The sequence below is a fragment of the Glycine max genome, chromosome 20, assembly GCF_000004515.6.
Source record: "Glycine max cultivar Williams 82 chromosome 20, Glycine_max_v4.0, whole genome shotgun sequence".
Classification (NCBI taxonomy): Eukaryota; Viridiplantae; Streptophyta; class Magnoliopsida; order Fabales; family Fabaceae; genus Glycine; species Glycine max.
Genome location: NC_038256.2, coordinates 14,322,733 through 14,394,821, shown reverse-complemented (window position 1 = coordinate 14,394,821; position 72,089 = coordinate 14,322,733). Strand labels below are relative to the sequence as shown.

General features: G+C 39.0%; 2 protein-coding genes across 7 annotated transcripts in view; one reads left to right on the top strand and one right to left on the bottom strand.

Annotated features, from left to right (window-relative positions):
• The window catches only part of LOC100812559 (NADH--cytochrome b5 reductase 1), a 12,812-nt gene extending 460 nt beyond the window's left edge, over positions 1–12,352 (top strand). Inside the window, exons 2-9 of one of the 4 annotated variants that reach the window (XM_003556790.5) lie at positions 1,012–1,153; positions 1,351–1,441; positions 1,552–1,629; positions 8,554–8,634; positions 8,743–8,832; positions 11,397–11,462; positions 11,654–11,740; positions 11,987–12,352. In XM_003556790.5, coding sequence (XP_003556838.1) covers positions 1,012–1,153; positions 1,351–1,441; positions 1,552–1,629; positions 8,554–8,634; positions 8,743–8,832; positions 11,397–11,462; positions 11,654–11,740; positions 11,987–12,079 — 728 coding nt within the window. In that variant the 3' untranslated portion in view covers positions 12,080–12,352. Of the gene's footprint in view, positions 1–1,011; positions 1,154–1,350; positions 1,442–1,551; positions 1,630–8,553; positions 8,641–8,742; positions 8,833–11,396; positions 11,463–11,653; positions 11,741–11,986 lie in introns of all 4 variants that reach the window. The other 3 variants (XM_006605517.4, XM_014772814.3, XM_014772813.3) reach the window with 3 other exon arrangements.
• A 13,761-nt stretch (positions 12,353–26,113) lies between these two features.
• On the bottom strand, positions 26,114–57,609 carry LOC102665764 (probable apyrase 6). Of its 3 annotated transcripts, none has more exons than XM_026127585.2 (9): positions 56,813–57,609; positions 54,213–54,325; positions 53,200–53,307; positions 35,440–35,494; positions 31,822–31,986; positions 31,100–31,191; positions 28,096–28,150; positions 27,316–27,457; positions 26,114–26,400 (listed from the first exon to the last, which is right to left on the bottom strand). In XM_026127585.2, exons 1-9 carry the CDS (start codon positions 57,432–57,434, stop codon positions 26,343–26,345), a joined length of 1,410 nt encoding a protein of 469 aa, XP_025983370.1. In that variant the 5' UTR covers positions 57,435–57,609; the 3' UTR covers positions 26,114–26,342. The 3 variants fall into 3 exon arrangements, with proteins under 3 accessions (XP_025983370.1, XP_006605578.1, XP_014628184.1); XM_006605515.4 differs by having other exon boundaries at positions 26,114–26,724; positions 56,813–57,608; XM_014772698.3 differs by lacking the exon at positions 27,316–27,457 and having other exon boundaries at positions 26,114–26,724; positions 27,954–28,150.
• Between the last annotated feature and the right edge of the window lie 14,480 nt (positions 57,610–72,089).

Sequence of the window (72,089 nt, the reverse complement as noted above, 5' to 3'; positions counted from 1 at the left end):
TTGTCGATAAGAATTTTTTTTTTTAATGGGATTTTGTGAATGCAGAAAATATTTCCAAAAATAGTACCCCATGTAGGGAAGAAAACAGAAAGGGACATTTTTAATTGACTTGATTAAAGATTTATTGCATTTCATTGGCCGATAGCATGCCTATTTTATTTGTACTGTTCTACTGTGTGTAGAAACTTAAAAGTAGCTCTTTTTTACTTTTTATTTTTTTAATTTATTTGTTGTCTGGTAGCTTAACATATAATTGAAATGTTGGTTTTTTTGCATGATATCAAAGTTAAGTTGGGATGCTTATCTTTTTGTTACCCTCTTATGATTAACTATTGAATTTTAGCATAAAGTAGGTGGTAGGTCTATGCATTCATGAGCTTTCACCTAGTAATTACCCATGCTTTTGGGTGGGTCTATGCATAAAGGGACATTTTTAATTGACCTAATTATAGATTTATTGGATTTTATTTGCTGATAACATGCCAATTCAATTTGTACTGTTCTCCTATGTGTGCAGAAACTTAAAGCTTGCATGTTAGCTCTTTTTTATTTATTTGCATGTAGCTTAACTTATCCTCCCTCCGATATTATTTAGAAGACCCAAATTTGAAATGATATTTTTTTTTTTATAAGAATCAATTTATAATATTTCTTATATTAATTATTTTTAGACTAGAAATGTCTCTAATTAAAATTGAAAGAATGTATTGACAAACAATTAAAAGTGAAAAGAGTATTAATGACAAGAATAGTTTTGGAAAAATTATAAATTTAAGATAAATTTATTGTTATGAACTAAAATAATCATTTTTCTTAATTGTGATAAATTAGGTACTTGGGTCTTATATATAAGATCAGATGGATTATTTGAAAAATATTGTTGATTCTTTCATGATATCAAAGTTAAGTTGGGATTTTTATCATTTTGTTACCATCTTCTTCTGAATAACTAGCATAATGGGAGGGGTTTTTGTTCTTGAGAATAAATACAGGTTCTGTATTTCGTGGTAGGGTGCTTGGATCCTGAGAACTTCAAAGAATTTAAACTTGTTAAACGCACTCAACTCAGCCATAATGTTGCCACGTTCCGATTTGATCTTCCTACTCCTAAGTCAGTGTTGGGACTTCCTATTGGACAACATATCAGCTGCAGGTTTATATTGCTTTATTTCTCTTTTCCAATTCATTTGATAATATTATTAGTGCTTAATGTCATTTTAGTGCTTTATTTCCTATTGGACCCCACAATGAGTTTATTGAGTTACTATATCACATTATCACACTCAATGAATACACCTTGGTGCATTATAATGCATTATTCATCTTGAATGTCTTTGGTCTTCTATTCAGAGGGAAGGATAGTCTTGGTGAAGAAGTTGTGAAACCATATACTCCTACAACATTGGATACTGATGTTGGATACTTTGAATTGGTTGTGAAGGTTATTTGCCACTATTTTTTTTTTTTTCTCAGTGTTTGATTATTGTCAATTTATTATTTTTAACTATAGATATTGACTTTTGCTACCTGTATTGTTTGTATAATAATTAGATGTATCCACAAGGACGGATGTCTCATCACTTTAGGGAGATACGTGAAGGTGATTACATGGCTGTGAAGGGACCAAAGGTTCTAACATTACTTCCCTAGTCCTATGTTTGTCTAAATAATTTATCATTAATGTTATTTGATTAGCTTCTAAGACTTTTTGACAACTAATTTATTACCAAGTTTTGGCTGTGCTGTAATTAAGTGGTCAAATTGATAATTAAAGATGTTGTTGCTCTTGATTATTGTAAACATATGTTAGACTTCCTATTTCCCAAGTATACAATAGGAAGAAGATGCACATGAACAAGGAATAGGGATTTTTATTAATTTGTATAAATAAGGGTTGTTGTTATACCAGAATGGTGGGTGAAGTTAGGGGAGTCTGCTTACCCATAACTTCACCCACCATTCTGGTGATGAGAATTTGCAACCCCTCAAACCACAGCTTATTCAGTCTTTAGCATTTTTCTGTTTACCTCCTGCATCGATCATCTTCTTCCATTGTTGGTACAATAACAATGGTAGTAAGGGGATCTTTAGTTTGATTCTAGTAAATTATGAGTATCCTCTGCTAACCTAATTGCAAGTTTACCTTGACTTGATACTCCTTGTCAAAATTCTTGAAGCATAATATTTCTTTCAAGTAAAAGTTGGACAAACTTTTTTTGAATGGATTGATTGGTGTAACTATCAGTAATTTGATACTTCAGACCTTAAAACAAGTGATATTATGTCTCGATCCTCCTTATTTGAGTTTCACAATTTGTGATTGTGAAAATTATGAATCCATAATCTCTTTTTTTTTTGTCTCACATTTATACTGCATTACTCGTTACCTTTAAGTTAACTGCTCAATGGCCCTGACTACTTTGTTACTGTCATTGTTTCCAACACAAATATCATTAGTGTATAAGTCCCTAGTTCTAGCCTGCCAACACCATCACCCCGACAGGTGTCTCTGCATTTCTTAAATAATCCTAAATAGTCATCAACTTTTTCTTTTAGTAAAATCTATTACATTTCTTTATGACTGGAGTCTACTTAATTAGCACTATAGGTATTATAAAGTACATTTTTGTGCCGTGTAAATAGTTAATTTTATCAACTCGTGAGGTCAGTAATGTTATACATTGACTGTTGATAATCTGGCAGCTCATTTTCTTTTTGTCTGATCTGTTCTTTCACAGCTATGATTTATTGGTATGGTTGAGCATATAAAACTTCTCTTTCACAAATCACGATAATGCATGTCTTGAAAGATGAAATACCAAGGTGTTATCGGGGGATAGAGAAAGGAAAACGTAAGAGATCTGACACAGTAAAGTACATGAAAGATGTACCCTCGATATATTATTCACCACTTCAATACAGAACATTGGTGTTCTGCTATTTGTAATAACAATAATCTATGGTAGTGCTATTAGTCCAAGCCTATTGTGAAAATGTTAGGCCTCTTATAAGTAAATATTATAAGAGGAGAGCCAAGACTTAAGATTTATTAATAGGACTGAATTGTTTCAGTTGTTGTTTATGGTAGTTATTTCAAGCAGTGTTATTTTAATTAGGTGTGTGTTTTTAGGACCATACAACCTTGAGCAGTTATTGCAGAATAAATTATGTGTGTGTTTTTAGGATCATACGTAACTGCCTTAAGCAGTTATTGCAGAATAAATTCTGGAGTAACAGCAGGGGGGGGTTAGGCAGTTTTTGAGTGGGTTTTCAGGAAGGGAGAGACCAGGCTCTCGAACATCTTGGGGGAAACTTATGTATTAACTAGTCTACTCAGTTTCCTGTGTAATTTGTAATTTCTGTTCTGTTTCTTTGAATAAAATTCAGTCCTTATTCCCTTTCCAGTTGGTATCTATGAACTGGTATCAGAGCAACAAGTTCCTGGAGACAAATTCATGGTGTCAACACGCAGCATGGAGGCTAGAATGGAGGCATTGGAGAGGGGGTTTGAAGGCTTGCTGGCGATGCGTGAAACAATAGAGAAGAGTGTTGAACAGTTAAGGAAAGTGCAGGCCGCAATGCAAGAAATTCGTACAAGACAGGAAGAAGGGAGCAGCGAACACAGCCACACAATTCCTCAAGGTGAAACACACGGAAGTCACAATGGAGGATGACACAAAGTGGATAGATGGAGGATGTTAGAGATACCTGTTTTTGATGGAGAGGATGCGTATGGCTGGACAACCAGAGTAAAGAGGTATTTTGATTTGAAGGGGATGTCTGGAGAGGAAAAGTTGCAGGTGGTTACGGTAGCAATGGAATGGAAAGCGCTGACTTGGTATCAATGGTGGGAGTTTTCTGTGCACCATCCAAATTGGGAGGATTTTCGGACAACGGTTATTAGGCATTTCCAACCCACCATGGTTGACAGTCCTTTTGAATTGTTGCTGAGTCTCAAACAAACAGGCTCAGTGGAAGAATACAGAGAGAAGTTTGAACTCTATGCTGGTCCGTTAAAGAGTGCAGAACCAGCATACTTGAGAGGAATTTTTTTGAATGGACTAAAGGAAATAATTAGGACAGAGTTAAAGCTCCATCCAACAGAAAGTTTGTCTGATTTAATGGATTGTGCACATTGAGTGGATGAGAAAAACCAGTTGTCCATCAAGGGGGGAAATCCAACAAGTGCGATGAGCAGGCCAATGAGGACGTACAACAGCAACTGCACAGTGACGTGGGAACCGGGAGCGAAGCAACAATCCAATGTGTTCGGGATTGGAAGTTCTACCGGAGAGGGAAGTGTAGTGAAGGTTTCCAATACCTTCAGAGGAAGAAACTTTAGAAAGTTAACAGATGTGGAGTTACAAGAGAGGTCTAGGAAGGGATTGTGTTTCCGGTGTGATGAAAAGTTTGGTCTAGGTCATGTGTGTGCCAACAAACAGTTACAAGTTTTAGTGTTGACCGAAGAGGATAACGAAGTGGGTACAGCAGGGGATACTAATGCAATTGAGGAAGAGGGGGAGCCAAAAGACCTCCAGTTATCTATGTGTAGTATTGCTGGTCTTTCATCAAAGAAAACAATTAAGTTGTGGGGTAAGATTGGGAAGGAACAAGTCATGGTACTTATTGATTGTGGAGCCTCTCATAATTTTATTTCAGCCACGTTTGTGAAACAACAGGAATTAGATATGAATGCAACCTCCATCTATACTGTGGAGGTGGGTGATGGGAGAAAGCTAGATTGTGAAGGGATATGTTCCGAATTGACATTGGAGATGCAGGGTCTAAAAATTCAACAAGATTTCTATGTTTTTGATCTTGGAGGAGTAGATGTGGTGTTGGGAATGGAATGGTTGGCTAGTTTGGGAGAAGTAAGAGCAAATTTTCGTGAATTAACTCTTAAAATTCCAGTTGCGAACGGATACCACACATTGAAGGGAGACTCGGCTTTAACTAGGGCTGTAGCCTCTTTAAAATCTATCCTAAAGACTCTAAGTGATCAATATCAAGGATTCCTGGTGAAGTACTGTCACTTGCAAGGGGAAGGTAGAGAGTCAGCAATTTATCCTGCTTGGACAGAATCGAGTTTGGAAGAGTATGAATCAGTCTTTCAAGAGCCGAAAGGATTACCACCGCCTAGGAGGCAAGATCATGCGATTCGGTTGAAGGAAGGGTCTAATATTCCCAACATCAGACCGTATAGGTACCCACATTACCAGAAAAATGAAATTGAAAGGTTAGTAGATGATATGCTTAACTCTGGTCTAATTAGAACTAGTGTTAGTCCTTATTCTAGTCCTATAATCTTGGTGAAGAAAAAAGATGGTGGATGGCGTTTTTGTGTAGATTATCGGGCTAAGATTACTATACCAGATAAGTTTCCTATTCCTATTATAGATGAACTGCTTGATGAATTGGGAGGAGCAGTGGTTTTTTCAAAGTTGGATTTACGATCCGATTACCATCAGATCAGGATGCGTGAGGAGGACATTCATAAAACGGCTTTCCGGACTCATGAAGGGCATTATGAGTTTGTTGTCATGCCATTTGGACTCACCAATGCACCTTCCAACTTCCAATCTCTTATGAACGAGGTGCTAAAGCCATATTTGAGGAAATTTGTACTTGTTTTCTTTGACGATATTCTGGTTTACAGCAAAGGTGAGGATGACCATAAGGAGCATTTACGGGCTGTTTTGGCATTGTTGAAGGAGAACCAGTTGTTTGCTAATAAGAAAAAAATGTATTTTTAGCCAAACTCAATTGGAATATTTGGGTCATATCATTTCTGCAGAAGGTGTGGCAGCAGACCCTCGGAAAATTGATTCTATGTTGGACTGGCCTAAACCCAAGGATGTTAAGGCTCTGAGGGGATTTTTGGGGTTGACTGGTTACTATAGAAGGTTTGTTAAGGACTATGGTAAGATAGCCCGACCTTTGACTCAATTGTTGAAGAAAGAAAAGTTTCAATGGAATGAGGAAGCACAAGCTGCCTTGGAAAACTTAAAGCAATTGGTGGCTGAGTTGCCTATTCTGACAGTCCCTGATTTTTTCAAAACGTTTACTATAGAAACTGATGCATCCAACAAAGGGCTAGGAGCAGTTCAAATGCAGGAGGGCAACCTGTGGCTTTTCTCAGCCAAACTTTATCTGATAGGGTGCAAACTAAGTCAGTATATGAGAGGAAATTAATGGCAATTGTGATGGCTGTCCAAAAATGGCACTACTTGTTGGGAAGGCACTTCATAATTTTAACTGATCAGAAGAGCCTCAAATTCCTCACTGAACAGCGAGTAATGGGCGAGGAATATTTCAGGTGGACCTCTAAACTCATGGGTTTGGATTTTGAGATACAATATATACCAGGAAAGGAAAACGGGGTGGCTGATGCTCTCTCTAGAAAGATGACATTTTCAGCTTTGTCTTCAGTCCACTTTGAGCAAATAAAAGATTGGGAAACTGAAATTCACCACGATCCTAAGCTCCAAGGAATCATTCATGATCTGATACAAGATATTAATTCCCATCCGGGCTATAAATTTCAGAACCAGAAACTGTTTTATAAAGGACGGTTAGTGCTTCCCAAAGGCTCTTCTCGAATTCCATTGTTGTTACAAGAATTTCACAATTCGGCTGTGGGGGGACATTCGGGTTTCTTTAGAACCTATAAACGAATTTCAGAAGTTGTTTATTGGGAGGGAATGCGGAAAGACATCCAGCAACATGTAGCTACATGTGAGGTATGCCAAATGAATAAATATCAAGCTCTTTCTCCAGCAGGACTTCTTCAACCATTGCCTATAGCAACTCAAGTGTGAGCTGATATATCCATGGACTTCATTGAAGGGCTACCCAGGGCTCACGGAAAAAATGTCATCTTAGTAGTGGTTGATAGATTGACTAAATACGCTCATTTCCTTGCACTTAGCCATCCCTTTACTGCAAAAGAGGTTGCTGAAGTTTTTATCAAAGAGATAGTTAAATTGTACGGGTTCCCTTCTTCGATTGTATCGGATCATGACAAAATTTTTCTCAGCCATTTTTGGTCAGAATTGTTCAAATTGGCCAGCACTAGACTCAAATTTAGCTTTGCTTACCATCCCCAAACAGATGGCCAAACCGAGGTGGTCAATCGTTGCTTGGAGACTTATCTGCGGTGCCTCATAGGGACTAAACCTCAACAATGGCCTAAGTGGTTAAGTTGGGCTGAGTTTTGGTTTAACACCAACTACAACAACTCTCTGAAATTGACTCCTTTCAAAGCCTTGTATGGTCGTGACCCACCCCATCTTTTGAAAGGAGTCACTATTCCATCAATTGTGGAAGAGGTAAACGTGATGACTAATGACAGGGACCAAATGTTACATGATCTCAAAGGAAATTTGGCCAAGGCGCAGAATCAAATGAAGAAGTATGCTGATCGATCTAGGCGTTCAATACCATTAAATGTTGGCGATTGGGTGTATCTTAAGTTACAGCCATATAGGCTACGGTCATTGGCTAGGAAGACAAATGAGAAGCTTAGTCCACGTTTTTATGGTCCTTACCAAATCACAAAACAGATTGGGGCAATTGCTTTTGAGTTAGCCCTTCCACCGGAGAGTAAAATCCACCCGGTATTCCATGTTTCTTTACTCAAGAAGGCTCTCTCCCCTTCAGTGAATCCTCAACCTTTACCACCTATGTTATCGGAGGAGTTGGAGTTGCAGGTAACACCGGGTGCTGTAAAAGCCATGCGTAACATTGCTGCAGGGATTACCGAGGTGCTTATTCAATGGACTGACCTCCCAGACTTTGAAGCCACTTGGGAACCAGTAGACACCATCATGCACCAATTTCCTTCTTTTCACCTTGAGGACAAGGTGACTCTTTTGGGGGGGAGTATTGTTAGGCCTCTTATAAGTAAATATTATAAGAGGAGAGCCAAGACTTAAGATTTATTAATAGGACTGAATTGTTTCAGTTGTTGTTTATGGTAGTTATTTCAAGCAATTATTTTAATTAGGTGCGTGTGTTTTTAGGACCATACGTAACTGCCTTAAGCAGTTATTGCAGAATAAATTCTGGAGTAACAGCAGGGGGAAAGGGGGGGGGGGGGGGGTTAGGCAGTTTTTGAGTGGGTTTTCTAGGAGAGACCAGGCTCTCGAACATCTTGGGGAAAACCTATGTATTAACTAGTCTACTCAGTTTCCTGTATAATATGTAATTTCTGTTCTGTTTCTTTGAATAAAATTTAGTCCTTATTCCCTTACCAGTTGGTATCTATCAGAAAACCAGTGACTTGAGATATAAAAGTGTGGTGAAACTTCACCTAATATCTCTCTTAAGTCTTAATGCACTCTCATGCTAGAGCTGTTTTGCCTTGAATTGTGGACCATGTTTTGATGCCATGCCAAAAAATGTGTAAGTCCATCAATGTTGGTAAAGGTTAATGAACGATTTTATACCTTTAACAACAATAATATTCTTTGGCATAGGAAATTCTTATATTTTAAAAATATATAATCATCTAATGCATAGTTATTTGCAATGTACTTACTCTTATATCTCCAGGGACGTTTTAAGTACCAGCCCAACCAAGTAAGAGCTTTGGGTATGATTGCTGGTGGCACTGGCATCACCCCAATGTTTCAAGTATGTGTAAGTAAAGGATTCCGTGTCTTCCTTTGATCTTTCAATTTCTACATTTTTGAACTTTGAATTAGCAATAATTATATATATATATATTTCTTTTTTCTTGAGGTTACAAGAGCTATATTAGAAAACCAACAGGACAAAACCAACATAAATTTGATATATGCCAATGTCACATTTGATGACATTCTTTTGAAGGTAAATCTTCTATACATTCTTGTATTTTCCCATGTGGAATGTACCTTTGACATGTTTAGAATATTCTCAATTTTCTAATCCATATTCATTACTGTGACCAATCAAATTGATAAATGAGTACCCCATACAATTATTCCTTTTTCGCTTTCTTGTAGATGCTAAGCACTTTGGTTGAGTAGGCCAACATGAGTGAATCTCATGGAACACTGCAAGAAATGTGACTTCCTGTTTGAATTCAATGCAAACTAACATTAATAAAAAAAGGGGGATGATTTTATGTTCTTTCATATCATTATATCTAATGCTGTACTATGGCTACGCACTATTATCTGACATCGCATGCCCTTTGTTTTGGTAGAAACCAGAATGTTTACATTTGTACTGCAGTTGTGTTTTCATGTTTAGTCGCATGTCCAGAGTAGAATCTAACTAAATATTTTTTTCATGATTGAATGTTGTTGAAAGGTAGAGAAATGAGAGGACATATAAATAAATCCTTGTGTGAATTACACAGTGGAGAAAATATTTATATTAGGTGTTATAAATACAAGAATGATTACAAATAATTACAAAAATATATAGTTACCCTTATTAACATAGTTAAAAGACTATATAATCTTCCCTACTTACATTATTACTGTAGTTGCATGCTTGCAACAGTCCTTCAAATTGGAACATATAAATTGCATGTACCAAGTTCATCACATATATACTATTTTGAGAAACTCTCGATGGTTTGGTGGAAATGACAATCTATCTTAGTATGTTTGGTTTTCTCGGGAAAGAACGGATGTAAGTCAACATATAAGGCTTTCAAATTATCATAAATGAGTTCCTAAATCTGGTCTTTGAGTCAAAGCTCATAGGTAGTTGAAGCCGTGACTCAATACTCTGCTTCTGCACTAGATCTTGCAGCCTCACTTTATTTCTTGCTTTTCCAAGAAACCAGATTGCCACCAATAAAGATTGTGTAACATTTTGTCATTGGGAGAGCCTACCTAAATCAACATTTAAATATCCTACAGGAGGCTACAGCTCGAGTTATGATCTTTGTCTATGTATAAAAGATCGTTGTTGGAGCTCCTTTAATATACTCTAGGATGCGAATTATTGCATCCTAATGTCATTCATTGGGAAAATTAAGAAGTTGACTTACCTCACTGACTGAAAAGATGAACTGAAATTCTAATGTCATTGCATAGTGACTAGTCAGGATCTGTCATGCACGAAACGACTAAAATCCACCGATACAGAGTAGCAATCATCTGTTCACTTGGGAAATCTTACCCATTTCAGTCTCCAAGATCTCCATGCTCCCCACTACCTGTTGTCCTATTAATCAGGTGCCTAAATACTCCCAAGAGATTCTTCATCCCCTTTGCTTTGTGTATCTATGTCGAAGGCCCTTGAGTGCTTGCCCTGAAAGCAGTCTTCCCTTAAGTCTCTTCTCTCCTTCTTAGCTTGCAGTCTATTTTTAAACCTCTGGAGCTAGTATTTTCTAATATACTCCCTGGCATCCCCAAGATCCTAGTCGGTTTGGCGAACTTCTCCCATTTAAAGTTTTTTCTTTTAAGGAAAAAGTGTGGGTTGCTGCGGCTTAAAGGTTCTTGACATCCCAACTATGTTGGCACCTCAATAACCTCAAACCAGCAGCCCCCTGAAATATATAAAATCAGGAAGATGAAAGTACAAAAGACCATCCATGGGGGAACCAGACCGGTCCCAAGGGCAAAACAAAGGAAAAACTACCTAAATCTAAATTCTGAAGTTAGGTCTAGCATTCCTATCATTTACAAAAACTCTCTGAATAAAACTAGGACAAGAGTCCCGCCAAAAAAACCCATCTAAGATGGTGGTCTGAGAGGCTAGAAGGTCTGCACTAGAATTCCCCTCACGATAAATGTGACCAATCAAAAAAGACATAGATCTCGCTAAATACAAAGAGTTTTTCCAATGATTTCTAATCTCCCAAGGCACCAAGCTTGTGTTATTCACAGCCTCCACCGCTAGCTTGGAGTCACTTTCAATCCATAACTTTCTCCACCCACGATCAAACGCAATCTCAATGGCTGACAGTTCGCTTATATCACTCTTATTATATTCTTCCTAAAAATAGAATAAACTTTGTTATACTGATAGAATTTAGTAGTAGTTAGGAGACTTTGCTGTAGTAACTAGTAACTACTTGATGAGTCATAAATGCAGCTGCATTATACAAATGCATAGCATCTGTATTCATTTCACAATTTTATTCAATCAATACATGATGTGTGGCCATATCAAGTGGGTATTGCATGGAACGTAACATCCATTGAAATTCTAATATGAACTTTTCAGTTTATGGATGATGTTAATCAAATGATACAGTAAACTAGATATATAGACTTTCTGTACATATGCCCTTTATCTTTTGTATATTGATCATTGAACAGAGAAATATCTTCAAAATCCAGTTGTGCAGGGATCACGAAAATGAAAAAAATAAGAATGTGCTATAGTTTATAACTCTCAATCTTGGAGTACTGATCAACATCTCCATCCATCTTGCATGTTTTCTTTTACAGGAAGAGCTGGATGCCTTTGCCATTAAGTTCCCTAATCAATTCAAAGTTTACTATGTTCTAAATCAGGCAATCTTAACTCTTCTTAACCACTAGCTCCATTTCATTTCGTTATGCCTTTTTGTTTCACTTTAACTGTATTTGCTTGGTATTATTTCTTCTTTTGCTGTTGCTTAGACAATAATTTAGAGGATTTACAAGCATGGCATCTAGCTTCTAAATATGTTGTCATTTTTGTTGTGAATAAATATACCATGCAGCCACCAGAAATATGGGACGGTGGTGTTGGATTCGTCACTAAGGAAATGATCCAAACAGATTTCCCTGCACCAGCATCAGATATTAAGGTAACTTTCGCACTCCATATCTCCCCCACTCACATTTAGGTAAAAGAATCGATGTTGTAGTTACAAAAAAAAATTGATTTTCTTTCCCACAAAAAATATTATTTCTCACCTATTTCTCTTAAACCAAACAATATAACATGTCATTTTATCTCCTTTTTCAAATTATCTCTCTTGTATTTCTATCTTATTTCTCTCCTCTAAACCAAACACACCATTAAGATAACAACTTAACTAATTATTTTACAGATATTAAGGTGTGGACCACCTCCCATGAACAAGGCTATGGCTGCTAATCTTGAAGCTCTTGGATACAGTCCCCAAATGCAGTTTCAGTTTTAAGTCTTGAATAAAGCTCATCTATATTAAATTTTTTAAAATACACACAGCATTCGAGTCCGATATCAATGTTTGGACATTTGTTGGTATTCTCTTTCTAGATTTGACAGAATAAGCGCGCCTGTGTTACACTCTAGGTTAGACATTTTACATTGTAGTGATGTTCAGGTTTATGGAAAGTTTTGATGGCGTATGCTGTAACATTGCAGGCTGTTTCACAATTTTGGCTCTCACCCCAAAACTCATTGATAAGGTAGAGCTGCAGAGACTTTGCTTTTTGACGTCCTTTTAGGTAGCCTTTGTTTGTATCAGATTCTTTTGATCTTAGAAGTTACTATAAAACTGAGGTCAAGCCTACTGTGGACAAGAATTGTCAGCCATTGGATTAACTCAATGACCTCTTCGCTGATTGCGTCCTTACCACTGTTGTCACCAACGCAGACCTCAAATTGTTACAATATATATATATATATATATATATATATAATTATTTTTTTACAACATACAATGTACAATGAGCGAGGAGAGAAGTTATTTTTGTTGTTGAGGCGGGGGAGTGGATGCGTTGGGTTTCAGTTCCGTAGCATGCGTGGGGAAGGCATTGCGCTGCGCACGGTGAATCTCCGGCAGCCTCTTGCCAACAACAACACACAGTGGCCAACGATTGAAAGAGAAATTGGTGGGAGAGGGTTGTGGAATCCAGTGTGTGCTGGCCTATAATAACCATTTAATCCAGCGGCTAACAATTCTTGTCCAAAATGGGTCACATATCAAAGTGGTCCAGTAGAGCAATGGCGTAAATTGACATTAAAACTAATACCATTTTTTATAAAAGTTGTTTTAATGTTGAAATTAAAAGTACTAAAACAAGTTAAAATAAATTGATAGTTGTATTATTTTTAAGATTAAAATATAATTTTTGTCCTTGTAAGAAAATATTCTTAATTTATTAATGTAAAATTTTTAGTACGATTTTCGTTTTCACAAAATTGAATTTGAATCTACAATAACAGTTTTTTACATTGATGATACAAATAACCGATATAAATGTAACATTTTTTATATTGATTATACATATAAATATGACATTTATAACCAACGTAAAAAAAAATAATACATATGTTTAGATATCTGAATCTTGTTTTAGGTCTAAAAATGATACATTTCAATTTTACAATAACGAAAATATATATTGAATTTTGAACAATTTCATATTTAGTAGGACAAGAAAATGTTTTTATTCATTTTATAATTTAAAAGTGAGTTTAATGTCTATGCACTGTCAATGTAAAACCAATTTTACATTATCATCTAATCACTAATCATTATTTGAATAACTATAAAATAATTATTTTAAAAATTAATAAATTTATCATGCATAATCACATTAAAATTAAAAAAAGTGCATAACTCTCTTTAAAAGTTACCTGTCCTCCACATTAAAAGCTTGAATGCAATCGGCCCAAACACCCTTACACGCTAAACTGTCCTAATTGATGCCATTGTAGAGGATTGTCATTTGATGGTGTGACGGAGGAACATCGGTTGTCGGTTGATGGTTTGGCGAGAAAGAGATATAAAGTAAAGATTGTGATTCTTAGTTTATTTATGTTATTTATTCAAACGGTACAAAAGAATTATGGATTCCATTCCTAACATGTATGTATGGAAAAATATTTATTGAAAGAGATCGATCATTTAAATGGATTCCAATACCTCGAGAAATTAATTATTGACTTTCAGTAGAAGATTATCCTACTTCACAAAAAAAAATAATGATACAAAAGAAGGATAGAAGAAAGAATTGTTTAAATGAGACTGAAGTTACTAAAAGGAGATGGACCTAGTGGAAGGATCCACAATGTAATAAACCAAGGTGTGAATCTCTATTGAAAGATATGTTCACATTTAGTGTCTAGTCCTGTCTTAAAAAGAATTGTCTCTTAAAGGAGGAGGCACGGGGAAACAAAAAAAATGAGAATGAAGTTTAAGCTAACTGAAAACATTTCACAGTTCAACTTTTATACATTAAACCTATACAAGGTCGAAAAGATGAAAAGATGTTCGGGTTACTTTTAGATCCTGTGAGTAGAGAAGCTGTCTTTCAACTTGCTTGAATGAAAATCTTTAATTACAAGATAAAATTGGAACCGCTATCTAGATCAATGTTGCCGTGTAACTGAAGCCAATCAAATGTGCAATATTCAACATAGCAAGAATGCATAAGTTGTATGAATTATTATTTATTCAACAATAAAAAATTAAATTTGGTAGGCCTATACATACAATTATTTCACATGCAATGCTTGCATAAAAATAAATAAATTGCTTTACATGTTCATCCACTCCATTATTTCCTTTGAACTAATCAGGTTAGAATATATAAACATTTTTTTTTTCTGGAAAATGGTTTATTATTCTGTTGAAAATTTATAGAACATGTACTTGAAGAAATGCATGATCTTAAAAGACTCGTTAATTTGAGAAAGAGGACGTGAAATAAAAGCAACAGTGAAGAATTTTAAGCAGTGGTTTGTACAAAGAGTGAGTGGGTCGTTGTTTAGAGAATTTGCATAAAGGATGTAACAGTTGAATCTCATTGATTGGAGATACTGAGCAAACTACATAGGAAGAGAATCCCCTGATAGCATAAATGGATACACAACGTTTTATGTATTATAAATATATTTAATTAGTTTTTTAGTACTTGAATTTGGTAGCTATTAGTCCCTAAAATTTAAAATCTTTTGTTAAAAAATGATCATTTTAATGTCTGACATCATAAATTGATATTTCTCGGTGATTTTTAACTGCTATAAATTAATTTTTATTTTTTAATTGCTTTAATTTACATTTTAAAATTATTACAAAGTACTAAAAAACCACTAACAAATGTTAAAAATCATCAGAAAGTATTAATTTATTATGTCGGAGACTAAACAAGATAATTTGTCAAAATTCAGGATTAAAAAAATCATTCTCCTAAATTTAGAGATTAAAATAGTAATTAAGCCTTTTTATAAATATAAATAGATAACTTCAAATTCGGTTGAAGCATAAGAGACTAAAAAATTGAGGATGGCTGCGTAAGAGTAAACAAGGAAAATATGTGCATAGCAACATCTTGGACTTGAGAAAGTGTGCAGGACAAGAAATTTGAAAGGGCACTCGGAAAACGAAATCAGAGAACATTAGACAAGTCTAAGCTAGTCTACTACTTTCGAGAGGAAGGCTTATATTAATCAGCTTGTGATATACACAACTAGTAATTTACTTAATCAGCTTTTTATTTTTGTGTTTACCCATGCTCAATTTAAATTGAACACCTGAGGTGCTCAAGATGAAACAATCAGTTGTTTTTTGAATTGTGGCATTTAAAGGTTGAATTTGGGATGTTTTCTGTCCGACGAACACATCAAAGCAATAGGTAGAGTTGGGAGACTTTTTTCAAAAAAAAAATCCACCAGACCCACTCATGAGTACTCAGCATAGTTGTGATACCCGGCCCGGTCTTTAACTCTTCAAGATAGTAGGTTCCTGGTTCAATCGGTTGACCATTAATTAATCTGGTTTGATTCGACATATATTAAAAATTTAAAATTATATATATATATCTATTATATATAAGTATATAACTAACATTATCCATGATCCAAAATCCAAAATAACAATTGATAATAATAAGACATTAAAATGACATCATAGAGGTGATCCGTTTTTTTTTTATAAAACCGGTCGGATCGAACCAATCCAACCGAGATTTGGTACCTAACCGACTGGGTTTGGCCGGATCATCCCGGGTCAATTGTGTGACCGATCTAATAATGAAATCGGTCCGATTAGGCTACTGAATCCCGATTGGATTGGTCCGACCGATTTGACCAAATCAAATTTCACAACTATGGTATTGAGTATATTAAGTAGAACCTGACTAGTCATCTAACTTTCCCCTCTCAACCGCATTTTGTATATCCACAAGCAGTGGTAGAGCTTGAGAAAAACTTTTGGAGGAGAAAAAAAATAAAATTTAATGTATAAATTATATATAATGGTTTTCATAATATTATTTTTATTGGTGATTTTAACGATTTAATAATACTACTCAAATGTTAATTATTTTCCCAATTAATTATCTTTAATAATATTAAAGTATCTTTTTTCAACTTTATTAATAACATCTTTACGATTTTTAATTATACCTTCATATGCTATTGAATAAAAATAATCAAAGTTTATTAGTTAATTATTTTTGTGAAAGATCAATAGGACATGTCAAGTTTTTTTTTATATATACAAAATAAATTTTTTTCAAAAATGCAAAAAAAAAAAATTGTACAAGAATGCACAAAATATTAAATTTTCTATGATTTTTTTAACAAATTTAAGAAAATAATCATATTTTTGCCAAAGTTTAGCAAATTTTGTAGAAAAAAATGCAAGAAAATCACAAATAGTTTTAAAAAAATAATTTGCATGAAAAAACAAACATGGAAAATCCAGACAAGAAAACTTTGAAGGCTTAAGTTATATTATACTTACCTATACAAAATGAGATATATCAGATATAAAAAATGTGTTTGAAGAATACAAAATAAAATTCCATATTATAAAAAAGATAATTAATTAATCAAATAGTAAGTGTATGAAAAATATTATTAATGCTTAAAATAGTTAATAATTCATAAGAAAAACAAATTTAAGAAGTATTTAAGAAAATCATAAAAAATCTTATCAGAAGAAAAAGATGTTTTAACCATTCACTTGTTTCATAAAAAAAATCACTTATAATTCTATGAAGTATATTCGCAAGAGAATTCTATTTTATATAATATTAATAGCTTGCTTGAAGAATTTTGTTCTCTTACATTCCAAAGTTATCCTCCGTGGCCTACTGTGCATGTCTTATTGTCTAGTTAAGTTTAACGAATTGCACTGCAATATGCTCAAGTTCCGTTGTAAATAAGTATAGAATAGTGTTATGTTTCAACCTAGAAACACCTCTGCAGCAGGAAAGAAGAAAGAGGAAAGAAAGAACAGGTTCATATAAATATACAAGTATAACATTGTAAAAGGTTCCAAAGAAGCTTTGCTGCCTAAAATACTAAATGTTAGGGCCAAGGGATGAAAAACTGGCTTTGAGGGCCAGAGATCTTATCAGAAAAAGAAAAGAAACTTGTAGATAATTTTCATTGTTGCTTTATTACATGATTTTGGTATTTATAATATTTGTCTCTAACAGAATTTGGCATTTTGTGTGCTACTACAAAATCATACGGCCTAGTGGATACACCCATGAAGACCAAAATTGCAACAATGGGGCAGACAAAGCCAGCTCAGCTTGAAAAGAGGACCGTTAGATGTAGTCCATCAAATATCTAGGTGTGGTCATCTTCCTTGTGGATTTCTCCCTTAACGCTGGTTGTTCTGCAATTTTCCTATCATTCCCGCCAGCATCGAAAAGTACCTTGTCCTCAAGGTTGTATGCTGACTTCAATTGGTCCCAGTCTTCCCAAGTGGTGTCATCAGGAGATAAGCCCTTCCACTTGTTGGATCGAGTGGCCTCAGAATAATTAAGAAGGGAGGTTGAATTAATTATTCCTAAACCTTTACCAATTAAAAATTTATTCTTCTAAGGTTTTTACTATGTTATTAAGAGAATAAGGAGTAGAAGAGAAACTTAACAGAAAGTAAAAGCGGAAATTAAATGCACAGCGAAAAGTAAAAGAGTAGGGAAGAAGGAAACAAACACACAAGAGTTTTTATACTGGTTCGGCAAGAACCTATGCCTACATCCAGTCCCCAAGCGACCTGCGGTCCTTGAGATTTCTTTCAACCTTGTAAAAATCCTTTTACAAGCAAAGATCCACAAGGGATGTACCCTCCCTTGTTCTCTTTGAACCTAGTGGATGTACCCTCCACTAGAACTGATCCACAAGAGATGTACCCTCTCTTGTTCTCAGTCAAACCCAAGTAGATGTACCCTCACTTGTACCACAAAGGATGTACCCTCCAATGTGTTAAGACAAAGATCTCAGACTATTAAACCTTTGATACTTTGTGAATGGGGATACAAAAGAATTCTCAGGCGATTAGTCCTTTAAACACTTTTGTATTAGGGAAAGGGAAGAATCAAAAGAATTCTCAGACTGTGTCGTTTTGAATTCTTTGACAAGGGAGAAGGGAGACACAAAAGAATTCAGGCGGTTAGTCCTTCGTTCTTTTGGAAAAGGGAGAAGAGAGACACAAAAAGAATTCAGACGGTTAGTCCTTGGCGAATTCTTTTTGGCAAAGGGAGAAGGGAATGAAAAAGATGAATAACACAAGTTTTTGAACAAAGAACTTTTCTTGGAAGAGAAAGTTTTGAACAAAAAGTTTTAGAAAGATGAAGAAAAGATGAAACAGAACAACTGTTGAAAGAGATGAAAGAAAATATTGAAAGATGATTGAAAGAAATGATTGAGATGAATTGATAGAAAGATTGCTTAGAAAGATTGATTGAAAATACAAAACAAAGCCTTGCTTTTATAGACTCTTCATGTCTGGTCAAAAGAACCATTTTGAAGAGTTATAACTTTTAGAAAAACTTAAAACCAATTTGAAAAAGTCAAAAACCATTTGAAGAGTTACATCTTTTGATTTATTCAGAAACAACCAATGGTAATCGATTACCAAATCAGTGTAATCGATTACACAAAGCTTTTAGTGAAAGGATGTGACTCTTCACATTTGAATTTGAATTTCAACGTTCAAAGGCACTGGTAATCGATTACCAAAACATTGTAATCGATTACAGCTTTTTTGAAATCAATTGGAACGTTGTAAATTCATTTTGAAAACTTTTTCAAATCCATTTTGCTACTGGTAATCGATTACAATAATCTGGCAATCGATTACCAGAGAGTAAAAACTCTTTGGTAAACATGTTTTGAGAAAAATCCATGTGCTACTTAGTTTTTGAAAAAACCTTTTCATACTTATCTTGATTAAGCTTTCTCTTGATTCTTGAATCTTGAGTCTTGAATCTTGTTCTTGATTATTCTAGATTCTTGAAAACTTGAAACTTGAAACTTCTCTTGAATCTTTCTCTTGATTCTTGAATTCTTTGGCATCATCAAAATAACCTTTGAAGGCATTGCTTCCACACCACTGTAGAAGCAAATGACTTTGATGTTTTGATGATGATCATAATGATTTGATGCAAATGATTCAAGAATACAAGCCACAACATCAAGATGATCACTAGTATTTTAGGAAGGGAATTCCTAATTGATTTAGCAAAAGGTTTGGCCAAGTAATTTGAGTTAAAAAGTGTTTTTCAAGAGATTTACTCTCTGGTAATCGATTACCAGAGGATGTAATCGATTACCAGTGGCCAAAAATGGTTTACAACAGCTACTAAATATTTGAATTCAAATTTTAGACTGTGTAATCGATTACACCATATTGGTAATCGATTACCAGCAGTTAATAAACGTTTTAATTCAAATATTAAAGCCTGTAATCGATTACACAAATATTGTAATCGATTACCAGAGGAGATTTTCAGAAAATAACTTTCAAGAGTCACATCTATTCAAATGGGTTATGAATGGCCATCAAAGGTCTATTTATATGTGACTTGGAAACACGAATAAAGAGAGAGTTTTTTATTACCCAAAAAGTTTTATCCTCTCAAAAGATTAAGAGAGTTTTTCTAAATTGAAATGTCTTATCCTCTCAAAGAATTTCTTGGTCAAACACTTGCATATTCAAATAAGGAATTGTGATTGATCTTCATTGTACAATCTGTCTCTTTCAAGAGAGATTTCTTCTTCTTTTCTTTTTACTTCTGAAAAAGAGTTAAGAGACTGAGGGTCTCTTGTTGTAAAGGATTCCTGAACACAAGGGAAGGGTTGTCCCTGTGTGATTTAGACTTTGTAAAAGGATTTTACAAAGAGAGTGGAAAATCTCAAGTGGGTTGCTTGAGGACTGGACGTAGGCACAGGAAGTGACCGAACCAGTATAAATCAAGTTTGCATTTCTCTCTTCCCTTAAACTTCTTTTATTTATTGCTATTTATCTTTTGCCTTTAAAGAAGTTTATTCTGAATTATCTTTTGAGTAATTCATGTTAAGGGTGCATTGTTAATAAAAAAAAAAGAGAGAGCGAAATTTTAAATTGGGGAATAGTTCTTGTTATCTTAATTCAACCCCCCCTTCTTAAGATAACTGAGGCCATTTGTCTAACAACCACTGCACCAACACTTTTGGATCTCCACTAGTTTGTTTGCGACGGGTTCCAAATATGACCAAGGGAGTAACTATTGGCTAATTATCAATGAAGGTCTTAGGTAGAGGTAATGGTATGTTGGCCTTGTCTGCGGGCGAGTGAAATGGTTTGAGCAACAAGCAGTGAAAAACAGGGTGGATGCGGGCAACTTTGGCAATGCAAGTCATAACCTTATATGGGCCATAGTAGTGCTTGTTTAATTTTGAAAAACATGAGAATTGTTGGGAACAGAGGCTTGTCGATGAGGGCAGAGTTTGACCATGACCCAATCACCTTCCTTAAAATGGACATCCCTTCTTTTCTTGTCAGCATGTTGTTTCATGATAGCTTGAGCCTTCATGAGCTTCCTTCGAACTTCTGCAAGCACAACTTCCCTGTTCGTCAACATGTCATCAACGGCAGCTACGGCCGATGTTTTCGCAAGATATTGCAGAATATTGAAGGGTTTCTTGCCAAAAGTAATTTCGTAAGGTGACATGCCATAGCCCAAGTGACATGATGTGTTATAGGACCGTTCGACCCAGCTTAGGAACTTTCCCCATGTTGATGGTTTCTTGTGAACGAAGGCACGCAGTGACTATTCGATGACGCAGTTAAGCACTTCAGTTTGCCCATATGTTTGTGGGTGGTAAGTGGAACTCATGCTCAGGTGAGTGCTACTTAGCTGGAACAACTCGCACTAGAATTGACTGATGAACAAGGGTCTCAGTCGAAAACTAGGCTACGGGGCATGTCGTGAATTTTTCCGACAATCTCAATGAAAAGCACTGCGACTGTGTGGGTCGTGTGTCGAGTCGTAAGCATCCCTAAGTGGATCCCTTTGGAGAAACGATCAACCACGACCAAGATGGAAATGTAGCCACAAAACTTCGGCAAGCCGATAATGAAATCGAGGGAAAGGTCTTCCCAGGGCCTGCACGGTACCAGTAATGGGCACAACAACCTCGCTGTTTTCTGCGCTTCGTATTTAGTGTACTAACAATCTAAGCATGCTACAACAAATTGCTCAACATCTTTTATGATTCTTGTCCAAGTGAAGTTTTCAGTCAAGCGCGCTAGGGTCTTAGTCACCCCCACATGGCCGCCGGTTGGGGAGGAATGATATTCTAGCAATAATGTGGGAATGAAGGAGGACCCCGAGGGTAACCAAATGCGATCATTCTTCAGAATTAGATCTTGAACAACAAAGTGGTCAGGATGTGTCATCAGGTCGACGAGAATTGCTTGCTGGAGTTGAACGAAAGCCTTGTCTTGGCCCAGCTGTTGTTTGAGTGTTTCTAGAAACGTCAACGAAGGCATCGATAAGAATAACAGTGAGCTCACCGCAGGGTCTGCAATCCTTGATAATGCATCGACAACCACGTTGGATTTGCCAGTCCGATATTGAATGGAGTAATTGTACCCCATAAGGCGGGCCAAGTACATTTGCTATTCAGGAGTTTGAACCACTTGAGTTAACAACTCCTTTAGACTTCGATAGTCGGTGATGATAGTGAATTGGTGACCCAAGGGGTAATGTCGCCATTTTTTTACTGTCGCGGTGATGGTGATCAATTCCATGACGTAGGTGGAGGCACGAAGGAGTTTGGGGCTAAACTGTTTATTGAAGAAGGCGATGGGGTGGCCGTTTTGGGAAAGAACCGCACCTATGCTCGTCCCAGAGGCGTCCGTCTCCACTGTATATGGGATAGTGAAGTCAGGGAGAAGCAATACTGGTGCCGAAGTCAAAACACTCTTTAATGTATCAAAAGCAGTTTGAGCAGTTGCTGACCATTCGAAAGGGTCTTGGGTTGTCAATTTTTTTAACGGAGCAGCTATCGTGGCGTAGCCCCGGATGAATTGGCGATAGAAATCGGCCTGTCCTAAAAAACCACGCAAAGCTTTAGAAGACCGTGGAATTAGCCATTGTTGTGTGGCCTGGATCTTCTGTTGGACTAGTTTGACCCCTTTGCTTGACACCATGTGGCCCAAGTACTCCACCTGGGTTTGGGCGAAGGAACATTTCGAGAGCTTAATGAAGAACTGGCCCTGCAACAAAACCTTGAAAGCCAATTCCAAATGAAGTAAATGGTCATTGAAGGAGCTACTATAAATTAGTATGTCGTGATGTGGACATCAAAGCCCAAGCCCATGACAACCACCAGCCCCAGGCCCATGACTAGATGGAAGCCCAAGACCCAATACAAGGCATAGGAAGACCCATGACAAGAGCAAGAGCTAAAAAGGCACAAGATGCTTTGGAACATATGGTGATTATTCTGAGGGTAGTTCAAATGCAGGGAGAGGCCCAACACTTGGAGTCCCAAAAGGGAAGGTTGCTAGTCCTATGTGTTGATTAAAAAAGAATATCAATAATAAAGTGCTTGCAGCCGATTTTGAGCCCTTGACCTCAAACTAAATTATGTCTCAATTTAACTGCTAAGACATATTAGCTATGCTTGTAATGTTGGGATTTTGCATTTCTTTTATTTTTGTTGTTGAGAACTAATTTGTATAAATATTTGGAACTGAATGAAAATAGACAGCATTGTTGTTTTGTCAAAAAGTGTGAGCATTGTCTCTGCTAGGGTTCTTCCTTGAACCAACTGATCTTATCAGGAATTCACTCAATTCTTGTGGCAATCCTCTAGGCTTATCAAACCTCGTTGTTTGTGGCGCCTCCTGATTTTCTATCTTCCACGTTTCTGTTCCTATATGCATTTCCGCAGTCTCCAAAATTGTGCCTTCAACCTGATTTTTCTCAGGTTCGTTCTGCACGTTTTATGAATCTTTATTTAGTGTTTCTTGATCCTAAATTGTAGTTTAGAGTGTCATCTTTCTCCTCGTTTTGGAATCACTCAAATCCGAGTTCTGTTGACCAAGATACGATTGAAAACTAAATCTCGTTCTGGGTTGTTGTTGGTGCGCGAATTCCATCCTAGAAGATCCGATTTGAACCAAGCATGTGCTTATCTTCATCATGTCGTCAAAAAACAAAATGATGAAACGACGATGGTATGGGCGGAAGAGGGAGTTCATGGTCACCTGAAACGACGAAGGTGCATTGCACAAGCCAAACGGCATCACGGTGAACTCATAGTGACCGTCATGAGTTCTGAAGGCGGTCTTGTAAATGTCATCCTCATGCATCAAAATCTGGTGGTAACCTTGCTAAAGGTCGAGCTTAGTAAACCACTGTGATCTGCCTAGTTCGTCTAGAAGCTCATCAATGGTTGGGATCGGAAAATGATCTTTTATCGTGATCACGTTCAAAGCCCGATAGTCGACACAAAATCGCCAAGTGCCGTCATGCTTCTTAACAGGCAGTACTGGTGAGGAGAACGGGTTGGTACTAGGACGAATAACCCCTCGTTGTAGCATTGAATCAACATGAGCCCCAATCTCTTGTTTCTGGAAATATGGATAACGGTACGGACAATTCATTGGGTTCGAGTTGGTAAGAAGGTGTGTATGTGGTGATTGGTAGGTCGGGAAAGGGGTAAGGTAGATGGTTGTTGAAACAACGATATGAATTTAGTGATTAAGGTTTGAATTTTCGGCAACAATTGGTTGGGTGGGGCTTGGTCTGAAGGAAGCTCAGTGGGAAGGATGCAGATGTGAAATAAGGCACTGGCTCCACTCTTACGCACTAGACGACGGAGTTGGGATGGTGTAAGGAGGGAAAGGTTGGAAGCAATATCACCTTTGAATTCAATAACACGGCCGTTGCGAGAGAACTTCATGGATAAGTCGTTATAATCCGTTAGCACCGGCCAAAGAGATTTGAACCATTGAACACCTAATACGATGTGAGTACCACACAGGAGCAGGACATGTAGGTCAATATTGAAGACAATGTCCTGAATATGAACTGCAAGTGCTGGACAGACATGGCGACAATCCAGGTGATGCCCGTTACCCACCATGACGTTGAGAGGAGGTGTGGTTTGTGTTGGTAGGCCCAATTGGTGGACTAAGTGTTTCTGTATGAAGTTGTGGGTACTGCTCCCATCAACCAAGATCACTACTTGGTGATTTGCAATACAACCCAAAATACGTAATGTTTTCGGGGCTAAGTGACCCGAAAGGGAGTATAAGCTTATCTGGGCTTGGGTCAGGTTGCTATCATAAGGCGGTTGGGCAATGGGTCTATAATAGGGTCCGTGGTAAGGCCACCCTCATCATCATCTACAATCAACAAAAATACTTTAGAAGCGCATTTGTGGCCACGATGATATTTTTCATCACAATTAAAGCAAAGGCCACGTTCGCGACACAGGGTATCTCCTCGGAGGATAATCTTTTAACAGGCACTGGGGTTGATGGTTTTAAAGGGTTGAGCAGCGAGGACGAGGGAAAGGAAAGGGTGGACGAAGAAGGAGCTGAGGCATGTGGAAAAAAATTGGGAGCAGGAATGGCGTTGGGACGACCACGGAAGGGCCGACGAGTGTCAAGAAACTTCTCTTCCTAGAGCCAAGCTAACCCCGCCGCTTGCACCAATGTCAACGGTTGCAAAGCCTGGACCTCCCAACGAATATCCAGTGACAGCCCGAAAATGAAGCAGCTCAGAAGAAATGGTGGCGACAACCCAATGATACGATTCGTGAGATCTTCAAACTCCGAAAGGTAAGCACCGACTGAACCCTTTTGCGTGACTTTAAACAACGCACCTATGGGATCTTCATACTGGGAAGGGGCAGATCAAGTTTGAAGTGCTTGTAGGAACCCTAGCCAGGATGTGAGTTGCCCATTTCTAGTCATCCACTAGAACCAAGCAACGGCACAACCATCCATGTGAAAAGAAGCAATAGTGATACATTGGTGTTCAGGGGTAGTATGATATTCAAAAAAATGGTTTATTTTGAAAATCCACCCTCGAGGGTCCGTGCCATCAAACCTAGAAACTTCTAGCATCATACGATGGGGTGAGGATGGGGTGACAAGGGAATGAATGGTAGAGGAAGAAGCTGGTGAGTGGTTGTGTGTCTGGTTTATGGAGATGATGGATAAGCTCATCGAGCTTATGGGTTAAATGCTGGAGTGAGTCACTAAGGGAAATTTGGTGAGTAGTGAGTTTTGTAATGGCTTCCTCCAGCCTATCAGAGTTGATTTTGGATCTTGAGGATTCTGCCATGAAACAAGACAATGAGAGCACCAATTTGTTAAGGCCAAGGGATGAAAAATTGGCTTTGAGGGCTAGAGACCTCCTCAGAAAAAGAAAAGAAACTTGTAGATAATTTTCATTACTGCTTTATTACATGATTCTAGTATTTACAATATTTGTCTCTAATAGAATTTGGCATTTTGTATGCTACTACAAAATCATACGGCCTAGTGGATACAACCATGAAGACCAAAATTGCAACAATGTGGCAGACAAAGCCAGCTCAACTTGAAAAGAGGACCGTTAGATGTAGTCCTTCAAATATCCAAGTGTGGTCATCTTCCTTGTGGATTTCTCCCTTAACACAAATTAAAATACTACATAAAATTGTACTAATAAAAATACTAAACAAACTACACATTTACACCGGCAATATTTAAGGCCTCTTGCCCCTACAGGAAAACACGGCAAGAGCCCACCAGACATAAAGAGAAATTAAAATCAAGAAAAAATCAATGATAAAAAAACGGTATGCACTAATAGTGTAAAAAGTTTTACGCGGTAACCCAATCACAATATGATAAATTTGTTGACTTTTGATTAATTATCTAAGTAATTCAAACGATGATTTATGATTATATAACAGTTTTACACTATCAATGGATAAACATTAAACTCAATATCAATTTGACGAAATTATTAAAAAAAATCAATTAACTATTAGGATACAGTGGGACTTATATACTAGGTAAAATTTAATTAACTACCTAATTTACCATAACCATCTAACTACTCACCCCTATAGATTACAAATATCAATGAAACAGCCAAATATCAATGAGCAATCTCTACATACTCCAGAGAATGGTCCTTTCACTGTAATCTGCCAAGTAAATATCAATGTTGCCCTGGAGCTTAGACGTTTCTCTGAGATGTTTTGGATGAACATGAAAAGCACATCAACATGCATGTTCTGCAAAAATGAGGAAAATTGAATCTAACAAATTCTAGGAAGAGGTATCAGAGTCACTTGGGTAAACGTGTAACAATATATCGTCCCTTCTCGAGGTCGTATACCGTCTTCAATTGTGGCTTTCTCCATTGCATTACAAAGAATGCAGCAAGTATGAATAAGAAAAGAAATGCAAATAATGAAAAATATGTGAGTGATTCATTGCCAACAATCATCCCTGTATCTATATGTTCCAATTCAAGGGGTTCTGCCATTGTTTCAATTATGAAAGATCCAAGCGTCCAATCAACATGACTGTTAATTTTCTGGTCCCCAAATCCAACCCTGCAGATAAGTATTATCTCAATACTTGTCCTTCCATGATGGGTTGAGGTAAATCAAAAGATCATTGAGTGAAACACAGTGGAAGCAAATTCAATAATGACTTCAAAATATAGGAGGAAGAAAGCATTTACGAGGACAGATCACATATATTTACAATACACATGAAAGGATCATTATATGTTTTTTCAATTCAATAGAAGTGGACAACATGAATTCCTTTCATTTCATTCACAGCTACATATTAATATACTAGCAACCTGACATGCACTTCTGAAAAGAAAAAATTGAAAAAAAGAAAGAAGGGGAACCCGGCTACAAGTTAAAAAATTTCCGAGCTATATCTTTTCTTTTAATATACCAAATAAAATCAGTGAGAGAAAAAGACAATGAAAATCCGGAGGGACACACCTTATACACATACTTTTAACACAATTTTTCATATAACTTTTCTTATATTTGTAACAACACATTAACATCCGTATATTTATTTATAATTATATATTTATTTATTTTGGCTATTGAGTTGGTCACATTAACTGTCTATGGTATCATTTTCGGTTTCATGTAACTTTTCTTGTAAAGTAATAATACCTTTTCTCTTCCATAGCAATCCCAAGAACATCATGCAGTAATGCTAGCATATATGCAGAAGAGAAACAATACTTCAATAAATCCAGATAATCAACTTCATTATGCTGATTTTTAAGAGCATCCCAATGATCTTCACAATAATGTTGGCTTCAAAATATAGGAGGAAGAAAGCATTTACGAGGACAGATCACATATATTTACAATACACATGAAAGGATCATTATATGTTTTTTCAATTCAATAGAAGTGGACAACATGAATTCCTTTCATTTCATTCACAGCTACATATTAATATACTAGCAACCTGACATGCACTTCTGAAAAGAAAAAATTGAAAAAAAGAAAGAAGGGGAACCCGGCTACAAGTTAAAAAATTTCCGAGCTATATCTTTTCTTTTAATATACCAAATAAAATCAGTGAGAGAAAAAGACAATGAAAATCCGGAGGGACACACCTTATACACATACTTTTAACACAATTTTTCATATAACTTTTCTTATATTTGTAACAACACATTAACATCCGTATATTTATTTATAATTATATATTTATTTATTTTGGCTATTGAGTTGGTCACATTAACTGTCTATGGTATCATTTTCGGTTTCATGTAACTTTTCTTGTAAAGTAATAATACCTTTTCTCTTCCATAGCAATCCCAAGAACATCATGCAGTAATGCTAGCATATATGCAGAAGAGAAACAATACTTCAATAAATCCAGATAATCAACTTCATTATGCTGATTTTTAAGAGCATCCCAATGATCTTCACAATAATGTTGGCTTTCTGCCTCCAATTGAAACAAAGAAGTCCTAGGAGCCATCCTAAGAATCTGACAGAAATTAAACAAGGAATAAATATAGTCAGATGAGATTAAGCTTTCAGCTTTTTTTTCCCCCACCCAACGGTAAAGATTGGTGACAAAGCAAAACAAGGATATGGTAAGAAGCTAAGTTTGGTATACACATTACAAAGTACTCAATTTTTAAATATTTGAAATAAATTCCATGTGTTTAGAAGCACCAGTTTCAAAAATCGCTCCCCTAGATTAGAACCTAAGTAGCCCCTATAATAAATACGACATGGATACAATGCAATGCAACACATATACAGTGATATGGTGAATTCTTTAAAGTTCAAAATACAATATGGCCTAAATAAATTAACACAAATTTATAAGAGAAAGGCATACATTTTACAGAGGCATAAATTAACACAAATTTATAAGAGAAAGGCATACAATTAATAAATAACCATATTAGTAGATGATGATCACAATTTACAAAAAGATACTAGGTAATCATAATAAAAAAGCTTGGTTACATATCTTTTCCTTGCCCATATCAGAATACATTATTTCTTCTATAAATGTGTTACAAAAGAGGTTATTGTGGTTGATTATATTAACAGTCTGTCAGATTAAATATAAATATTTGACCAAACCTGAAAAATTATAGTAGATTGAGTACAATCTATAACAATAGATAACCTTTTTTTGTTTGTAATAGCTTTAGAAAAAAAGGGGCGTGGGCTTTTTTTGGTTTGTAATGGTTTTAGGAAAAAACTAGATAGTTATCCCGTGCACTTGCACGGGTCCTTTTTATTTTTACACATACATTAAGCAACTTATAAATATAATGATTTTTTTCTTAATATTAAAAAAATATGTTGGCATGCCATATAAGCATAAACTTTAAAAAAAAAGTTACATTTATAAGCTATAATAAGTATATAATAATGTGAGTTATTTAGTAATTTGAATTGATAAATTTAAGTCTTCTACAATATTTTATTTAGAGTAAAAAAATTAAGTTGAAAACTTAAGCAATTTACAATAAAAAATAATAATATATAAATTCTCTTAAAAAAAGAATAACAAAAATTTATGAATTACTATATAATCAAAAGATAATATTGACTTTTTTACAGAGAAATACAATACTATTAAGACAACTAAAATATGTATAATCAAAAGATATTTTAGTTGTCTTAATAGTATTGTATTTCTCTGTAAAAATTTATGAATTACTATATAATCAAAAGATAATATTGACTTTTGTGGGGAGGACACTCAGATCAGAAGAAGATTGCATGGGTGAATTGGGAATCAGTCTGTCTACCAAAGGAGAAAGGTGGCTTGGACATCAAGGATTTGGTGAAATTCAATCTTGAATTACTTGGAAAATAGCGCTAGAATTTATTTCACCACCAAGGAGAATTGTGAGCACAAGTGTTGGACTCAAAATACGAAGGGTAGAGGAATTTGGATGTGACAAGAAGGACTAATAGAGAGTCCCTTTGGTGGCGGGATTTGAGTTTCATATGTAATTCAACCGAGGAGGGGAGCTAGTTTAAAAGTGAGTCTAAATGGAAAATTGGGTGCAGATCAAAGGTGTTGTTCTGGGAAGACACGAGTGGAAGGATGATGGGATCTCGTTGATGGAGAAGTACCCAAGATTGTACAATATTTCACAACAGCAAAATCAATATATCCAGATGGGGTCCACATCAGATACAGGGTGGGAATGTCAGTTCCAATGGAGGAGATTTTTTCTGGAGGGTAAAATAGACATGGTTGCAAATTTTATGGAGGATATAGAAGGCCTGATTGTACAAATGCAGCGACAAGATGTCTGGAGTTGGGAGGGAGACTCAAGCGGGGGATATACAGTGGGGAGTGCCTACTGGCTGCTTGATAGGGACTCCGCAGATGAAAATCAGGATGCAGTGTTCACTACACTATGGAAGTTAAAAGTCCCAAGTAAAGCTTCAGTTTTTTCTTGGAGATTAATTCGGGACAAACTACCAACAAAGAGCAACCTGAGAAGTAGGAATGTGGAAATCAGCGACGTTAATTGTCCATTCTGCAGTAATCATGTTGAGGACGCATCTCATTTATTTTTCAGCTGTGTTAAAATCATGCCGCTATGGTGGGTATTGATGTCTTGGTTAAACATAGCAGGTGTATTCCCGAAAACTCCGAGGGATCATTTCCTCCAACACTCATACTGCAATCTGAAGGGTATTATTAGGCTGCTGCGTTGGCAGATTTGGTGGATCTCCCTGACATGGTGTATTTGGCACCATAGAAATAGGATTGTCTTCTCAAATGACAGCTTCAAAGGTCACAAGTTGATGGAGGATGCTATATTCTTCTGCTGGTCATGGCTTAAAAATCTGGAAAAAGGATTTCACATCCCATTCCCCTATTGGTCCAGCAAAATCAGGGATGGGTTCTGTGCTAGGGGGGGGATTAGCTTATAGATATTTCGTGGTTGGGTGCCTAGCTTAAGTCAAATCTATGGTTGTCTAATTCTTGCTGTACTACATGTATTAAGTCGCCATAGACTTGCATAGTATGGTGCTAGGTTGTATATACAATAGTACCTCTTGTACTGTACTTAATATTATATATAATATAATCATACTTTTGCTGATCAAAAAAAAAAAAATCCTTGAGATCGAACAAAACTCTGATACCATAAAAGGATTTCAGAATTGAAAAAGGAGAGAAAAGCTTAAACTTCAGAAATGGAGTTTTTGATATTAACTGACTCAACTGAAAAGTAGTTACAACTGTCAGTATAGCTGTTATAACTAACAGTAGTAACTGTCAACTAACCTAAGGTTAGTTGAGTTGACTAACATAACTAACTCTACTTAATAGAGAAAAACAGAAAAAGGAGTAATTCTACTCTAATACTAATACTAAACCTAACCAGTATTACTACCAGTAGTAGAATAGACCATAAAAACCAAAGTACTGTCACTGCTTACAAACCTCAGAAGTATACAAGAAGCTTTCTGAATCTTGTTCGCCTAATAACTCATAAAAGGATGAAGTAATTTTACAAGGTGGATGCAGGCATCTATCTGTATAAAGAGAAAACATCATTGGTGAATATATTTAAAATAAAAATTTAGATAAATAAAGAGAATAAAACACCTTCCCAGTTCACAGGAGGAAAAAGGATAAAACAGTGAAAGAAAAATGCCAAATTACAGGCTTTGCAAAGTTGGAGAAATTAAAACAAAGATTACTACAAGAAACCAGAAAGACTGTCTATACTTAAAATGTAAGATAACTACACTTTAAAGTTTCAGCAATTTGAGTCAACCATCGACACTACAAAATTACATGGCACAATAAGCATTGCAGTTCTACCCAAGATCTTTCTTTTTCCTTTACCAGAACCCCCAAATCAAGTCATCAACATATTTTGAGGACATACTGATGGTTCAACTAAAGACTTCAGCACATTCAATCTAAAATATCTATCATACGTAGTCACAAGCATAGTAAGCATGTAATTATATATGATTATTTGCATTGCCCTTTACCCAAAACAGATATTACTCATAATAAATATGATCATGAATGGGACAGTTTGCTGGTCATATTAAAACAAACTAAAAATAATAGGAAAAAAAAAAAGAAAGAGGGAGCATGCATGAACAAATTTATGATAAAACAATAAAATATCAAATGATATATTATGCAACCTTCTGTTCTCTTTAACAATGACAGAGCTTCGGACCTGCATGCTGAGAAATTCCCATCTGGTTGGAAGAGTGGGTGTTTTACATCACTTGCATTGGAGATCTGAGGATACTCATACCCTCTAGGAATGCAAGGATTAATTATATTTCCTTTGCTAGATTTTGAAGCTGCAAAATCAATAAACAAAAACTAACAGTCAATTATTCAAGCATATCAAATTAATCATTCACTAGTGGTATTGTATTTTTCTTTAGAACTTCGGCATCCTAGGCCAAAAAATATTGATCTATTTGCACAATAGTTTTACCCTACTTCAAGTTTATTCTATATGCACAAATAAATGCCAGCAACCAGCATATTGACTGAATAGCAAACTGAACTCATCATCTATAAAACAAACCATGGAACTCAAAAATCAATATTATCACCAAAGGAACAAAGAAAATTACACCAAGAAAGTCAAACAGGTTATATCCAATAAGAATGAGACTGTTGATAAATTAAAAGCAAAAATCCAATTTGCCAAAGCTTCAAAAGTTGGTGCCTAGTCTTTCAAAATTGTCTAGTTTGCATTGTGAGTCATGTCAGTTTGGGAAACACACTCGTAATTCCTTTCCTGATCGAGGTAATAAATGGGCCACATCCCCTTTTGCCTTAGTTCATTCAGATATTTGGGGTCCATCACATGTTGTTACCCATTTCAATTTTAAATATTTTGTTACCTTTATTGATGATTACTCACGTTGTACGTGGGTATGTTTAATGAAAAACAGGTCTGAGTTGTTTTCTATCTTTGAGACTTTCTATAATGAAATAAAAACACAGTTTGGTATCCCTATCCGATCTGTTTGCAGTGATAATGTTCACGAATATTTATCCCATCAACTTCAGAAATTTATGCCTTCAAAAGGGGTTCTCCATTAGACATCATGTGCCCATACTCCTCAACAAAATGGGGTGGCTGAGTGCAAGATCAGGCATCTCATTGAGACCACTTGGACCCTCCTCCTCCATGGTCATGTTCCCCCACAATTCTGGGGAGACGCTGTCCTCATAGCCAGCTAACTCATTAACCGCATGCCGTCTTCCGTTCTAAATGATCAGAATACTATCCTCTTTCCCCATTCATCTCTCCATACTGTTCCTCCAAGGATCTTTGGCTCCACTTGCTTTGTTCACAACCTGACTACCGGACTTGACAAACTATCTGCAAGGTCCTTTAAGTGTGTTTTCCTAGGGTATCCTAGCTCACAGAAAGGTTACCGTTGCTACTCTCCAACTCTTCAAGGGTATTTCATCTATATGCTGATGCCTCCTTCTTTTAGTATGTTCCTTACTTTGAGTCACCTCAATCTACTTCCAATATGTGGCATTCAGTCACTCCTATTCCACCTACCATTGTCCCTCTTCCACCAATTGAACCTTTAGTACAACAGGATGTTCCATCTGCAGCACCACCACGAGTGCAACCTCTTCAAGTATACCAACAGCAACAAACACCTGCGGATATACCTCCACTAGACCCTGTGACAGTTAGTGAAGATATAGTAGAGGCCATGCCTGACTCTTTACCGTCACCATCTTCTTTACCAGATCCAGGTCCTACATCAGACCAAGATTGGCCCATTGCTATGTGAAAAGCTATTTGTTCTACTCGTAACTCATCTCCCCACTATATTAACCTTAGCTATCACTGTCTTTCTATTGTGCACTATACATGCCTTTCTTCTTTGTCCCTTGTGTCTATCCATAACTCTCCAGGTGAAGCATTATCACATCCAAAATGGAGCCAAGCAATGATTGACGAGATGTGTTCACTTCAAAGCAATGGCATTTGGGATTTGGTATCTCTTTCCCTTGGGAAATCCACAGCTGGATGCCATTGGTTGTTTATCATTAAGGTTGGCCCTGATGGTACCATTGATCGGTTCAAGGCCCGTCTGGTAGCAAAAGGATATACACAGATGTATGGGCAAGACTATACTAACACTTTCTCCCCCGTAGCCAGAATGGAGTCTGTTAGATTACTATTGTCTACGGCTGTCATCTGTCACTAGACTCTCTTCCAACTGGACATTAAAAACGCTTGCCTGCATGGACCATTAGGATGAAGAGGTGTACATGGAGCAATCACCAGGATTTGTTGCTCAGGGTCCTCATCACAGGGGGAGTCCTCTACTATGGTCTGTCGGCTTTGCCGGTCCTTATATGGACTTAAACAGTCCCCTCGAGCCTAGTTTGGCCACTTCCAAAGTGTTGTGCAGCAGTTTGGCATGATTCACAATGAAGCCAACCACTGTATCTTCTACACCATTCACCACAAGGATGCAGCTATCTCATTGTCCACGTGGATGACATTGTCATTACAGGCAGTGATCCACATGGCATTACCAGCTTGAAACAGTACCTCTCACGCCAATTTCAAACCAAGGAGGTAAACTTCGGTATTTTCTAGGTATCGAAGTTGCTCGATCCAAGGATGGTCTAGTTATCTCCCAAAGGAAGTATGCCCTTGACATCCTAGAAGAGGCTGGCCTACTGAATGCTAAGCCAGTGAACACTCCTATGGATCCTAGTGTCAAATTTCTACTCGATCAGGGGGAGCCCTTATCGGATCTTGGGAGATATAGGAGGTTGGTTGGAAGGTTGAACTACCTCACAATCATTCGTCCAAACATTGCATTTGCAATAAGTGTGGTAAGCCAATCCATTGGGATGCAATTATGCGGATCCTGAAATACATCAAGCGTACTCCAGGCAAAGGCCTCATTTATGAAGATAAGGGACATACAGAGTGGTTGGTTACTTAGATGCTGACTGGGATGGCTAACCGAGTGATAGGCGATCCACATCTGGGTATTGCATGCTGATTGGAGGAAACTTGGTATCTTGGAAAAGTCATAAGCAAAAAGTTGTATCAAGATCAAGTATTGAAGCAGAATACAGCGCCATGGCATTAGTCACCTGTGAACTCATGGCTGAAGCAGCTTCTCAAGGAGCTCAAGTTTGAAGAGACTACACATAACTCTTATATGTAACAATCAAGCAACACTACATATTGCCTCCAATCCAATATTTCATGAGAAAACCAAACATATTGAGGTTGGTTGTCATTTCATTCGACAGAAGATCGAGTTAGGGGTCATTATTACGAGTTTTATCAACTCTTGTGACCAATTGGCTGATATCATCAAGAAGTCTCTTAGGGGACCTAGAATTAGCTTTATCTGTAGCAACCTGGGCACATATGACTTATATGCTCTAGCTTGAGGAGTGTTGAGAATCTATAGAATTATTCTGTAATAAATGTAGATTATAGGCACATAATATTTGATTAAGAGGAAACCAAATATCCTTCATTTATTTGTAATTGTTGCAATAAGCCTATATAATCTCTAATCCATGTTGTATTCAGACACACGGTTTACAGTCCCAATATGTCTCTGTCCTTTCTTTTCAATAGAACCAAAACATCATTCCCTATGACTTCAGACTTTTTGCATATTCACAATTATTTCCAATCTCAAATTTAAAGATGAAAAAACATTTTTTCTCAAGTCAGTGATTACTGCTAAAGATAAACATTTATTAGCAAATAAAACCAGTAACTCAATACTTACAAAGCTTCAACTCTCTATATTTCAGTTGCTCCTCTAATGATTTCCATACCATATCCTGTACAAGGATTTTAGATTTTGGTTACAATAGAACAACACATAGAAAACTTCACCAAACATAGGTGACCTAAATTTGATTGAAACAAATAGTTGCAACAACAGAAAACACAAACAACACATCTTTAAGTATTTTCTAAAATAAAATAAAGCCATCAGAGATAAGGTTAGAAAGGTAAACTCCAAAAACAGAAAGTTAGGCCACAGCAAAAGACAAATAGAGTTTGGAAGGTTTAGTTTCATAAGAAAAATGGGACAAATAATTGAGAAATGGCCCAGTACTTAGTCCTGTAAAATTGTTAGTAGATTGACAGCTATTTTTGTTGAGAAAGTTGCTAAATAGTAGTTGTAACTGATAGAGTATTGAGCATTTTTTTACTAGTCGAGAATAACAAAGCATTGCTCCACTGTATGGGAGCACCTCCTTGGATTCCTTATATGTTCAGTTTCAATTCATCCAAAGTTATAAAGATCTATTCTTGCATTTCACTTTTCAATTTCAGTTTGGGTTCCTAACACTGCATAAAGGGCTTGTTTGAATAAACTTCTCTATGAGCACTTGTAGAAGAAAAAAATAGGAAGAAAAATAAAATAAACTTCTCCATAAGCTAAATTAGCTTATGCAAAAGTCCAATTTAGTGAAGCTAATACCAGAGAGTTTCTACAAATTAACTTATTGAGAAACTCATTTCATTTTTCCTTATTTTCTTCTACTGTAAGTGCTTACAAGGGCAGAGCTAGATTAAATTTTATGAGGGGGCCACAACAAATATAAAATAAAATATAATTTCAAATAATATTAAAAAAAGAAAATTTGACTTTTTATATTCTTTTCCTTTCTTTTCTTTTTCTAAATAAATTAAGTATAGTGATAGAGGGACAATATAAGAAGAAAAAATGCTAAAAGCTCATGCTCTAACACACTATTTTGAACACCAACTCTTATCTGATAATATATTTTTGGGTTAATTAAGTTTTTAGTCCTTCAACTTTTGATGGACCCAATTTAGTCCCTCAAAATATTTTTTCCAATTTTTAGTCCCTCGTTATTTTTCACTCACACAAAATAGTCCATGCCGTTAACTTCCTCTATCTAGTGATGACGTGTCATTTCTGGACATTGCTGACTGGGTAAGTGGTGCCATGTTGCATGCCAACTCATTTGCCACATGTCTTAAAACTATTGGTTATGAAAGAGGCATTGTTGTGTGTGGGAAAGTTAACATTGACTGAATGGGTTTCAAGATATTCACGTTGGAAATTAGGGTAACTATTTTAGAAAGCACCGAAGTTCGTGAGTGGTCCCAAAAAGAAAAAGTGGGAGAAGAATCTTCTCAAACCCATGACCTGTTGGTGCAAATCAATAGTCACAAACCAAAGGTGAGAGTCTTGGGAATCTTTAGAGAGTGCAATTTTGTTGTCTCTACGAATACTCAGTCACTCGAAGGAAACAACGCAATGTGTTAGACAAAACTCGACGCGAGAAACACATGAAGGTAGGAGAATCTTGCTTTACCCTTTTTGCTTGACTTCTTGTTGGTGTGAATCGGTAGTCACAATCCATGTGTGTTGAGTGTTGGTCACTATTGGTTGGGGTTTTTTTACTTTTTTAGGGTTTTCTATAATTGTTAATGAGGGAAATTGCCAATGTTGGTTGTGAGTGACTATGGGGTGGGGCTTTTTAGGATTTTTTTCTGTAATTATTTTTTGTCATTGTTAATTGGGGATTATTTTAATTGCAATTTGTTGTACCTACATGGAAGTGGGGTTGGTTACTTTTGTCTCATTATTATTGTGTTTGATGTATTGTATACAGGGATGTCATTCACTGTTGCTTTATTCAATATGAGGCATTTTGTAAATACACCTAATCTGAAGTATAATGGCCACGGGAAAGATGTATACAAGAATGTAGATGCTGGCAAATGGTCCTTTCTTGAGGCTTTAGGCATCGCAAGGGGTGATTTGGGGTACCATGGTGATGTTCAAATGTGTTGGAAGCCTAAGGAATTGTCCTTGAAGATGGATTGTTTGACTTTGTGGGTGACAAAGATGCATTGTTGTTAAGTGATTATGCTGTGAAAAATAATTGTCAAGTAGAGATTTATGTTGAACAAAAAATGATTGACCAAGTTGAATATGTTGATGATGCTTTAATTGGACACAAGGAAGCCGAAGAAACACCTGAAACTAACAAGGATCACCAAACTCTAAGGAGTGCAGATGAGGTTATAAGCATTCTTCGTGAACAGTATCAGTTGTGGAGGGGAAGCATGTCAGAGTAAATTGTGAAGGGTTGGATGTTGATAGTGAAGATGATGACAGTGAGTTTGAAGTTGATGGCAATGACTTAGAAGTCACAGACAATGATGTTGAACTTGAAGATAATGAACTGAGTGAAGTTGAAGTTGATGACAAGGAGGTTCAATTTGATGACAGATTCATGCCAACCAATATGGATCAGATGCATCATCTGGAGGAAACATACACAAGTGAAGAGCTTGATCCAGACTTTGATTCAGAAGTGGATGAAGCCCATAAAAAAAAACCTATTACATTCAGAGAAGACATGTGTGCTGATTTTAAGTTTACTACAGGAATGGAATTCTCCTCTAAAACAGTTTAAAGATGTTGTTCTTGAGCATTCTGTGCTGAATGGGAAATGAGTCAAATTTGAAAAAAAAAAATGATAAAATAAGGGTCAGATTCAAATGTAAACAAAATTGTGGATTCAATATATTTTGTAGCAAGTATCTCACAAGCTACCCTATGCCATCAAGACTCTTTATCCAAAACACAAGTGTGGAAGGGCATTTAACAACAAGAATGCTAAGGCTAAGTGGGTTGCAAATGCAATTGTAGATTTGTTGAAGGCAAATCATAAACTATCTGTGGTTGAGATTGTTGATCATATTAGGATCAACTATTCAATTGGGATCAAAGCATGTACTGCTGAAAGGGCGAGAGCCATAGCAAGGTGTATTGCTGAAGGGGATTGTACTAAACAATAAACTCTGTTATGGTCATTCAGTGCTGCACTGACAAAAAACTGCAAAGAAAACACTTGCCAAATGAAGCTGGACAGATCCACCCTTGATGTAGAACCTTGATTTCAAAGATTCTACATTTGTCTTGATGGATGCAAGAAGGCTTTTAAATCTGCATGCAGGCCTTTTCTTGGTGTGGATGGCTGTCATCTTAAGAATAAGTATGGAGGTATCTTTTAGCAGCTATTGCAACAGACCCAAATGATCAGTATTTGCCACTGGCCTTTGCAGTTGTTGAGTCAGAGAATAAGGAATGTTGGACATGGTTTATGACTTTGTTCTTGAATGACGTTGATCATGATCGCAGTCAAAAATGGGATTTTATATCTGATCAGCAAAAGGTATATTTTCCATTACATGTTTTAAACTGTACTTTAAATTGAACTTGACTTGCAACTAATTTAATCTTCTCAATTATTGCAGGGATTCGTTCCAAATTTTGAAGAGATGCTTAGGGATAGTGAACATCGTTTCTGCTTAAGGTTTATACAATAGTTTCAAGAAGAGATTTGGAGGAGGCACTTTCATGAGGGATCTAATGATGGGTGCATCATGAGCTACCTACCATGAAGCATATTTAGAGAAAATGGCTCAACTAAAGGAGATCAATGAAGCTGCACATAAATACTTGGTTGACATTGGTGAACAACATTGGTCCAAGCATGCTTTCAAGACCTATGCAAAGTGTGATGTTCTCATGAACGATCTAAGTGAACCCTTCAATGTAATTCTGTTGACTAGGGAAAAACCAATAGTTACTATGCTGGAATGGATTCGAACTTACTGTATGACTAGATTTGCTACTATGAAACAAACAGCTCATAAAGTTGAAGGGAAAATAATGCCAAAGCCAAGGAAGAGGCTTGACAGGGAAGATCAACACAATGGGAGCAAGTTTGCTTCATTTTCAACAGACAACATATGTGAAGTTACTCACAGCTTATTCATTGTAAGGTTTTTTTTGGAAGGCAAATTGTATAATATATTAATAAGATAAGCACAAACAGTACAAGAGGTACTGAAAGAGATAATACAAAGCACCTCTGGTGCTGCCTCCCAAATACAAAACCCAAAGAACCCACCAAAAAGTTCAAAACCACATAGATTAACCAAAGTGATCCTTTATATTAGAGGACCAGTGATTAAAGCTAGTGTTGAATCCTTTCTCCCTAGCTTTTAGCCAAGACCAAGCTGAAAACATGGCCACTTCCATGACTTTCGAAGAGTCGAATTGGTTCCCTTGAAAGATGAGGTTATTCCTGTGTTGCCAAATGGTATTAGTTAGAGCCACCCACCACCCATACCATCTGCTATGGTTTACATTAGCTCTGAATCCTTCACAAAACTGTGTTATATGACTTGCTGGGGCAAGGGGGAGTGGTCCTACAACCTGTAGCCATGACATGGATTCCCACCATAGGGGCAGTGTCCTTTGGCAATTAAAGAATAGGTGACCCGCTTCCTCCTGTACTTGACCACATAAAGGGCAATCAGCATCTTGGGTAATGACATTTCTTCTTAGGAGGTTACCCTTAGTAGGTAATCTGTCCTTGAGGAGCCTCCAGGTGAAAATTGCTGCCCTTGGGGGGATGTTCATGTTCCATATTAATTTGAAAATTCTAACAGTTGAGGCTGATGCATTGATATTCAACATCAGTCTATAAGCTGAACTAGTGGAATACACTCCTGTAGATTCAGCTTTCCACACCATAGTATCCTTCACATTTTTCTGAATAGAAATAGAGGAAATATCTTCCATAAAGTTCACTGCCAATACGCTTTCGTGGTCAAATAAATTCCTCCTCCAATTGAGATCCCAACTCCAACCATCTTCAGAAAAATTCCCCATCTGTGAGATGGTGCTGTGCTGTTGCCTGCTGATCAAAAACAAGGAATTATATTTCTGCTTTAGGGTGCAGTATTCCCCTAACCATCTATCTGTCCAGAAATGGATTCTGTCCCCCCCACCAATCTTCCAAGCCAAGTTTTGTTGAAAGATGCTCTGACCAGCATTATGATAAATCTTCCTCAAGTCCCTCCACCAGTATGAGCAGCCCCTTCTATCTCTGCCCGACTGAAGCTCTTCCAGACCACCATATTTAGATTTGATGATCCTAGCCCATAGCTGCTGTTGGTCAGAAGCTAGTTCCCATATCCATTTACCCAACAAAGCTTCATTAAATTTAGATATTTCTTTAATCCCCAAACCACCTTCCTCCTTAGGTAAGCAAATAGTTTCCCATTTTACCCAGGGAATTTTCTTGTGATCCTTGTCTCCCCCCCACAGAAAGTTTCTTTGCAGTGATACCAATCTATGAGCTATTGATAGAGATTTATCTGAAGAAGTTGGGCTTGATTTTGGGCCCAAACCTAAAGTGTGGAGAGTTTATACTAGGAGAGGTGGTAAAGGAATAAAAGCATGATGAGGTGGCTTTGGAGTGAGGCATGCAAGGAACGTGTGGGTGGTTACTATATAGTAGGAAAGAATGAAAGAGAGATTCAGCCAGAAATTCAGTTATGGAATAGTGGGGTCACTACCTTAGTGATTTGGGAGAAGTCTGCGCACTTCTTGGGCTGGTATCCTCTACCAGTTTGTTATTTTCCTTTCTTTCAAGTTGTTACACCATTTTCCATTTCATAGCACAATTAATTGTAATTGTTAGCCATTGAATACAATTACAGTTTCCATACTCTTTCTTTATTCATCATTTTTCTGTTAATCTATCAATTGGTCCGACCTGCCGGATCAGTACCCCTCAGCCATCAGAGATTGTTAGATGCCACGACAACCTAAGATGGGAGAAAGGATCGATGCGTTGGAAGATACCGTGAATGAGATGCAGACGACGCTGCAAGCTCTGGTGCAACAGATGCAGCAACAAAGTCTCATAATCGGTGAAATGAGCAAGCAGTTAGGCAAGAAGAAGACACCACCTGTGAGTGAGTCTTCAGCTGAAGAATCATCTCATAGTGAGTCACGACTTGCAGGGAAGAAAGTGAAGTTACCTGTATTCGAGGGTGATGATCCTGTTGCGTGGATTACGCGCGCAGAGATCTACTTTGATGTGCAGAATACACCAGGTGATATGCGTGTGAAACTCTCGCGATTGAGCATGGAGGGTTCAACGATACATTGGTTCAATCTGCTGCTAGAAACAGAGGACGACCTTTCCTGGGAAAAGCTGAAGAAAGCCTTGATCGCACGTTATGGCGGTCGGAGGTTAGAAAATCCGTTTGAAGAATTGTCCACGTTACGACAGACCAGAAGTGTTGAAGAGTTTGTTGAAGCATTTGAGCTTTTATCGTCGCAAGTGGGGCGATTACCAGAAGAGCAGTATCTGGGGTATTTCATGAGTGGTTTAAAACCACAAATCAGAAGAAGAGTTCGAACGTTGAATCCAACTACCAGGATGCAGATGATGAGGATGGCGAAAGACGTTGAAGATGAATTGAAGGAGGAAGATGATGACGGGGAAAGATATTACGGGAAGAAGCACACTGGCGAGCGATTGGGCCAGAAAGATTGGGCCGGGCTGTCTCAAAAGAATCGTAGTGGATCCAGTATTAACCCGAAAGAGATGAATCGGACAACAAACTCGGGTTGGACAAACCCGACTCAAAAAACGGGTTCAGTGGGTTCTAACCACAATTCCACGTCCTCGTTGCTATCGACCGGGAAGAAAACGGAGAACGATCGTCGTATGGGTTCGTCTGAACGGTGGAAGGGAGTTCGAAGCCTTCACAATGACGAGATGGAGGAAAGGAGGGCAAAAGGGTTATGTTTCAAGTGCGGCGGTAAATACCATCCCACTCTGCATAAGTGTCCAGAAAGATCGATACGGGTATTGATTCTGGGAGAAGGAGAAAGTCTAAACGAGGAGGGAGAGATTGTGACTATGGAAGTTCAGAAGGAGGATAGTGAAGATGAAGTTGAGGCAGAGTGCACACTTATTGGTGTGTTGGGAAGCATGGGGGAATACCACACCATGAAAATTGAAGGCAAATTGGAGAATGTGGATGTAGTAGTCTTGGTGGACAGTGGAGCTAGCCACAACTTCATTTCCCCAAAAATCACTGCTGCCTTAGGTTTGCCAATTACACCTATGGCTGCGAAGAACATTAAGCTGGGTGATGGACACAAAGTGGTTTCACAAGGTGTGTGCAAGGGGGTTAGGATTAATCTTGGAGCCATGGTGGTTGTAGTGGATGCATTGGTGTTGGAATTGGGTGGATTAGATGTGGTGCTGGGAATGTCTTGGTTGTGCACTTTAGGCAAAGTTATCATGGATTGGAAGGCCCTTTCAATGCAATTTTGGCATAATGATGAATTGGTGGTGTTACAAGGACAGGGAGGGAAACAAGAACAACAGTGTGTCCTTAACAATTTTCTGGAAGATAGGAGAGGTGAAGCTTGGTGGTGGTCTCTTCATGAGCAGAATCTGGAGGCTGTAGAAGGAAGCCAAAAACAGCTGAAGGCTGTTTTGAGTCAATTCCACACTGTATTTCAGGATCACATCATACTTCCTCCCCAGAGGTCTCAAGTGCATCAGATTAAGTTGTTCTCAGATCAGAACCCAGTCAATGTAAGGCCATATAGATATCCACATCACCAAAAAGAAGAGATTGAAAGACAAGTACAGGAGTTACTGGAGGCAGGGGTAATTCGTCCTAGCATGAGTGCTTTTTCAAGCCCAGTTATCTTGGTTAAGAAGAAGGATGGGAGTTGGAGGATGTGTGTGGACTATAGAGCTCTTAACAAGGCCACCATACCAGATAAGTACCCTATACCTATAGTTGAGGAATTGCTTGATGAGCTGTTTGGAGCAACAATTTTTTCTAAAATTGACTTGAAATCTGGCTACCACCAGATTCGAGTAGCAGATGAAGATGTTCACAAAACTGCTTTTAGAACTCACAATGGGCACTATGAGTATTTAGTGATGCCATTTGGGTTGATGAATGCTCCAGCTACATTTCAGGCTACCATGAATGACATTTTCAGGCCATTTTTGAGAAAATTTGTATTAGTTTTCTTTGATGACATTTTAATATATAGCAAAACTATGGCTGATCATGAAAAGCATTTGCATCAAGTATTAACTGTATTGATGTCAAACTGTTTTATAGCTAATCAGTCTAAGTGCAAATTTGGCTGTCTCCAAGTGGATTACTTGGGTCATATAATTTCGGGAGCAGGGGTGGAGGTAGACCCTCAGAAGATTAGGTGCATAGTTGACTGGCCTGAGCCCAAGAATGTAAAAGGGGTACGTGGATTTTTGGGTCTTACTGGATATTATAGGAAATTCATTAAGGACTATGGTAAGTTGGCTAAGCCCTTAACTGAAATGACAAAGAAGGACAATTTCAAGTGGGGTAAAGAAACTTCTACAGCTTTTACTCAATTGAAAACAGTGATGACAACTCCTCCTGTATTGGCCCTTCCTAATTTTTCTATACCATTTGAGGTGGAATGTGATGCAGCTGGGAGGGGAATTGGAGCAGTGTTGATGCAAAATAGACAACCTGTGGCTTTTTTCAGTAAGGCCTTATCAGATGGGAATTTGTCTAAGTCTGTGTATGAAAAAGAACTGATGGCATTAGTGCTAGCTATTCAACACTGGAGGCACTATCTTTTGGGGAAGCAATTCACTGTTTACACTGACCACAAGAGTTTGAAACATTTCCTGCAGCAACGAATCTCTTCACCAGACCAGCAATGTTGGTTAGCTAAACTCCTTGGCTATCAATTTGAAGTTAAATACAAACCTGGATGGGAGAACAAAGCAGCTGATGCTTTGTCTAGGTGCTATGGGGATGTGGAAATGAATTCTATTACCTCCTACCCTAAGTGGCTGGAAGGACCAAAGTTGTTACAAGAAGTGCAGCAAGATCCAGACATTCAGAAGCTAGTTGCTGAATTGACTGATACACCAGATGCTAGACCTGGTTTTACTGTGAAACAGGGTGTTTTGTTTTATCATGGAAGGTTGGTAATTTCTCCAAACTCGCCATCCATTCCCATGTTGTTGGAAGAGTTTCACAGTACTCCTACAGGTGGTCATTCTGGGTATCTCAGAACTTATAGAAGATTGGCAGAAAATTTATATTGGGTAGGAATGCAGAAGAAAATCAGAGATTTTGTGCGAGCTTGTGACACATGCCAAAGGCAGAAATATGCAGCCACGACCCCTGGGGGACTTCTACAACCTCTCCCTATCCCCAATGCTATTTGGGAGGATTTGTCCTTAGATTTTATCACTGGCCTTCCTAAGTCTAAGGGTTATGAAGCTGTGCTTGTAGTAGTGGATAGACTATCTAAATACAGCCATTTCATCCTGCTGAAGCATCCTTACACTGCCAAATCTATAGCTGAATTATTTGTGAAAGAAATTGTAAGACTTCATGGCATTCCTACCTCTATTATCAGTGACAGGGATCCCTTGTTTGTAAGCCATTTCTGGATGGAACTGTTCAAGTTACAGGGTACCAAGTTGAAGATGAGTTCTGCCTACCACCCAGAAACTGATGGGCAAACTGAGGTACTGAATAGATGCTTAGAGGGTTACTTGAGGTGCTTTGCATCTGAGCAGCCCAAGACTTGGTCATACTGGATCCCCTGGGCAGAATATTGGTATAACACTACTTTCCATGTTTCCATAGGGAAAACACCTTTTGAGGTAGTGTATGGCAGACAACCACCCAGTTTGTTGAGGTTTTTAAGTAATGAGACTAAAGTGGCTGCTGTAGCCTTAGAGTTAACTGAAAGGGATGAAGCTTTGAATCAGCTTAAAAGTCATTTGTTACGGGCTCAACAACAGATGAAGAAGTATGCAGACAAGAAAAGAAGAGATTTGCAGTTTGAGATAGGGGAATGGGTGTTTTTAAAGCTTAGACCTCACAGGCAGCAATCAGTGGTCAAGAGGATTAATCAGAAATTAGCTGCTCGTTTCTATGGTCCTTTTAAGATTCTGGCCAAAGTGGGTGCAGTAGCTTACAGATTACAATTACCGGCTCAGTCTAGAATTCACCCAGTATTCCATGTTTCATTGCTTAAGAAGGCTATAGGTGATTATCATGTACAAGGTGATCTGCCACAAGAGCTAGAGGTAACAAATGATGACAGCTTTTATCCTGAGATGGTTATAGGATCTAGAGTGAATATGCAGGGTGGTGTTTCGGTTCCACAAAGTTTGATTAAGTGGAAGAATAAAACACTTGATGATGTTACATGGGAGGACAATGCATACTTACAGGGACAGTTTCCTGATTTTTGCCTTGAGGACAAGGCTGTTGTTATGGATGGGGGTGTTGATAGAGATTTATCTGAAGAAGTTGGGCTTGATTTTGGGCCCAAACCTAAAGTGTGGAGAGTTTATACTAGGAGAGGTGGTAAAGGAATAAAAGCATGATGAGGTGGCTTTGGAGTGAGGCATGCAAGGAACGTGTGGGTGGTTACTATATAGTAGGAAAGAATGAAAGAGAGATTCAGCCAGAAATTCAGTTATGGAATAGTGGGGTCACTACCTTAGTGATTTGGGAGAAGTCTGCGCACTTCTTGGGCTGGTATCCTCTACCAGTTTGTTATTTTCCTTTCTTTCAAGTTGTTACACCATTTTCCATTTCATAGCACAATTAATTGTAATTGTTAGCCATTGAATACAATTACAGTTTCCATACTCTTTCTTTATTCATCATTTTTCTGTTAATCTATCAGCTATCTTTTGAGGGATCTTGAAAAAGGAAAGCAAATATATTGGTAAAGCATTGAGCACCGAATTGATTAATGTCACCTTCCCTGCAATGGAAATATTTTTCTGTGCCCACTTGGATAACTTGGATTCATATTTACTAATCAAAGGCTCCCACACCATGTTGCTTGAAGGCTTAGCCCCAATCGGAATTCCCAAATAACAGAAAGGAGTTTGCAGCTGCCTACATTTCAGAATTTGTGCAGCCTGAATTTCCCAAGTGACTCTACCTCCTATAATCCCAAACTGGCTTTTTGCATAATTGATCTTCAGACCTGAGGCCAATTCAAATCCCCTGAGCATAGCCTTCAAAACAACAACATTCTCCCACTCAGCCTCACCCACAAAGACTGTGTCATCCGCATACTGCAGAATATTAATGGGTTCCTTTTTCTTTCCAGCCATATAGCTTCTATATAAGTGCTTCTGAACTGCTTCCCTCATCAATCCTGTGATGCCTTCTCCAACTATATTAAAGAGTAAGGGGGCTAAAGGATCCCCTTGCCTCAAACCTCTAGTAGGAGCAAATTCCTTTGTAGGACTTCCATTGATAAGAATGGAAATGCTAGCTGACTTGAGACAGGCAGAAATCCAATGTCTCCATTTGTGGCAGAAACCCATTCTTTGCAGCATATAATCCAAAAAAGCCCATGAGACTGAGTCATAGGCCTTTTCAAAATCCACCTTGAACACCATAACTGGCCTATTGCTTCTACAGGCTTCCTCAATCACCTCATTAAGGACTAAAACACCATGAAGGATGTGTCTGTTTTTGATGAAAGCTGTCTGCCTCTCATCAATAAGACCATATATCACTTGTCTCAATCTATTTGCTAATAACTTAGCTATCACCTTGTACATACATCCAATCAAGGAGATGGGTCTGTAGTCATCAAATGATTGGGGATGTTTAACCTTGGGAATTAGAGCTATGAAGGAAGCATTACTGCCTCTAGGGAAGCTGCCATGCACATGGAATTCATCAACAAATCTTCTGAAGTCAGTTTTCAGCATGTCCCAAAATTCTTTAATGAATTTGAAATTGAAGCCATCAGGTCCAGGACATTTGTCCCCATCACAACTCCACACTGCTTCTTTAATCTCCAAATCTGAAAAAGGAGCAACCAAAAACTCCCTCTGCTCCTGGTTTAAAGAAGAAAAATGTACTCCATCAAGAGTGGGTCTACAAAGCTGCTGCTCAGAAAATCTATTGAGAAAAAACTTCACAGCTTCCTTCTTAACTTCAATGGGAGTCTGGATCCATTCACCCTGAATGAGAATTCCATGAAGACCATTATAAGGCCTTCTGAAATTGATGACTTTATGGAAATAGGCTGAGTTTCGGTCCCCTTCCTTTAACCATTTAGCTCTAGATTTTTGCCTTAAAAAAGATTCATAAGCTGTTGAGACCTCCCACAATTCTTGCTGTAATTCTCTCTTAGCCTTTATCTCATCCTCGGATAGATTTCTAGTAGATGCTAAATCCTCCACTTCATTGAGCTTCTTCTGAATTTTGTGGATCCCCTTATCATTTATGAACCCATAGTCTTTACTCCACTGCCTGATGGCCCCTTTCAAATACTTGAGCTTATTTTTAAGCACAACTCCCCCCCAACCCCCCTGCTGAGCATTGTTCCAAGCCTCCCTCACTGCTCTATGATAGCCCTTTTGATGAATCCACCAGTCAGCCACCCTAAAAGGTTTAGGGCCCCAGTCCAGCATCTTAGTTCGTAAAATGATTGGACAATGATCAGAAAAGTCCCTTGGTAGGGTATGCTGACAATTGTCAGGCCAATTAGACATCCATTGGTCTGAAGCCAAGAACCTATCAAGCCTACTTTTGACACTTCCATTAGGCCTAATCCAGGTGAAACTGCTGCCTATATATTTAATCTCCTAAAGCTCCATTTCCGATATCCATTGATTAAATTCTGAGATACCCAAGGGGTCAGCAGTCCGGTTAGAGGAACTAACTCTTTCATCTTGGCTTCTAATATTGTTGAAATCCCCCAAAAAGCACCAGGCACCAGGTGAGTTAGAAGCTCTAAGCTGTTTCAACTCCTCCCAAAGAGCTCTCTTCCCCGCAAGGTCGCAAGGTGCATAAACATTCACTAGGATCATCCTCTGATTATTTGGAACCCACGTACCTTCAAGCATGAGAAAATGTCTACCTTTCACCCGCCTTTCCACCTCATAAACAGCATTATTCCATAAGCATAAAAGCCCCCCAGCAGCCTAAACAGAAGGGACATTGTCCCAAGAAGCAGAGGAATCTCCCCATATGGCCTGGCAAATCTCTTTATTGAAGCATTCTTTTTTAGTTTCTTGGAAACAGGCAATATCCACCTTGTGTTTTGAGATATTCCTTCTAATAGCTGACCATTTAATCCCCCTCCCCAAACCTCTGGAATTGTAAGACAGAATGATCATAATATCTGTTTTTTAATTCCCATCTCAGCTGCCTTCATAGTGTCTCTGTTATCCATATCTAGCAGAATTTCTTTGATCCCCTTGTCGTCTCCCCCGTAAGTGAGGCCCAGGTCTCTTATTAAAGAAAGCTCCTGTTCAATTTTATCTCCTTGAACTGCAGGCGTGTAATCTGCTTCTGGGACCAAAACTGACTCCACGTCTGGTCCTTGAGAGTATTGGGCCTTTCCATGACTTAACTGCACCTCTTTTCTTCTAACATACACTTTTGTTGCTGACTTAATTGGGCCTTTTAACTTCTGGCCCACTTCCCCTATAACTTCGTTTAAAGCGTGTTGACCAGAAGGAAAGTTATCCTTCTTATTAAGGGCGTGAACCCTATGTGGAAAGACTCCTTCAGTAGGCCGAACCTCCTCCCTGTCCCCTTCTGCATCTATGACTGAACTTTCCTTTTTCTCCTCATAGGTCTGACCTGCCCTCCCCTCCTGTGTTACTTCATTTTTCTGAGATGAACTTACTATATTTATGTTATTCCATTTTTGTCTTTCCCCCTCATTAATGAAAGCATTACCACTCTGGGTAATGTGACCGTTGTGGAGCTCGGAGTCCAAACCACGCAGAAAAGCTGAGTTGCCCCCATCATTGTCCGCCTTGGAGTGGTCCACGTCAGCCGCATCACTGACAGACCGGACCAAAGGGGAACGACCATGGGATTTTACCCAATGGTCGCGATGCAGTTTGGACGGCCGTCGTTTGGACAAACGGAGATTTTGCCAGTGGTTAGGATCGCCGGTATCGACGCCATCAAGCTCAGCGTCACTGTCACTACTGACGTCGTTGCCGGAATCGCGCCCAGGAGTGCCATCGGTGAGGGGTAAGGGGGTGTTTGGTGGCGTCGACATTGGTGATGGAGGGAACCAGCTATGGGTCTGATAGCTTTTCATTTTGGCGCCCATACTACTCATGTCCTCCACGACAGTGAGTTGATGTTCCTCCCCGTCAATGGTGACCCATACAGTCTCGTGGAAGCCCAATCTCCGATTTTTCCGGATGAGAGTTCGAGCTACATCCATCCGTTTACGTTCCTCGACGTAATCATCGACCTCCACCATCTCACCGATATCCTCCATCACCTTCTTCATGTACTCAGGTTTCCACACACTCAGTGGAAGGCCCCGTAGCAGGACCCATGTGAGTCTATACTCTGGTCTAATATCCGGCGACCATTTCTGAAGCTCCATTATGGGTGTAGATCCATTCTTCAGTTCTGCGTTAATCAGCCTATTCGCGTTGGACTCATCCATACCAGGGAGGATAATCCAGTCATCACCTCAATAACAGGGGTTAACTTCTCGGTCAATCACCCACCTTAGCTCCTCTTCCAACTTTTCAAACATCCCTCTATTCTTCAATCTCCCTACCCAAGCCTTCTCCAACCATTCACGGTCCTCCTTAGTTGAGTTCAGAACCACCGACCTCTGTATTTTTATTGTATCACCCTGTGGATCTTCCTTCATCAAATAAGAGCTTCCTTTTGCACGTGTCGCTTCCTTGACCATGTCCAGGTATGACCGTGGTTGGCCATCGTAACAGGGAACTTTATCTCCCAGCTGCTTCCCGTTATGCTTCTCCTGACAGTTCACCATTTTCTGGAGGGGTTCTTCAAAAGGTTTTGCTCGAAACACCCTACCCCTATCGAATTTGGGTCTGTTGACAAACAGCTTCAATCCATCAATGATTATATTGTTATCCAAGTCACGTTCCAACCTCCTCTCATCCATCACCTCTATGAATCGGACAAAACCAAATATGTGTCCTTCTTTGTTTTTATGCTTAGGAATAAAGACTTCCCTCACTCTGCCCCATTTCTGGAAAATCTTCCATAAGTCAGTCTCCCTTGTCCCGTCAGGGAACCTGGAAAAGTAGAACGTGGTGACATCTTCATGGTCTCTCCAGTGTAAGTTTCTGTAATGAATCTGTTTTCCATTTCCAACCACTTTGCTTCTGTTTTCTGCTGCTGTCATTCTCCTTCTGCGTGATACCTCTACCCATTCTCCGAAGTTCGCAGTCTTGTCGTTGGCATTCTCTTGTTCAGTGCTCCAGCTCACTGCAACATTCCTATGATATCGGAAACGTGCATCTCTACTGTTCCATCTTGCATTTTCAGTGCAAGATTTTGTCCTAGCACGCCTTGGGGAAGAGACGCGATGATGGGAAAAATCCCTCCTCTCTCTGGTTCGCTGTCTCCCTACTCTCTCTCTCTCTCTATGCTCTCATGATCTCTCTATCTCTCGCAATGTTCTTTCTCTCTGTTTCTGTCTTCTCTCTCTCACTCTCTCTCTCTCTCTCTCCCTCATCTCTCTTTTATTGACTGCTTATCTTATTCATTGTAAGGTTTGTTGTTGATTTGAGCAAGCATTCATGTTCTTGCAACTTTTTGCAGTTGGTGGGAATCCCCTGCAAGCATGCTATAGCTGCAATCAATCACAAAGGAGAGCATGCAGAAGACTGTGATGACAAATATTACCATAGGGATACTTACAAGCTATGTTATAGTCATAGTATTACAGCAATCGATGGTAGGAAAAAATGGCCTAAGACTAATGATCCTGAGATATTGCCTCCTAATTACAAACGTGCAGCTGGTAGACCAAAGAAGTTGATGAAGATCAGAATCAACACAAACTAAGGCGGACAAATACAACCAACAGATGTCAGAGATGCCATAAGCTTGGACATAACAAGAGGACTTGCAAAAATTCCCCCATTCATCCAGAACCAACAGAGACTCGTGCCTAAGGTGAGGGAGCACCCAGTGAAGAACAACAAAGTCATGTTCAAGTTGAACCAAATGGAACACAAGTGCAAACTGAAGTGAACACCGAACATGATAATTGAACACATGAAATGGAAATTGATGCAGTGATTAATCTGCTAACACAAGCTAGCCAAACAAATCCAAACAAGGTAAAATCTATACCATTCTGAGTTAGAAGCTATTGTGTATTTCACTTTCATTTTCAGTCTTTAATGGTCCCTTTACACAGAAAAAATCAAACCTTGTCTCAAAGAAAACTGGTCCTGCATCTGCATCTACAAATAATTCTGGTATTGCAAAGAAAGTGAGTTGTGCAGCAACAAAAAAGGTAGGACTTCTTGCGTCTTTGCACTTTAAAAAACCCAGATTCATGGTGTTACAACATAAAAACTGAACTTATTTTGGTTGGTTTTGGCAGAAAAAAGAGACCTTGAAGAAACCTCACCTGTCTGAACAAAGTGCACAATGTGGCAACATTGTTTCAGCAGCAGGAGAAGACATGGACACTGATATTGTCCATAGCTTGTTGAATTCTTGAAGTGGAAGATGGAGTAGTCTTTTTTAGGGTTAAGAATACGTTAGATCTGGGTTTTTTTGGCTGGTCGTTTGGAATGTATTTTGATAGCACTTGGTTGTTCCAGATGTTGACGACATGTTATTGTTTTGAGATGTCTACTTTATTATTATTGTCATGACTTCACTGTATGACAGCTTTATTTATGACAATTTTATTAGTGACTGACTAATGTAAGGCATCGGTAGAATTTTTACATTTGACATATCATGGACCACTTTATTGTCCACAAAAAGTGTATCTACTCAATCTGAGTGTTAAAAGAAATATACCTTTTTAATTCCATTTATATTTTGATGTGTAAAATTTTGGCTTAATTGCACTTTTTACCCCAACTTTTCAATTTTTGACAAATTTTACCCACAACAAAATAATTTGGCGCATTTTACCCCCAACTTTTAAAAACTTACAAATTTTGCTCTCCATCAATTTACTCCTAACATAATTGTACTTTTTACCCCCAACTTTTTTTAGCAAATTTTGCACACAACTTTTTTATTTTTTGGGGAATTTTACCCCCAACTTTTTTTTGGTTAATTTTATCCCCAACTTTTGTGCTTATTAATGGATAAATGGAATATGGTAAAATTTACAAGTTTCTTAAAAGTTGGGGGTAAAATTCCCCAAAAATTAATAATTTGGGGGTAACAAATGCAATTAAGCCTAAAATTTTTATTATTAGAACACAAATTTTCAGATGTTTTTCATTTTTGGTTGTGAACCTTCAATACATTATTTGATTTCAATTAATCAATAAATAATTATAATAAATCAGCCTTTGGTTCATAATTTCATACTAATGCATAAATTGCAAAACTAGCATCTCTAAAGCAAGCAAAAGTTATATAATTTGAAATCATAATGCATTGTTGAAAACATTGAAATTTGAAAAACATACAAATGATTTCATAAATTGGCAAAGAGCTAGCAGACACATGAGTATGCACATACTTTTAATTTCATTAGCATTAGTAGAAAAGTAAAAGTCATATAATTTGATATCACATACTAATATGCATCGTCTAACCAAAACATTTAAAATTTGAAATACATCTAAATGGTTTCAGACATCAGAATAAAGCTAAAGAGCACCTGACCCAGTTGTGGCAAACTCCGAGTGTAAAGGTTGTACATAACCCCAGACAATCTTATAGTGTGCAAAGATTGAGCTATATCTGCATTAAGTTTAGCTGATGTAACCTGCAAATATCAATATACAGTTCAAAGTCTATTCAGAAATAAGAAATTGACCAGATATATCCATAAAGAATAATTTATTTTAGGATACAAGGAGATTTTTGGTATTATAAAATAAATTATACAATGGGAAGTTGAGCTAAAAAGAGACTAAAATATCTACAAACAGAAAAGGCAAAATGCATCATAGAACAAAAATGAAATAAAAAATGCAACTGTGGGGATGTGTGACCGTTGATTAATATATAAAACTTGTGACACCAGGCTACAAAGCTATAAAAAGTATTATGATTTACAGAGTAACTATAGCTTGTCACAATACCAGTAAGTATGGCTAATTACTTACTTTCTAACAAAACAAGCCATATAACCTGGACAAGAAAAGGTATGCCAGGAGTAATTTTCTTTATAAATGATTATGACAAAAGAATTATCCACATCTTCAGGTTTCCCTCCTGTCCACGAAAGGAATAAGACAAGGATTTTTATTGCCCAAACATATATCAAAATAACAATGTAATATACAAACAACAATGTAATCATGCAAAATTTATGTACTGTGATTTATAATCCAATCCCAGCACCATCTATATAAAAAATTAAACACCCTTGACCTGATTAAAAGCAAAACTAACAAAAAATTGTTAAGTTGTTAAATATTCTGATCCTAACCACTTGTTCCTGGGCCTGTAATTGCCTCATGGCCCAGCATCAAGATTGCAGAGGGAAAAAAAGCAATTAATACCAATGCATCACATAAATGTAAATTACAATAGGCGTACAAAGAAAGTTCCAAAATGATACAAGTTCCTATGCAGAAATAAGAATTGATGCATATGGATTTATGGGTATATGAAAGAAATTGTGATAAAGTAACTGAAATTTTCATATATAGTGAATGAAAAAACCTGCAAAGAAGCCCCACCAAGTTCAACTATTCCAGTTGTTTCTTGAGGCTCACGTCCCAAGTTTCCAAGAGCATAATTTACAGCAACCCAAGAAGAGATGCCTTGTTCTTCCCCTATATTTAGATTATAAACTTCATCATTGACATGAATAACTTCATCTCTAACAAAATCAATGGTAAAAGATATAAAATAAGTAAAACTATTTTTTCCAAATACTTCATAAGAGATAGTAGTAATAAGTCACACTGTAATATAATTTCTAAGATGGGATTGTGTCTAGCGAATTCAGGTGGGTGTCCTGCATCTGCTCATGGCTGTTTACTTTCTAGTTCTTACTCTCTCTAGTTTACTTTCCAGAGAACTAGAATCCCTTCTCCAGCAATAAAAAGCCACCTTTATATATGTGCAACACCCAAGCACACAGTAAAGACAACAGCTCCAAACATAAACTACATAGAATTTAAATTGTCAATGATCAACAGTCTCACCATAACTCTAATACATAAACCACAACTAACCACAGCCAAATTCAAAGTTTACCAAGCAACAAAGTCTTGGACATTTCCTGGAACAGAATCCTAATTCCAATGAATCTCAGAAACTAACAACTTTGTCTGAAAGGCTTGTGAAAGAAAACAAGCTAATCACACAGCTACATTATGAGTAAAACAGCTCCAAAAATTATTCATTTCCTCATTCATAAATAAAAGAGTTTAATATACAATTTGGTTCATGAAAATAGGAGACCATATTATCCCTCAAGTCACACGGTTTAAATATCTTGGGTCTGTAATACAGGATGATGGAGAAATTGAAGGGGATGTGAATCATCGCAGTCAAGCAGGATGGATGAAATGGAGAAAAGCATCGGGGGTGTTATGTGATGCAAAGGTACCGATCAAGCTAAAGGGAAAGTTTTATCAGACTGCGGTAAGACCGGCGATTTTGTACAGAACAGAATGTTGGGCGGTCAAGAGCCAACATGAGAATAAAGTAGGTGTAGCGGAGATGAGGATATTGCGGTGGATGTGTAGTAAGACTCGACAGGATAAAATTAGAAACGAAGCTATTAGAGAGAGGGTTGGAGTAGCGCCTATTGTAGAGAAGATGGTGGAAAATAGACTTAGGTGGTTTGGGCATGTAGAGAGAAGACCGGTAGACTCTGTAGTGAGGAGAGTAGACCAGATGGAGAGACGGCAAACAATTCGAGGCAGAGGAAGACCCAAAAAGATTATAAGAGAGGTTATCAAAAAGGATCTCGAACTTAATGATTTGGATAGAAGTATGGTACTTGATAGAACATTATGGCGGAAGTTGATCCATGTAGCCGACCCCACTTAGTCGGATAAGGCGTTTGTTGTTGTTGTTGTTGTTTGGTTCATGAAAGTGGCAACTTGTGCTGCTCTAATCCTAAAAGTGTTCATCTATGATCTGTACAAATTAATCCTTTGAGGGATGAAATTATTTACAAATTAACAACTTGATGGAGTAAACTTGTTAGCAAATTGACACTTATGGTAACCAATTTGTATAGATGTGCACTTTCAAGGACAGAATTAAATATTAACTTTAAATATCTATACATGACCGTAATTTCATTTTAAGACAACCAAAATCACCAATTCTAGCACAAATTCCTGCAAACACTAACATTCCAAATCTGAGTATTAGTTTAATCTCTGAATGTGGAAACTTGTCAATTGAGGAAGAAATTGTTTACAAGGTAACAACTTAATAGGGTAAACTTCCTATCAAATTAACACACTCAAAGATCAACTTATATCGACATGTAGCCATGGTTCTAAATTGCTATCCTCAAACACTAGCAGGGCCACAATGTTGCAGCTTAAGGTCTACATAACTGTATCATAACCACAAATGCAGCTGCATTTGCTTGCAAAATTATTCATTGCAACTGCAACTACAACCAATATAAAAATTCAGTCAACCAATCAGAAATGATCCTAAATACAACTTCTAAAGTAGATATAATAAAAGTCAACAAATTCTTCATACATAACAATATATGTGACCGGATAACATTGTAATTGCAATATTGCATAGTGTTTCACTTAATTTAAAGGAAACAACTAGTATATATTTTATCTAATAAGTTGAACCAAACAAACCCCGAATAATCTGAACCACTAGCATCGGCCTAGTAAACAGGGGATTGTGATAGTACACATGAGGTCATAGGTTTGAAATTCATTAGGAGGTATAAGGTTGGCTTGATGGTTGAAGGGAGAAATGAGGAAGGATCTTAGAATGTAGGTTTGCGCCTAACTCAACCCCAAAAATTAACTCATAGGATAAGGGTTGTCTCCTAAGTATCTAATTTTATTGTAGTATTATTTCTAGTTGATGTGGGACTTGAGGTTTTTCAATACAACCCCCTCACGCACTGTATTTTTGGGCTTGATACATGGATAAGGGTGACCCTTTAAAATGGATCTAGGATATGTTACTTTTTTACCAAATTTTTACCAAAGAATTTACAACACTCACACACTCCACTCATTCAACAATTAAGATAGTATATAAAAAATAAAAAAAATTGAACTACAGTGCCAACATTGTACACTACAAAAAAAAACTACCAGAAATTACTCGTGCCCATTCATCCATAAACAAGAATCCGGACACTCTCAAAGCCTGTCTAAAACATTCCAGAACCTTCTCCGCTTCCTCGGCGCCCAGCCCCTCGAGCTCCTCAGTGGCGTCCAGCCGCACCATGGTGTTTCCCCATTCCATCATGGGCACCCTCCCCTTGGCGAACTCGATGAGCTCCATGACGGCGCCGCGGAGGGCATCGGGGGCGGCTTGGAAGCCGGGGGAGGCGGCGGCGGAGTGGGCGGCGGCGAGGAGGGCTCGGGCGGGGCCAAGGAAGTGGAAGACGGAGAGACGGAGGGCGTGGGGGCCGGCGCGGAGGGCGAGGGCAAAGGAGTAGGGGCGGGAGTCGGCGAATTTGGGGGAGGAGTAGAGTTGGAGGGCGGTGGAGAAGAGGTAGAAGAGGAAGGGGGCGGTGAAGAAGAGGAGGGCGAAGAAGAACAAGAGGCATTTGGCGTTGTGGGGTTTGTTGTTGGGATTTGGATATTTTAGGGAAGAAGAAGAAGAAGAGTAGAGGGAGATCATGCGAGGGTGCAGTTGGGTACGGTGGGGTGGAATGTAGGAGGAAGGAGAAGAGGGGGTTCTGGGTTGAGGGCATTTTGGGAAATTCATGGGATGGGTTCGTGGGTGAGGGGATGGTTACACGAGAAAAATGATGAAATGTTGAAATGGGTTGCGCTTTGAAATATAATTGTGCAGTGTGTTGTGCGAGAACTGCATGCGAATGGCGTTCCGAGGAGGAGAGAGGGGGAAGACAAGTTTTGAGCTTGAAGAACAAGTGTTGCTTGATTAATGCTAACAAACAACTTTGAGGAGGACACGTATGATTTTGGACCAAGAGTTAAAAAAAATATAGTTTTTATTTAAATTATACATTTTCTAAAATAAAAGATATATCAAATATTTTTATTTTAAAAAATGTATAAAACACCAAGCTAGTAAGCTAACCAAAGTTATATTTAATTCTACTTTTTAATGTTATTAAATAAAAAAAGTTAAACGTAATTAGTAAACAAATTAATCAAAATTATATTTAAGTCTACTTTTTAATGTTATTAAATAAATAAAAAGTTAAACATAACTAATAAAAAAAAATTAACAATATAAAAGAAGCGATAAGTTAATATAAATTACAACAAAAAATTGAAATTTTAAAGTGGATTTTTTTACCCAAAAAAATATAAAAAATAAATATTTATACACATAATACAAATGAAAAAATATTTATAAAAAATAATACAAATTATTATTCCCGTTGAGAAATTTATTCCTAGAGTTAATTTTTTTTGCCTTAGTTTAGATATCGATTTTTATTTCATTTCTAAACTAACATTTTGTTTTATTTTGTTACATGCGTTATGAAATCAGAACATGATTTTTTTTCAAAAGATTTTTTTAAAAAAAAATAACTGGTTTTTTATTTGTTTTAATTTGTGTTAATTTTTTTATTTTACTAATTTATATATATATTAATTTTACAAAAAATATAAATTATCTAGAATAGTATTTCAAAAAAAACAATTAATCCTTAAATGAAATTAAGTTTATCTGAATTGAAGTAGATGGAGAAAAAGACTTAGATAAATAAAGAAAGTTTATCTAGAATAAGTGACATAGATAAATAAATAATTATTTTATGTTTATAATGTTTTATTGATCGAATGTCAGTGTAAACCCTAAATATAAATTATGAGTTAAAGGAAAATTTTATTATCAACAAATAAATTTTACTTTTTTATAGAAAGATTAAATATTTATCAACAAATAAATTTTACTTTTCTACGTCTTGTATCAACTAAGAGGAACAAATTCGACAGTATCAGGATGATGTGTCGGTACTGATCGTTTTTAAATTTTTGCAGGTTTTGCTGGTAGGGAGGTTCACTGGCCGAATGGTGTTTCGCTCGAACGAAATTAGTTTCTTATATTTACTTCCCTTTTATCTCCAATAAAAGACAAGTAAAGAGGGACAACTGTCATACCCTAATTTCGTCCGGGGACCATCCGTTGTTGGGATGCGACCCTCGTTTGACCACTTCGAGGTATTTGGCACCCATGGTTAGGCAATTTGTGAAGTTCCGAGACATGCCGGAAACCAAAAGAAAAGCGTTGTAGCACAATCCGTGAAGTTCCGTGACATGCGGAAATTAAAAGGAAGTGTTAGTGCGTAATCCGTAAAGTTTCGTAACGTTCCGAAAGGCAAAAAGGGGATGATTACGTAATCCGTAAGGTTTTGCAACATTACGGAAAGAAAACAAGTATCGTTACGAAATTCGTAAGTTTCCATAACTTTACAGAAAAAGAATCACCAAAAAAGGGGGCAGGGGGTGTATTTAGTAAAAATGGAGGTTCAAATAGCAACCAGACCCACTTGGGCCTTCTAGGATGTTCCTCCAGAAGGCAGTTGCTTCTAGAGGAAGCAACCTAGCTCGCCTGGGCGAGCTGGGTGGCAAGCATCTCCTTCCTTTTCCTATAAATAGGGGAAGGAGGGAAGAACAAAAATGTTCAACCCTCCTGGTATCTGAGATTCACTTAAAATTATTGAGAAAAATTGTTTCCGTGAAGAAAATCCAAGCCGAGACGCTTCCGTAACGTTTCCGTAACGTTTCCGTGGGTGATTTCACAAAGATTTTCAACTGTTCTTCGACGTTCTTCGTTCGTTCTTCGGTCTTCAACCGGTATGTTCCTGAAATCGAACTTTTCAATTCATTCTATGTACCCTTAGTGGTCCTCATTTGTTTCGCGTGCTTTTATTTTCATTTCATTTACTTTATGTACCCCCTTTTGACGTGCTTTAGTCATTTACTTAAGTTATTTTCTCGCCTAATCAAAAAAATAAAATAAATTTCCATCGATCATTTGAATTGTAACATCCGTTAATTTCTGTTAAAATGAAATCCGACTGTTCGGTCATGCCGTAACCACGTTGGAAACCAAAAAGAGGTAAAATAATAATATAATAATCAAAAATATCTTTTAGTAAAATAAATCAAAAAAATCAATCGGACGTTTTTATTTGGGATTTCTCTTTCTTAAATCGAATCGACTAATAACCAAAGTGAAACTAAGGCTAAAATCAATTCATAAACCAAACTTTTGTCATCGCCTAAAAAAGCCATTTTCAAAGGTCCAACGCCTTGAAATGGTCTTTTCCGCTTTGATTGGTTAAGTGTAGATTTTTTTAAAAAAAGCCTAAAATCAATATGTAACTTTGTTACCTCTTTCAAAAATAAAGAAATCATTAATGGTCCAATGCCTTAATGTTTTTCTCACTTTTCAAAAGAATCGAAAGATTGTCTAATGGTCCAACGCCTTAAATGACCTTTCATTCAATAAAAACATATCTTGCAAAAAAGGATAAAAAATAACTTAACCAAAACGCTTTGTTTACAAAAGAACTACGTAGGTCTGATTTTCTCATCACAATTGAGGAATACGTAGGAGCAAAGGAAAACACCCTTGTCGACCACAAAAAGATAAAAACATAAAAAGGCATAAAAAGACATAAGAACGTAAAAAGGGAAAAGAATATAAATTGAAGTCATATTTGCACATTTGATTAAAGGTTGTCGTCTCTTGTGACGGACGCGTGGGGTGCTAATACCTTCCCCGTGCGTAAATACAACTCCCGAACTTTTCACTTAGGGTTCGTAGATCACGTCTTTTTCGGTTTTTCCGACGTTTTCCTTAAATAAATGTTGGTGGCGACTCTGCGCGTATTCCTTTCTTGGAACATGCACCCGCGAGTCACGCGTCGCCCTCCCGCCGAAGGGTAGGTTGCGACAGTTGGCGACTCCATTGAGGACTATTTTTTTGAGAGTTAGGCCATTTAATCTTGTGCAAATTTTTATCATGACATCCTCATTTGTTGGTTTCCCTTTATTTTCCTTATGTTCTTGTGTATATAACTCTTTGATGCTTTTAGTGTGTTTTAAAATGTATGCATGAGGTAAATATTTATTCATTTGGTGCACACAAACACCAACACTATTTGCACACACGGTGAGTTGAAAAAGGGCCCTATACCCGGGTTTGTGGGAACGCAAGGAGTGGAGGTGAATCTGTGATCATGCCTCCGACTTGCTTGATTACAGTGAACCCTCATCTAGAGTTTTTCTCTTTGATAACATATTGATGCTAGTAGTCCCTACTGCTGCAATATGTCCTTCGAAGGGAATGATACCTCTAGAGACCATCAAGAGAGATATGACCACCTTGGGAATTATCACTAAAAGCCTTGTTAGCTCCCTCCCATATAGGTCCCTTGAATAGGGGCACAAAGAGGACATGCTGTGTGCCATTTTTCACACTGCCATGCATAAGTGTCATGTACCCTTTTACTTATATTTTGTGAATATTGTCATACTGTACACTCCCGTGTTGCGCCTTTCGCATATGCATCACGCACGGATTCTGTTTTGGTCTCTTCTCTTTGTCAAACCAATGGAGGGTCCGTACCACCTTCTTAAATACATACGTCGGGCACTTTGCTACCCCAAGATGTTGCATCTAAGAAGGAGACAATTTCCCGGGCTCCCGTATTCATAAATTGCATTTGTGTCATATGCATTTCTTCATGCATTCATTCCACCCATGATAGATGTCGGAGTTTTGATTCGCACCGATTTTTGTTCACTTTAGTAAAACATGGTATCAAGTCAAATGCCTTCACTTAAAAAGAGGTTCTATCAAATCAAGGTCAAGAGCCTAGGGACCACCAGTCTAAAGGAGTTAGGGCAGTTAATGGGTCAGCTCCAGCAGCAAGTTTTTCGCAAAGCTTACGGTAAAATCTGGGGCTTAGCCATGGTAGAAGTCTCCACAGAGGCCATTGCCTCCCTCGCCCAGTATTATGATCAGCCGATGAGGTGCTTCACCTTTGGGGACTTCCAGCTATCACCTATGGTAGAAGAATTTGAAGAGATCCTAGGATGCCCTCTAGAGGGAAGGAAACCCTACCTCTTCTTAGGGTTCTATCCCTCATTAGCTAGAATTTCCAAGATAGTCCAAATCTCGGCGCAGGAATTAGACCACAGGAAGCAAGTCGAAAATGAGGTGGTTGGAATACCGAGAAAATATTTGGAGGCAAAAGCAAGAACCTTGGCAGGTAAAGGCGAGTGGGCCCCGTTCATAGATATTCTCGCACTGTTGATTTTTGGAGGAGTCCTCTTTCCGAATGTGGATGGGTTGGTGGACCTGGCAGTGATCGACGCTTTTCTCGCCTATCATAACCACAAGGAAAGCTCGGTTGTCGCTATGCTAGCCGACCTATATGACACCTTCGACCGAAGATGTGAAAAGAGCAATACAAGGATTGTTTGCTGTACTCCAGCTCTTTATGTATGGTTAGTTTCACATCTTTTTCGCCAAGAGGTGAGGCATGCTTGCCCGCTAGAAAGCCACCATTCATGCACGGAGAAAGGAGGGGCAAATTGGTACCAACTCTTAGCAAGCAAAGAAGGAGCATCTGTCAATTGGTTCCCTCGATGGAAGGAAGGAAGAACTAGGGTTCTTATTTCATGCGGAGGATTTCCAAATGTTCCCTTAATGGGGACGAGGGGTTGCATCAGCTACAATCCCGTGCTTGCTATAAGACAACTTGGCTACCCTATGAGAAGGGCGCCACTAGAGGATGAGCTCGCGCCTATCATTTCATGAGGCTTCAATAAGACCAACGTGGAGACACTTCAGAAGGTCCGCAAGGCATGGGAGGTGTTGCAAAAGAAGGACAAGGAACTCAGGGGCAGTAACAATGGGCCCATCGGTGGCTATCGTAAGTGGTTAAAAGCCCACGTGTAAGGTTTGGATTGGCTTCCAAGTTTGAGAACCACTAAAAGAGAGGAAGTTGAGGCACCGGAGGAAGACGAAGAGGTGCAGGCCCTTAGGGCGGAACTCGAGCAAGCCCAAACAGTTAAAGAGAGGTTCAAATCAGCGGCTCTGAAAATTCGAAAGGAGAATACTGAACTGAGAGATGTAAATGTGGCTACCACCAAAGCCTTGGAATGAGAAACCAAGAGGGCTTGTAGGGAAGAACATGGCCGAAACAAATTCTGAGGGGCTCTGTGGGGTAGCAACAGCGAGCTTAAACTCTGAAGAGAGGAAAGGGACCAATCATGAGTAAACAGTTTAATCTTGAAAGATGAATTGAAGGTTTGCTCGAGGTCCAAAAGAAGTTTGTCTTAGCGGTTATGCGAGACAGAGACCAACATGTTAGCTATTATCACCAAGTACCAAGAAGAACTAAATCTAGCCGCGGCCCATGAGCATAGAGTGGCGGACAAGTATGCCCAAGTGTACACGGAAAAGGAGGCTAGAGGAAGGGCGATCGACTCGCTACATCAAGAGGCAACGATGTGGATGGACCGATTTGCCCTTACCTTGAACGAGAGTCTAGAGCTTCCCCGACTACTAGCCAAGGCCAAGGCAATGGCGGACACCTACTCCGCCCCCGAGGAGATCCACGGACTTCTCGGCTATTGTCAGCATATGATAGATCTAATGGCCCATATAATTAGAAACCGCTAGGGAACTTGTATTGTCACTCAGATCTTGACTAGTTATAACTTTTTGAATAAAATGAGTTTATCCCATGTTTTTACTCCAAAAGTCGGTGCGAATCAAATCACTCCTGCATTTTATCTCTAACATGCATTCATTATTTTACCTACTCCTCAAGTTTGGTTTTTTTAGGAAAAAACACCATAACTAAACGCGCCCCAAGGCATCCTTATCGCACCAGATCCAAATCTAGAACGATGGGTGATCAAGAGGAGACATAGGAACAGATGAAAGCCGACATGTCGGCTCTGAAAGAACAAATGGCTTCCATGATGGAGGCCATGTTAGGAATAAGGCAACTTATGGAGAAAAACGTGGTCACCGCTGCCGCTGTTAGTTCGGTTGCCGAAGCAGACCCAACTCTCCTAGCTACCGCGCACCATCCTCCCCCAAATACGATAGGATGAGGAAGGAGCACACTGAGGCACAACAGCAACCCCCATTTGGGATACAACCGGGTGGCTTACCCTTATGGATTGCCACCTAATTACACGCTGCCAGTCATGCAAGATGATGCAGGTCATGTCTCTTCCCCCATCCTCGAAGGGGAGCCTCCTCGACAGCCCGATGAGGTCCGCGAAGATCATCAAGAGTATGCCCAAGGGGATGTCGAGTTCTACCCCCCGATCCCCGTCGAGGGGCCGGCACCCAACACTTTGCCTCAGCCTAACCTCACAGCACAACCAATATTCTTGTCCACAGAAGGACCAGCCCCGGCGACCGAGGAAAGAAGGAAACTCGATCTCCTCAAGGAGAGATTGAGAGCTGTTGAAGGCTTCGGTGACTATCCGTTCACAGACATGACAAATCTTTGCTTGGTACCAGATGTCGTCATCCCCCCAAAATTCAAAGTGCCCGATTTCGGCAAGTATAAAGGGACGACTTGTCCTAAAAACCATCTCAAGATGTATTGTCGCAAGATGGGGGCGCACTCTAGGGATGAGAAGTTGTTAATACATTTTTTCCAAGATAGCTTAGCTGGACCTGCGGTTGTTTGGTACACTAATCTGGAAGCTTCCCGCATCCATACTTGGAAGGACCTGATTACTGCTTTCCTAAGGCAATATCAATATAATTCCGATATGGCTCCCGATCGCACTCAGCTACAAAATATGTTTAAAAGGGAAGGTGAGACCTTTAAAGAATACGCACATCGGTGGAGAGACCTGGTGGCACAAGTGGCCCCTCCCATGGTCGAAAGGGAGATGATCACCATGATGGTAGACACCTTTCCAGTGTTTTACTATGAAAAGTTGGTAGGCTACATGCCTTCCAGCTTCGCGGACTTGGTATTCGCCGGGGAAAGAATTGAAGTAGGGTTGAAAAGAGGGAAGTTCGATTACGTTTCCTCCACAAGTACCCATGCTAAAAGAGTCGGAGCAATTGGGGCAAAAAGGAAGGAGGGAGATACTCATGCCGTCACTTCGGCACCTGCATGGGTCAAGCCCCCGCAGACCTCTCATGGAACACATTAATATGCGCAACATCATCCGAGTTTTTCAGCTCGTGCCGGGAACTCCTCCAATTCAGCACCCGTGCAGCCTAAGGCACCCATCCAGAGGGAGGCCCCCCAAGTTCCAGCTCCAACCACGACTCGCCCGGCCGACAATTCCAACACAATGAGGAACTTTCCCCCGAAGCCAATTCCAGAATTCACCCCACTCCCAATGACGTACGAAGACCTCTTGTCGTCCCTTATCGCCAACCAAATGGCCGTAATAACTCCCGGGAAGATCTACCAACCCTCTTTCCCAAAGTGGTATGATCCTAACGCAATTGCACGTACCATGGGAATACCCCGGGGCATTCCATCGAAAAATGCTTGGCCCTTAAATACAAGGTCCAACATTTGATAGATGCTGGATGGCTGACATTTCAAGAGGATCGGCCCAACGTGAAAACCAACCCGCTCGCCAATCATGGAGGGGGAGCGGTTAATGCCATTGAGTCAGATAGGCCGCGGAGGTCTAAACCTTTAAAGGACGTGGCAACCCCTAGGAGGTTTATCTTTGAGGCCCTACAAAAGGGGGGTGTGATTCCCCACGGTGGGCATAAAGAGGATTCTTGTTTGTTGCATCCCAGCGAGATACATAACATGGAAACATGTTTGGCAATAGAGGAATTGTTGCAACGAATGATAGATCAAGGCCGATTGGAAGTCGGTGATGAGGGGAGGGAAGAGCAGCATATATGTATGCAGTCCGCGGATGAGAGAAGTTTTGGAAGGCCTAAACCTTAGGTGATATATTTCACCAAGGACGTAGCTCCACAAAAGCCCCAATACCCCCTGGCAACTAAACCTGTTCCTTTCCCATACCAAAACAGCCACGCGGTCCCGTGGAGGTATACACCTCCGAGTGAAAGGGAAGAAGAAGCCACCGACATCAACTCATTGTCAGCCAAGGTAACCAATATCACGGGGCTGAGCGGTGTGACCCGCAGTGGTCGCGTGTTTGCACCTTCCGACCTGCCAACACAACCTGCAAACATTAAGGGAAAGGCCAAGATGGTAGAGGAACAAAATGACAAGACGACCCCCACTCCAAACGAGGATATTCCGGTAAAGGGTCTTCCGGAGAAAAGGGATGGCTGCGGCAAGAAAGAAGTGTCGCTAGAGGAAGCAAGCGAGTTTCTCCGCATTATTCAGTAGAGCGAGTTCAAGGTCATTGAACAGCTCAACAAAACCCCAGCCAGGGTCTCTCTTTTGGAATTACTCATGAGCTCCGAGCCTCATCGGGCTTTGCTAGTAAAGGTCTTGAACGAAGCTCATGTGGCTCAAGATATCTCTGTAGAGGGCTTTGGAGGACTCGTCAATAATATCACCGCCAACAATTATCTCGCCTTCGCCGAAGAAGAAATCCCTGCCGAGGGGAGAGGGCATAACAGGGCTTTACATGTATCAGTCAAGTGCATGGACCACGTCGTAGCCAAGGTGCTTATCGATAACGGTTCCAGTTTAAACGTAATGCCCAAGAGCACTTTGGAGAAATTACCGTTTAATGCTTCCCATCTAAAGCCAAGTTCCATGGTAGTCCGTGCCTTCGACGGCACCCGCCGAGAGGTTAGGGGAGAGATCGACCTCCCTGTACAGATAGGCCCCCATACCTGTCAGGTTACCTTTCAAATAATGGACATTAACCCCGCTTACAGCTGCCTGTTGGGGCGCCCATGGATCCATTCGGTGGGAGTCGTTCCCTCTACACTCCACCAAAAATTGAAGTTCATAGTGCAAGGGCATTTGGTTATCGTATCAGGCGAGGAAGACATCTTGGTGAGTTGCCCGTCCTCTATGCCATATGTGGAAGCCGTGGATGAGTCATTAGAAACGGCCTTCTAGTCCTTTGAGGTGGTTAGCATTGCCTCTGTAGATTCCTTCTCTGGGCAACCTTGCCTGTCCGATGCAGCAGTAATGATGGCCCGAGTGATGTTGGGGAATGGTTACGAGCCCGGAATGGGTTTAGGCAAGGACAACGGCGGCATAACCAGCCTGATAAGTGCTAAAGAAAACCGCGGGAAGTTTGGGTTAGGCTATAAACCCACACAAGCGGACATAAAGAAAGACATTACAGGAAGGAAGAGTGGAGGTCAAGGCTCGCGACTGGGACAAGAAGTCAAAGGAGGCTCGCCCTGCCACATCAGTAGGAGCTTTATAAGCGTGGGTCTAGGACATGAAGGCTAAGTCGTTGCGATTTGTGAAGATGATTCGCCAAGTGGGTTAGAGTTGGTACGACCATGCCCTCTTGGTTTCCGACTAGGAAATTGGCAAGTGGAGGAACGCCTGAACATTTACACAACAAGCATAATGTAACCCTTTGTGGCTTTTAAACTCTACAGTTGGGCCTAGGCTTTAGAGTTTTCTTTTGTTAAAGGCTTTATGTCTTTTGTTCCTAGAATTATAAAATAAAAGATCTTTCTTCATCTGTTCCTACGTCTCTACCCATTCTCATCCATTTGCATGTTTATTTCTTTACGTTTAACGCCAGATCCGACGACGAGTCCCTCGAAGGTACTAATACCTGGGACCCGACCATCGATTTCGAGCAAGAAACAAATCAAACGGAGGATAAAGAGGACGAGGATGTGGGACTTCCCCCGGAGTTGGAGAAGATAGTCGCCCATGAGGACCAAGAAATGGGGCCTCATCAAGAAGAGACAGAACTAGTGAACTTAGGAACCGACAGTGGGAAAAAGGAAGTAAAGATAGGCACAGGTATGACCGCACCCATCTGTGAAGAATTAACAGCCCTGCTAAGAGACTACCAAGACATCTTTGCTTGGTCGTACCAAGATATGCCCGGTTTGAGTTCTGACATTGTACAACACCGATTACCCCTAAATCCCGAGTGTTCCCCGGTAAAACAAAAACTGAGGAGGATGAAGCCCGAGACATCCTTGAAAATAAAAGAAGAGGTAAAGAAACAATTTGACGCTGGGTTTTTGGCTGTCGCTCGGTACCCAGAATGGGTTGCCAACATCGTACCAGTCCCTAAGAAGGATGGGAAGGTGCAAATGTGTGTGGATTATCGGGACTTGAATCGGGCCAGTCCCAAAGACAACTTTCCTTTGCCGCATATCGATATTCTCGTGGATAATACGACCAATTTCGCTTTGTTTTCCTTCATGGATGGGTTCTCCGATTACAATCAGATAAAGATGGCGTCGGAGGATATGGAAAAGACTACCTTTGTCACCCTGTGGGGAACGCTTTATTACAAGGTGATGTCCTTTGGACTCAAGAACACTGGGGCAACTTATCAACGAGCTATGGTAGCTTTGTTCCACGAAATGATGCACCAAGAGATCGAGGTCTACGTGGACGACATAATTGCCAAATCTAAGATCGAGGAGGAACACCTTGTCAACCTGCGGAAGTTTTTCGAAAGGCTTAAGAGGTATCAATTGAGGTTAAACCCCGCTAAGTGTACCTTCGGGGTCAAATCAGGGAAGTTGCTAGGTTTCATCGTAAGCCAGAAAGGGATAGAGGTGGACCCTGAAAAGGTGAAAGCCATCCTTGAGATGCCGGAACCCCGTACCGAGAGGTAGGTCCGAGGTTTCCTAGGACGTTTGAATTATATTGCCAGGTTCATATCACAGCTCACCACTATTTGTGAGCCATTGTTCAAACTCTTACGCAAAAACCAAACTGTCCGCTGGAACGAGGATTGTCAAGAAGCGTTTGGAAGGATCAAAAAGTGTCTCATGAACCCTCCTGCACTTATGCCACCGATACCCGGAAGGCCTCTCATTTTGTATATGATGATTTTGGACGAGTCGATGGGATGTATGTTGGGGCAACATGACGAGTTCGGGAAGAAAGAGCGCGCTGTCTACTACTTGAGTAAGAAGTTCACGGCCTATGAAATGAATTACTCCCTGCTCGAAAGAACATGTTGTGCTTTAGTCTGGGCATCCCATCGTCTAAGAAAATACATGCTGAGCCATACCACCTGGTTGATATCCAAAATGGACCCAGTTAAATACATATTTGAAAAGCCAGCTCTCACAGGACGGATCGCCCGGTGGCAGGTCTTGCTATCCGAGTTTGATATAGTTTACATCACCCAAAAGGCGATAAAAGGGAGCGCCTTAGCGGATTATTTGGCTCAGCAGCCTCTTGACAACTATCAGCCCATGCATCCCGAATTCCCGAATGAGGACATCATGGCCTTGTTTGAGGAAAAACTAGACGAGGACCGGGACAAATGGACTGTATGGTTTGATGGAGCATCAAACGTTTTAGGCCATGGCATTGGAGTAGTATTGGTCTCTCCAGACAATCAATGTATACCTTTCACAGCCAGGCTGGGGTTTGACTGCACCAATAATATGGCTGAGTATGAAGCGTGTGCCCTGGCCGTCCAGGCGGCAATTGACTTTAATGTCAAACTGCTCAAAGTGTACGGGGACTCAGCACTGGTGATTCACTAGCTGAGAGGGGAATGAGAAACTAGAGACCCCAAGCTGATACCCTACAAAGCCTATATCAAGGAGTTGGCTGATTCCTTTGATGAGATCTCCTTCCATCACGTTCCCCGGGAGGAAAATCAAATGGCGGATGCGCTTGCTACTTTGGCGTCCATGTTCCAGCTAACACCGCATGGGGATCTACCATACATTGAGTTCTGGTGTCGTGGCAAACCTGCACATTGTTGTCAAGTGGAAGAGGAACGGGACGGTAAGCCTTGGTATTCCGATATCAAGCGATATGTTGAAAGCAAAGAGTACCCACCGGAGGCTTCCGACAATGATAAAAGGACGTTGAGGAGATTAGCGGCCGGTTTCATCATGAGTGGGAGCATACTATATAAAAGAAACCAAGACTTGACTCTCTTGCGATGCGTGGATGCCAAAGAGGCGAACCACATGATCAAGGAAGTCCACGAGGGCTCGTTTGGAACACACGCCAATGGCCATGCTATGGCCAGAAAGATCCTGAGAGCATGTTATAACTGGCTCACCATGGAAAGTGATTGCTGCATCCATGTAAGGAAATGCCATAAATGTCAAGCATTCGCAGACAATCTCAATGCTCCGCCATATCCTCTGAATATCATGTCCGCCCCTTGGCCTTTTTCCATGTGGGGAATAGACGTCATCGGGGCCATCGAGCCCAAGGCTTCGAACGGTCATCGTTTCATTCTCGTGGCGATAGATTATTTCACCAAATGGGTCGAAACAACTTCTTACACCAATGTCACGAGGAGTGTAGTGGTCAGGTTTATAAAGAGGGAGCTGATTTGTCGGTACAGACTCCCTAGGAAGATCATTACTGATAATGGCACCAACCTGAATAATAAGATGATGCAGGAAATGTGTGTGGATTTCAAAATCCAGCATCACAACTCCACGCCCTACCGGCCAAAGATGAACGAAGCCGTGGAAGCAGCCAACAAGAATATTAAGAAAATTATTCAGAAGATGACAGTGTCATACAAAGATTGGCATGAGATGTTGCCTTTTGCCTTGCATGGATACCGAACTTCAGTACGAACTTCTATTGGGGCAACGCCGTATTCCTTGGTTTATGAAATGGAAGCGGTACTCCCATTTGAAGTAGAGATCCCTTCCCAGAGGATACTAGCAGAATCAGAGTGGGCTCAAACACGCTATGACCAACTCAACCTTATTGAAGGTAAGCGCTTGACGGCAATGAGCCATGGGCGCCTGTATCAACAAAGAATGAAGAATGCGTTAGACAAGAAGGTACGCTAGCGCAAGTTCCATGAGGGGGACCTTGTGCTGAAAAAGATGTCCCACGCCGTTAAAGATAATCGAGGGAAGTGGGCCCCGAACTACGAGGGGCCTTTCATTGTGAAAAAGGCTTTTTCCGGAGGGGCCCTGGTGCTTACCAACATGGATGGCGAGGAGCTACCTTCACCCGTGAACTCTGATGTTGTCAAGCGATACTATGCTTAGAATATGGGGCAATTAAGGATGTAGCTGCATGTTCTTTTATTTTTGTGAGTTCTTCTTGGTTTCCCCCAGGGATTCCTGTCTGCTGTAATTTTCTCGTCACGGTCTTCTAAAAAGAAGAGAACATGAGTTTGAGGCTTCAGTCCTCACTTTGTGCTTTAAACCATGTGCAGTCTATGATAGCCTGAGCCCTTTCGCTCAGTCCATGGGATGCCCCAAAGCGCTTAATTAAAACTGAACCTAACCGACTCGTTGCATTTGAAAACATTCATACATACACATACACAAGCATGTTTTGTGATAACAGGGGCAGAATCATCTTAAGCCGTGGTCAGATGCCGGGACTAAGCTGAAGGCAGAAACCAATCAAGGTATGCCACCCACCAGGCACCCTCTAGACCCGGATAAGTCTAACAGGGCCCTGGGGTTTCTAGCATTGATCACGGGCATCTACAACCTGTGGTGCATTCCGCTACGCCTGCCTAGGAGTGCAATATTTCTCAATGAAAGCCCAGGTGATCGGCGGTCGGATCACCTTACTAGGTGTGATGGGAACCTCAAATAACCGGCAGAGGCCCTTCAGGGTTTGCCACAAGGTTGTGAAAAGCAAAACAACAATGGGTACCTCAAAGCCTTACACTGGGGCAATGAGGGGCATCGTGCATGAGCCTCAAGTGAACATAGGGGCAGATCAAAAGTTCTCACCCATCGATGTTTTTAATAAGGGGGGACAAAACCTGAAATTTTAATGGATTGATTAAACGTCAAACGGCTCCATTGCCATCACTCCAAAATGGTCAAGTGACTAAATCAAACAGAACATATACTCTGAGGGAGTTCCCGGAAAGATTTGCAAAAGATAGGACAAGGTTGCATGAATTATCACCTCTTTCAAAAGGACAGTTAATCTTTGTTTTCCGAAAAATTAAATCAAAATAAAAAATCACAAAATAGGGAAAGAACGTTATGAACATTCCATTACATTGCATTGTTTCATATGAAGTCCGCATTTACCAAATTTCACAACAAAGGTTGCATGCATCTGCATCACTAAACATCATGTTAACTACATAGATTTCCTACATCTAATCTTTTGAATTTGGAACGACTGGCTCTCTCAATGAGTCGATCTCTTGCTTTCTCATAAGGATGGACCCTTGGGTACTAGTACCCTCATCTTTAGAGGACTATACGTCCTCGTCATCAGAGGGCTGCATGCCCTCACCTTCAGAGGACTACACGTCCTCACCTTCAGAGGGATGCACGCCTTCACCTTCAGAGGACTACATGTCCTCGCCT

Coding starts and splice junctions, on each gene's coding strand:
- LOC102665764 (XM_014772698.3), bottom strand. CDS start 57,434: ATGAATTTCCCAAAATGCCCTCAACCCAGAACCCCCTCTTCTCCTTCC. Junction 35,495..53,199: donor GTTTGCCACAACTGGGTCAG/GTGCTCTTTAGC, acceptor ATCCTTGTACAG/GATATGGTATGGAAATCATT. Junction 28,151..31,099: donor GCTTCTTGTATACTTCTGAG/GTTTGTAAGCAG, acceptor AATTTCTGTCAG/ATTCTTAGGATGGCTCCTAG.